The sequence below is a fragment of the Impatiens glandulifera genome, chromosome 1 (genome assembly GCF_907164915.1).
Source record: "Impatiens glandulifera chromosome 1, dImpGla2.1, whole genome shotgun sequence".
Taxonomy (NCBI): domain Eukaryota; kingdom Viridiplantae; phylum Streptophyta; class Magnoliopsida; order Ericales; family Balsaminaceae; genus Impatiens; species Impatiens glandulifera.
The window spans coordinates 46,736,045-46,800,829 of record NC_061862.1 but is presented as its reverse complement, the minus strand read 5'-3'; the positions used below and the strand labels follow the sequence as shown (position 1 = coordinate 46,800,829).

The 64,785-nt window shown below is 30.5% G+C and overlaps 3 protein-coding genes and 1 pseudogene across 3 annotated transcripts; 3 read left to right on the top strand and 1 right to left on the bottom strand.

Annotated features, from left to right (window-relative positions):
* The first annotated feature begins 13,331 nt into the window (after positions 1 to 13,331).
* On the top strand, positions 13,332 to 14,787 carry LOC124926831 (annotated as a pseudogene).
* A 14,499-nt stretch (positions 14,788 to 29,286) lies between these two features.
* LOC124921119 (CASP-like protein 2B1) lies at positions 29,287 to 31,378 on the top strand. Its single transcript, XM_047461734.1, has 4 exons — positions 29,287 to 29,421; positions 29,569 to 29,799; positions 29,882 to 30,014; positions 30,963 to 31,378. Exons 2-4 carry the CDS (start codon positions 29,582 to 29,584, stop codon positions 31,218 to 31,220), a joined length of 609 nt encoding a protein of 202 aa, XP_047317690.1. The 5' UTR covers positions 29,287 to 29,421; positions 29,569 to 29,581; the 3' UTR covers positions 31,221 to 31,378.
* A 7,575-nt stretch (positions 31,379 to 38,953) lies between these two features.
* On the top strand, positions 38,954 to 41,766 carry LOC124920646 (microtubule-associated protein 70-5). Its single transcript, XM_047461182.1, has 8 exons — positions 38,954 to 39,318; positions 39,414 to 39,499; positions 39,601 to 39,666; positions 39,785 to 40,432; positions 40,503 to 40,574; positions 40,639 to 41,052; positions 41,143 to 41,279; positions 41,437 to 41,766. The coding sequence occupies exons 1-8, from the start codon at positions 39,216 to 39,218 to the stop codon at positions 41,453 to 41,455; spliced, it is 1,545 nt and encodes a 514-aa protein (XP_047317138.1). The 5' UTR covers positions 38,954 to 39,215; the 3' UTR covers positions 41,456 to 41,766.
* Positions 41,767 to 45,984: 4,218 nt separating this feature from the next.
* Positions 45,985 to 47,495, bottom strand: LOC124921421 (predicted GPI-anchored protein 58). The gene is made up of 3 exons (XM_047462119.1): positions 47,342 to 47,495; positions 47,119 to 47,200; positions 45,985 to 47,014 (listed from the first exon to the last, which is right to left on the bottom strand). The coding sequence occupies exons 1-3, from the start codon at positions 47,354 to 47,356 to the stop codon at positions 46,278 to 46,280; spliced, it is 834 nt and encodes a 277-aa protein (XP_047318075.1). The 5' UTR covers positions 47,357 to 47,495; the 3' UTR covers positions 45,985 to 46,277.
* Positions 47,496 to 64,785: the final 17,290 nt, after the last annotated feature.

Here is a 64,785-nt window from a genome sequence, read left to right as displayed (position 1 = left end):
CGACCCAAATATCAATTTACTCTTACATATATATCCAAATTAACCACAACTCTTGACCCGGCAATCCGGACACTTTCAAAATTAAGCATCATTATATATATATATATATTAGTTAGTTAAAAATGTTCCGCATTCATCAAATTTGGTGTTTAATTGAAAATATAATGTGTTATTAGCCTAGTTGGTTAAAAATTTGTAATTGTTTTGTTAGTTTGCGAGTTCGAAACATACCTATATCATTTTTAATTTTATTTTTAACCGTTTTAAGTTTATGGGCGGGTCAACCCACAATCCGACCCAAATATCCATTTACTTTTACATATATATCCAAATTAACCAGAACTCTCAACCCGGCAATCCGGACACTTTAAAAATTAAGCATCATTATATATATATATATATATTAGTTAGTTAAAAATATCTCGCGTTTATCAAATTTGGTGTTTAATTTAAAATATAATTTTTATTAGCCTAGTTGGTTAAAGAGTTATAATTGTTTTGTTAGGTTTCAAGTTCAAAACATACCTATAGCATTTTTAATTTTATTTTTAACCGTTTTAAGTTTATTGGCGGGTCAACCCAGAATCCGATCAAAATATATCCATTTACTTTTATATATATATCCAAATTAACCACAACTCTTGACCCGACAATCAATACACTTTCAAAATGAAGCATCATTATATATATAGATTAGTTAGCTAAAAATGTCCCACATCTATCAAATTTGGTGTTGAATTTAAAATATAATGTGTTATTAGATTAGTTGGTTAAATAGTTGTACTTGTTTTGTTAGGTTGCGACTTCATAACATATCTATAGCATTTTTAATTTTATTTTTAACCGTTTTAAGTTTATGGGCGGGTCAACCCAGAATCCGACCCAAATATCCATTTACTCTTACATATATATCCAAATTAACCATAACTCTCGACCCAACAATCCGGACACTTTCAAAATTAAGCATCATTATATATATATATATATATATATATATATATATAGATTAGTTAGTTAAAAATGTCCCGCGTTCATCAAATTTGGTGTTGAATTTAAAATATAATTTGTTATAAGCTTAGTTGGTTAAAGAGTTGTACTTGTTTTGTTAGGTTGCGAGTTCGAAACATACCTATAGCATTTTTAATTTTATTTTTAACTGTTTTAAGTTTATGGGCGGGTCAACTCAAAATCCGACCCAAATATTCATTTACTCTTACATATACTAGCATTTATCCCGTGCATTTGCACGAGTAATAATATAAAAAAACATGAAAAAAATATTACGGTAAAAATGTAATAGCATTTTTAATTTTATTTTTAACCGTTATAAGTTTATGGGCGGGTCAAGCTACAATCCGACTCAAATATCCATTTACTCTCACATTGTAGAACGATCTCTAAAACAATTGATACAGTTTGATTTCTCAACTCATTTAGTTTCACATCTAAAGTCCACTTCTTCCCCATACTACGAGTGAAAAGAAAAATGTAAAGACTACCATTAAAGTAGCCAAAATAGTGAAATCTATAGCGCATAGTCAAAAGAGAATTATGACTGATTAAAAACTATTGATGAACTACCGCGTTCATCAAATTTGGTGTTAAATTTAAAATATAAAGTGTTATTAGCCTAGTTGGTTAAATGATTGTACTTGTTTTGTTAAGTTGCAAGTTCGAACCATACTTATAGCATTTTTAATTTTATTTTTAACCGTTTTATGTTTATGGGCGGGTCAACTCACAATCCGACCCAAGTATCCATTTACTCTCACATTTATATCCAAATTAACCACAACTCTCGACCTGGCAATCTGGACACTTTAAAAATTAAGCATCATTATATATATATATAGATATCCAAATTAACCACAACTTTCGACCCGGCAATCCGAATACTTTCAAAATTAAGTATCATTATATATATAGAGAGAGATTAGTTAGTTAAAAATGTCCCGAGTTCATCAAATATGGTGTTGAATTTAAAATATAATGTGATATTAGCCTAGTTGGTATTAGTTTGTGAGTTCGAAACATACCTATAGCATTTTTAATTCTATTTTTAACCGTTTTAAGTTTATGGGCGGGTCAACCTAGAATCTGACCAAAATATTCATTACTTTTACATATATATATCCAAATTAACCACAAATCTCGACCCGGCAATCCGGACACTTTCAAAATTAAGCATCATTATATATATATATATATATATATATATTTATATATATATATATATATATATATATATATATATATATATATATATTTAGATTTGTGTATGAATGTTGTTGTATATATTTTATCAATAATAAAATTTCGAAATTTTGATTTTTTAAATTTTTTTCGATAAAATTCACAAACAACATTATGCCCTTTTAATTAATAAGTTAAAACTATATCTTCAATATAAAAAATATTATTTATTATTTTGTGTTAAATATAAAAAGAAAAATTAATTTATTTTTAACTATTTTTTCTATATAAAAAATATTAGTTACTCGATCAAATATTATAGACAAATAATTAAAAATAATAATTTATTTTTATTTAAATATATAAATTAAGTTTTAAATATATATATATATATATATATATATATAGTATAATTTTAAAAAATGGATAATACAAATAGAATTATTGATATATATATATATATATATATATATATATATATATATATATATATATATATATATATATATATATATATATATATATGTATATATATATATAAATATTTATTAAAAATTTTATAGAAAAACACTTATTATGCTAATATAATTAAATTATTTTTTATTCTTAAAATTGATTAATTATTAAATTGTTAATGTTTTATTTATTAGGTAAAGATAAAGAATAAAAAGAAATAAAAAAATTATATAATTTTAAAAAATGGTATAAAATTATATATATATATATATATATATATATATATATATATATATATATATATATATATATATATATTAATATTCTATTAACGAACCCTTATTATTCTAACAAGTATTTAATATTATTCCCTATTAAATCAATTATAATGATTTTGATAATTTTTAATATTTTAATAAAAATATAATTATAATTTTAATTAAATCATTCATATAAAAAAAGTACTCAAATCTGGCTAAGTATTCTGTCTTAATTTATTATCACATTTTATTAGAGAAAAGTCTAGCAAAATCATTTTGTTTTATATATTGCATCATTAGGAGGATAAGGAACATTCCCTATAATGAATGTGTCATGTCCAATATAAATTGAAGAGCATATGATGAAAGTGACTAAATAGAGAATATATGATCTAATTTAATTATGGGTGGGTGATTATATATATGACCCGGTGAGGTTAGAATTCGGTCATATATATATATATATATATATATATATATATATATATATATATATATATATATATATATATATTATATATATATATATAATAAATATATTTATTATATATATAATAAATATATGTATTATATATATATAGTGGCTGACCCAAAAATGTTTTCTCGGGACCAAATACATAGTAATGTAACATTTTTTTAGCGATCAAATAAATGCATTTTCTAATTAAAATTTTACTTGTTAATTACATAAGAATACTAACAAACGCAATTACAAAATACTAATAAGCACAGTTACTAAATTATTCTTGTGCATGAGTCGGTACAAAAGAAGACAAATTTATTCTACGAGATTCCATTTGTTGAAAATTTTACAATATTGACTCATTTTCAATTGTTGAGAAAATATCTTTCTCAACATATAAAACTAAACTATCATTCATCCATTCATCTCCCATTCGATTACGCAAATCAGTCTTCATTGCAAAAAAACTCTTTCAACGGATGCAGTTGCAACTGGTAAAACTAAAGTCAACTCTATCAATCGATAAACCAATGGAAAGACTATATGTTTTTTCTGTTGTAACCAATTTATGAGCAAAAATTCCCAAGTCTTCAATTGAAGAAAATTGAGGATCATCCCGCAAATTAAATAAGTAAGCCCGAAGTTGTTGTTTCAAAAATAAATAATCACTGCTTGTGAAATCTTCGGAATAAAGTTTGGCAAAACGAATGAGTTTACGAATATCAAATTTGGAGAATGAATTTCTGGGATGAAGACATGATATGCAACCAAGTAATTCTGTATTAACTTCTGAAAAACGATTATTCATTTCTTGCATGATCAAGTCAACAACCAGCATTAAATAATAAATAATAACTATTAATAGATAATAAATAATAAATAATAACTATTAATAGATAAGAAATAATATTTATTATACCTGATAAAAGATTTCTACACAATAATGATGAAGATTAGTGATGAGTTCCCCTTTTCTTCTTCGCCTACCATTGCTATTAATTATCATATGCTTATTCATATCAAGTATTGAGATCAAGTGTAATTGACAAAAACTGTTAACTTGGTCCAAAATATCATGTCATCCATCCTCTCTAAATTTTTGTAATTGATTTTTCGAACTATATTTTGATCTCCTCTTTGTAGGCAAAGTGATAACTCACTTGTAATTCCCAATTAATTTTTCATCAAATGCAACACAAAAACAAATTCATAAAAAACTAACTATATAAAAAAATATGAAAATCTAATTTAATAGATTTCAGCGTTTTATGAGAATATAAAAAGAATAAAAGAATAAAAATAAAAAATAAAAATACAAAAACGTGATAAACATATATTATCAAGTGAATAGACACTCGAGATTACGATTATAGAATATTAATGCATATAAAAATAATATATCAAATTCTTTATTTAAATATCGAACAAAACCAATGTAACTATTTTAACTTATTTATTAATATTAATTTATATTTTTTTATAAAATTTTGAAATAGTTTAAAATTAAGAAATATAAAACACTATTATTATTTTAATTTTTATATTTTACTCTCATAAGTAATTTGTATTATTAATTATATTGAAATAAATAAAAAATAATGTATAATTATTATATAAATATAATTTTAAAATAAATAATATTATTATATGATTTACATTATTTTATATATAATTTTTTATACTTAATTTATATAAATAAATCTTATTTATATATTAATTAAAATTAATGTATTATTATAAATATTTGTATATTAGAAAATATTATTAGTATAAAATAAAATATTAATAATTATTATTTCAAAATATAATAAATAAATTAAAGATGAGGCTAGGGTTAGACCTCAAATATACATGGACTAAGAATTATGGATTAAGAATTACTTGTTAAATATATATATAAAAACAATATATATATATATATATATATATATATATATATATATATATATATATATATATATAAATCACGGGAGAGTATTTCTTAACGATAATCAAATTCATGACTTTAATTATTATTGGACATTGTTTTATGAGTTAAACAAGAGACACATGCATATATAATTATAAACTATAATAGTAAAAAATAAAAAAATAAATTGTGATTTTATTATTTTATATATCTATCATTTGGAACATAGATATGAAAAATAAGAATATATCAAGCTCATCTGTTCGGATTGCCGGATTGAAAATTGTGGTTAATTTTGATATATATGTGAGAATAAATGGATATTTGGATCGGATTGTGGGTTGATCCGCCTATAAATTTAAAATGGTTAAAAATAAAATTAAAAATGCTATAGGTATGTTTCGAACTTGCAACCTAACAAAAACAAGTACAACCCTTTAACCAACTAGGCTAATAAGACTTTATATTTTATGTTCAACACCAAATTTGATAAACGCGGAACGTTTTAACAATATAAGTTCAACTTTTTAACTAACTAATATATATATAATGATACTTAATTTTTAAAGTGTCTGAATTGCCGGGTCGAGAACTGTGGTTAATTTGGATATATATGTGAGAGTAAATTAAAAATGTTATCACACCGTAATTTTTTTTCTCGGTTTTTATATCATTACTTGTGCAAATGCACGAGCTACATGTTAGTTTGTTTTATGGGACAAATTTAGGTTAGGTCAAAGTTCACTTCAACCCACTCTCAAGAAAAACAAAACAAACCTATATTCATTAATTTGTTTTATCCATAAATTTTCATTTATTTTTTAAACACGTCACAAACTATTTATGAGCCCACCCAACTCTAATTTTTTAATCTTTACATAACTTTTAGTTTATCACTGATATATTTTTCTTTAATGCGAATGAAAGATGATTCTAATTCTCTTAGATTAAGGTTTTGTAAACTTTTTTCTTATTAAATTTTTAAAAATTAAAATTATTATTATGTCTTAATAATTTTTTCTGATAAATTAATTATGAAGATAATAATAATTGAAACATGCCCATTACCCAGACAAGTGAAATACTTTTTCTATTTTTCATATTTTTTTAGAACTACAAGTGAAATATTTGGTATCAAATTATATTTTTCTTCTTTTAATTTTAATTAGGAAACCAAGAAAATTTTGGTCTTATTTTGAACAACTTGTCGGCACTAGGTAAGAAGAAGAAACGGTCAAAGGAAAAGAACAAGGGGCCGGCCAAAGCTGATTTGGAGGTTAATACTCAAGTGTCATTCCACTTAAAATAAGTTAAAATAAAAGTATTGATTTTTCCTCAGGCTAATACAAAAAAATGTTTTTATACTATAGAGATATTTGTTACATCAGATTAATATATCATTATTATGGACATTTTATCGCAATTGTTTCAGTCCAGAATTGACCATGATATATGTTAATTATCCCATATTTGAATAAGTCAGACTTTGAACCCCAAATATATTTCAATATAATATATATTTTTAACATTTAAACTTATGAAAAATAATTAAATTAGGATGATATATATATGTGATCATTCTCATAAAAAAATGTCATCTTAAATATTTGTGTTACCATCGTACCACTAATGATAGTTTTATAAAAAATAATATAATAACTGCCACCTTAAATTTTGTTTGATATTTGGTTAATTAAAAACAAAAATTAAATATGAATGCAAAATATTATTTGAAAAATGAGTGGTTATTTAAAATAATTTGAATTAAATAATTTAAATATTTTATATTTAAACTTTATGAGATAATTTAATTAATGAATTAAGTGATTTAATTATCTATTAAATTATTTAAATTTTAAATTTCTCATATAATGTTTTAATCCAATAAATTAAGTAATTTAATAACTGAAATGATAATAATATAATAAAATAATTTTTTTTAATATAAAAATAACTTAAAAAATCGAAGATGAAATGAGCTATGTTGCTCAGAAACGAACAAACAAAATGATTTTTTTTATTATCAACTGGAATCCCATAAATAAGAAAATTGTTTTCTTCATGAATATGTTTTTATTTTGAAGATCTTATTTTGCTAAATTATTATTATTTTATAATCTACCATTTTGTCACGGACTGTAACTCGGTCATCGAATAACTCTTTGTTTCGTGCGGCACTATGCTAGATTGTCTCAATACTAGCTAGTCAGCCTCTTAAAAGATGCAAGAAGAAAAAACACTTTAAGAGAGAAAGAACTTGGAGAATATTAAGTTGTATTGCTTGTGTATTATAAGTGTGAAGTAGTGTGTGAGGTGTTTGGTTTATGGTCAAGGCTTGTTTATATACATGTGGATGGATGTTTCTAGATCCTCCTTATAATTTAGGATTTTCTAGAGAATTCTATATCTACCTAGACCTAGGAACTCCTAGAGAATTTTAGAGAGTTCTACTATCTACCTACTTTTAGGAATTCCTAGATAATTCTATCATCTTACCTACAATCATGAACTCTTAGAGAATTCATGAGAGTTTCACAAAAAGAAAAATTCTAGGATATATGCATGAAGGGCTTCATATATTTGGGTTTTGGTCACCCCATTGAATGGGTTGTGACATTCTCCCCACCTAAGTCGTGGCCGTCATCGGCTCGACCTTGGACTAATACTTTTTAATCTTATGTCTGGCGTGCCATGAGTGATCTTCCATTCCCCTACTATTCTCGGCATTGGGTATACTTATGACGGTCAACTACAACAGATATGAGACATTTCTCACACGTCTCTCGATTTTAAACGGTCCATCGTATTTGCACACAAGCCCCTTGAGCACAGATCGCAAAGACTTAAATTGTTGCGGGAGTAATTGGGAGTAATTTCCCAATTAATCGGTCCTCCTCCTTAAACTCGATTGAACGCCATTTCTTCATCTTTTTGGGGACTTTGTCCAAAGATGCCCGAGCAAAATCTGCTTTCTCTCCTAATGATTTGGCGAGAGTGAAGGCGAATTGACTCTGACCAACGTAACTTGTGGCCAAACTTTGTAGAGTTGGTGGTTATTTTGTGTCTTTGTCCTTGAGCCCTCGAAGGTCTACACACATTCTCTCTGGACTTCCTCGGGTACTTCTTATTTTCCCTTGGAATCGTCCCCATCATCCGTTATAGCAAAAATGACAAATGTCGCTTTACCACATTTGCGACCTCGTCTGAATCGCATTGCCGAGAACATGCCCATTCCCTTTTATTCTCTTCTTATTAGTATCACACTAGTTTTTCTATGATCCAAAATGATTAGTGAATCAGAATAAAGCATTATGCAAGCGCGTACCTGATCGAACCATCGTAGTCCCAACACTACATCATAGTCATCCATAGACTAACGTAACAAGAGTATTCCCTTCTAGTCTCCGATCTGCGTTTGCACTCCCTTAGCCTCCCCGTCCACCGGCTTGGCTACTGTATTGACGGACTTGATCGTCCTTCTCGTTGGCTTGAAACCACTCCTTCACGCATAGAGTTGTGAGTAAATCCAATATCGATTAGTCCTTTGATGCGCCTTCCCTCGATCAAGGCTTCCACGAACATCAAGCCCCTCTGTGTTCTCTTGATCGGCTCCGCAACACTAGCTTTCACAACATTGAGTAGTCTTAGAGATTCCACTCAAGTCCTTCCCTCTTTCTCGAAGGACTTAGTTCATTCAACTACTGTAACATTTCCCTCTTAAATGGGCACAAAAACTTTATGTAATTAGTAGCACCACAAATATGACAAACTCTTGGCTTACCCGATTCGTCAGCTTGCCTCCCTAAGTTGTTGTTTGAATGCCATTTTTGGGTGGGCGGTCTCCTCCACCTTTTTCCTCATCATCTCTTTTGAACTTCGGCCTGTCCACGGACACCTTAAGCTCGATCAGACTCTCTGCAACCACAATTGCCTCGAAGACGTTCTACACCTTGACCCTTTGCAACTCTAACTATGCCCAAGTTTTTAGGCCGTTAATAAACGCGAACAAAGCCTTTTGTTCCGTTAGACTAGATAACTCGAGCATTTGTTCTTGGAACTCCTTCACATACTCCTTGATGAACTTATCGTGTGCAAATTGACTTAATCTCTTCTTAGCCTCAAAATCGGCGTTCTCTAAGAAGAACTAACGCTTGAACTCGGTCTTAAAGTCTTCCCATGTTTCCATTCTCAACGTACCTCGTTCAATGTTTGCTTCACGCCTTCTCCACCACAATAACGTCATCTCTATCAGGAAGAAAGGGGCCATTTGCAATTTGGCGTGATCATCAAGTATGTTTGATGCCTGAAAGTACTGTTCCATGTTCCATAGGAAGTCCTCAACTTCCCTTGAATTCCTCGAGGCTTTGAATTGGTTTGGGAACTTCTATTCGATGAGGTTCCACACCTTAAAGTTCCCCTCTATTCCACCCAATCTGACCTTCCATCACATCGAGCCTCCCCATCATTTCCCTTTGGAGAGCGTCGATCATCGAATGGACTTCTCCTTGGATTGTCTCGAGCACTACATTCCGGATATCAACAACCTCACCTCAAACCGATCCAAGCACTTAGTCCTGAATGCTACGATTCGAATTGTTAATGATCGTCATGACCTCATTCTCCAACTTTTCACCAGCCTCATCTAACACCGCCACCCTATCGGCCACCACGCTCAACATCTCGAGAGCCTTCTCGTACTTGCACATGTCGGCACACCTCTCAATAGACTTACCCCTCTTAGACCCCTTGTCCTTCTACTGACCAATCGAAACCTTCATGACTTTGGATCCTGAATTCATCTCTTCTAGCACGATTTTCTCTTGAATGCGGAAGCACAAACGTGAATACGATACCACTTTTTCTCTAATACCACTTGTCATAGGCTGAAACTCAGTCACCAAATAACTCCTCGTCTTGTGCGGCACTAGGCTAGATTGTCTTAATACTATTTAGTCAGCCTCTTAAAAGATGCAAGATGAAGGAACACTTTGAGAAAGAAAGAGCTTGAAGAATATAAAATTGTATTGTTTGTGTATTACATGTGTGAGGTAGTGTGTGAGGTGTTTGGTTTATGGCCAAAACTTGTTTATATACAAGTGAATGGATCTTTCTAGATCCTCCTTATAACCTATGATTTTCTAAAGAATTCTATATATACCTAGACTTAGGAACTTCTAAAGAATTCTAAAAAGTTCTATCATTTTACTTACAATAAGGAACTCTTAGCCTAGCAAAATCTAAAACATTCTAGGATATATGCATGAAGGGCTTCACATCTTTGAGTTTTGATCACCTCCATTGGATGAGTCGTGACAATTCGAACTCTTGTTCAGTTTTCGGGCATTAGAGGGAGGGTAATTTATTTTTATTTTGAACAAAAGTAACTGCAAATTTATTTATTAATTTAATGTTAATTTTTAGTATGAACTATGAACTAATCTAAAAATTAGAGTGGATTGAACTTAAACTTAATATTATGAGGTATGATAGGGGCATTGAGATTATAACGAAAGTAAGATCACGAATTTGACGTGGCCTGTCCGACACGTGCATTAGAGAGAAATAAAAAAATTATAAATTCACTTCCCGCGCAAATCGTTTTCAAACCCAAAACCTTAAATTTATTCATTGCGTGAACTCAAAAACTACAATTTTTTTTTGTCGAAATAACATATTTTTCATCTATAGTTATACAAAAGACATTTTTTTGTATAGATAGAACAACTTTTTCAAGTTTCATGTTCAGAAATACAACAAAGACAACGTCACAGAAGATGAATCATTGAACAAATCGTCCGTTGAACTCGTAATGTACCGCTTTTTATTAATTATGTAGTTTGGTGGATAGATTACAATGTTATTGTTAAGACTTATACTTTGTTGTATTGTTTTGATACTCCTTAATTTTAGTCGTTTATTTCTAGCATTGTTTTGCTACTGATTAGTTATATTTCATATTACTAATATGAATGCGAAAGTTAATTGTCATATTTAGCATATTTCTCAAACTTTTTTTTCAGAATAACATGTTTAACGCTAATTATTACATACTATTGTACTTAAGCCAATTAAAAATGATAAAATATAAGTAATAATTAATTATCATCCCATTATATCAAATAATAAATAATTTCAGTTCTGAAGACCATATTCAGCGCTAAGCAGAGTCATGTTAAGCACTAATCTAAACAGAGACGGCCCCTTAACAATTAAGTAGCCCGAGGGACTTATGTCCTTAGTACCATTATATTGTAAATATATAATTATATAACTCCTTAATTTATTAATTGATCTAAACAGAGACGGGCCCTTAACAATTAAGTAGCCCGAGGGAATTATGTCCTTAGGGGGAATTTGAGGAAATGACCCTCCAGATGGGCCTAATTACGGATGGTGCGGTCTCATAATTTTAATAGCGCTGGTGACCCCTTTTTTTTCTGACGAAAATGTCCATATTGCGTCACGCATCCTCAGGTTGCGTGACGCAATTTTTTTTATTTTTCAAAAAATTTTAATTATGAAATATTTTGGACGAAAATGCCCCAATTGCGTCACGCAACCCCCATTGCGTTACGCAATCGCGTCACGCAACTCCAGTTGCGTCACGCAACCCCAGGTGCGTCACGCAACCGCGTCACGCAACCCCAAGTGCGTCACGCAACCGCGAGACGAAAAAAAAAATTGAAAAAAAAAACCGGTTGCGTCACGCAACTAGAGTTGCGTTACGCAAGGGTATAATTGTCATTAAAAAAAAGGGTCACCGACGCTATTAAAATTATGGGCCCGCACCATCCGTAATTAGGCCCATCTAGAGAGTCATTTCCTCAAATTCCCCGTCCTTAGTACCATTATATTGTAAATATATAATTATATAACTCCTTAATTTATTAATTTCTACCTAATAGTCCTGAGGCCACCATACTAATAAATATATTATATAATATATATTCTATTTAAATATTTAACCAATCTAACTAATATATATATATATTTATTAAATTTAAACAATCTAAATATAATGTTTTAATTCTTAAATAAATAAATAAATTCAACCATAATATATTTTATTGTATATTTATTCATAATTAAATTTATTAATTTCTAAATAAATAACCCACTTAATAATATAATTTATCACTACCGAATTAAAAACATCTAACTTATTCATTCCTAATTAAATTTAGTTACCTAACATTATATATAATTTATTCCGCTTATAACTAAAAAATAAGTCCCTAACAATAATAGTAACTTTAAAATTTTGAATTCTTTTCTCACTAATTATTAGGTCTCTATAATTTGTAATGCTCAAACGGAAGAACACATTATATCGGTTTAGATTGAATTTTATTCTTTTACCAGGTTTGTATAATTTCAATTCTACATGTTTATGATACCACAACCGTAACACTCAATAAAGAAATATATATGTAATGTCCTCACTAGATATAATCTAGAAACTAATAATATGTGAGGTCAAGGATATGATGGTATTTTTAATGGTTTGCAAGCTTTATTTCTTAAAGATTGTCCTTATGCGTGTTATGTGCATTGCTTTGCTCATCGACTACAACTATCATTAGTTGTCGCGACTGAAAAGGAGATCTCTATATGACTTTTCTTTTCGAATCTAACGACTATTATCAATATTATTACATCTTCTTCAAAATGAAATACCGAGTTACATTCAGCTCAAACTAATGAAATTGCTCATTCTATTGTTAATGGTGAACGTGAGATTGGACGAGGAGCTAATGTCATGTTTTCTTTCGTTGTGTTTAAATAATTCATATTTTTTAATAATTAATTTATTTTATTATATATATTAGTTTTTGTGAAAATATTTTTAGCTTGGGTAGACTTGAAATCCTGACTCCGCCCTTAGAGTTAAGTTCATAGCGTTGTTTTTATGTTAAAAAAACTTGTATTCTAAGTTCTAAAAGTTATGTTTAGCACTGAACAAAGTCATGTTAGCAAATTATTTTATCTGACTTTTAAGCGGGTTCATTTATTTGTTTATTCTTCAATTCTTTGAATTTCTTCATATTTGTGTGAGCAGATACAACTGGAACCAACTACATCACTAGTTTTGCTTGATAAGAATGTTTATAATCATGCTCCTTCAAAGTACACTTGAATTCACAAGCATCTAAAGTAATATTGAAGGAAGAAGACCGGCGGGTATTTACTGTCTCTTCTATGACTTCACATTCATAACGTGGTTTGCATTATCATATCACGGTTTATGGAGTTGATGCTTGTGTTAAATATAATAACTGTTGTATTCATTCACTTGCTGCATTGTTGAAAATTATGTTTAGAACTTGCTATTTTAAGTAAGACAAAACACCATATTGAGGCAAATAGTGAAACATCCTTTATACTCAAGTGGAAAATGGCAGGCTTTTTGGCGTGGTTATGTCACAGCACTACTCATTGTTATGCCTTATACTTCCATTCAATTTACTGTATTGCATAAACTGAAAACCTTCGCAACTGGTTCTTCTAATACTTGTAAGTTATTTTCACTTTTGAAGGAATTAGTATAGATGTGTATATGCAATTGTGCTCGTGTAATTTCCTAATATAACATTTTGTGATTGTTTTGAGGTATAGCGGATCATATCCACACTAGTCTATACATTTCTTTTATCAGTGGGGGCATTGGCCGGTTGTGCAGCTACTGTTGGGTCTTATCCATTTGACCTTATGCTGGATTGCACTTTGGAACTTATGACACATTTAAAATGTGGACTTTGGTAAGAAAAATAAAACAAGACATGTGAATTTCTGTATCTTATTTGTTGAAATGTATGAATGTTTAAGAGCATATGCAGCGCATGACCTGTGTCCGCATCGAACAGCGTGTAAAAAGGCCGGTTATTGTTAATTTTCTGCGTTGTGTGTAAAAGCAAAAAGAGGGCAGCGCCCTCTATGCCCCCTATTTTTTCTCATTTTAAGGGCTCCAAATAAAAATAGCATTTTAATAATTCAGAGAAAATGATGGAAACATTGCAGTGTTTTGCCCAAGTACAACATGTGTCCGCTTTTTTTTTTGGAGTGCGACTAATCCCCGCGGGTTAAGTACATAGCCCGCAAACATACTTAACCAATTAACCAGACGCGGAACTAGCGGCCTGACGGGTTCGAACCCAGGACCTCATGGAGGTCTGGGGGATATCCACCTCTTGTTGCCACTAGGCTAGAAGAGGGGATGTGTCCGCTTTTAGATGAGGTGGAAGAATGATTTGACAAAATAAATGGGCAGAGGTCTTGTGTGTTGGACATGCTCTAAAGCCTTTCTTATGTGCACATGCCTGGACTCGCGACAAGTCGTCGGGTGCACATGTAGCTAATGATTCCCTTTCAAGCTTATAGAGTTTTGTATGCGGGTTTGCATCTGGTACATGTGCTAAAGTTGTTTGTCATCCACTCGATGTGATCAAAAAGAGACTTGAGGTAGAATAAAGTTTATTTTTTTGTTTGTATGCAGGTCAGATGTTTGATAATATGAAATTGAATTTTGCAGATTAAAGGGCTGAAAAGAGATCCCATATATGGAGCTGGAATAGAGCCATGTGCTTACAAAATATGTATGATGTTATTTACAAAATCTCGTATAAAGAAGACTGGAAAGGTCTTTACAAGGGCATTTTTCCTTTCATTGTTAAGGCTGCCCCATCTACTGCAGTAACCTTTGTTGCTTTTGAATATATTTCTAATTGGTTGGAGTCTCTTTAGCCTTAGTTTTTTCTTCGGAATGACTAAATTCTTTTCCTCGTCAATTTAAAAGGGACATTTTTACAATTATTTGGGCATTGTTTATAGATTTTGTTTACATTTCCATAATTGTAACAAAGTTTAAAACCAAATGAGTACCCATTGAATACACATTTCTCTAATCTATATATATATAATGATGCTTAATTTTTAAAGTGTCCGGATTGCCGGGTCGAGAGCTGTGGTTAATTTGGATACTTGGGTCGGATTGTGGGTTTACCCGTTTTTAAATTTAAAACGGTTAAAAATAAAATTAAAAATGCTAGAGGTATGTTTCGAACTTGCAACCTAACAAAACAAGTACAACTCTTTAACCAACTAGACTACAAAGACTTTATATTTTAAATTCAACACCAAATTTGATAAACGCGGGACGTTTTAACATTAATATAAGTTCAACTTTTTAACTAATTAATCTATATATATAATTATGCTTAATTTTTAAAGTGTCCGGATTGCCGGGTCTAGAGTTGTGGTTAATTTGGATACTTGGGTCGGATTGTGGGTTTACCCGTTTTTAAATTTAAAACGGTTAAAAATAAAATTAAAAATGCTAGAGATATGTTTCGAACTTGCAACCTAACAAAACAAGTACAACTCTATAACCAACTAGGCTAAAAAGACTTTATATTTTAAATTCAACACCAAATTTGATAAACGCGGACGTTTTAACATTGATGCTTAATTTTTAAAGTGTCCGGATTGCCGGGTCGAGAACTGTGGTTAATTTGGATATTTTGGTCGGATTGTGGGTTTACCCGTTTTTAAATTTAAAACGGTTAAAAATAAAATTAAAAATGCTAGAGGTATGTTTCGAACTTGCAACCTAACAAAACAAGTACAACTCTTTAACCAACTAGGCGACAAAGACTTTATATTTTAAATTCAACACCAAATTTGATAAACGCGGGACGTTTTAACATTAATATAAGTTCAACTTTTTAACTAACTAATCTATATATATATATAATGTTGCTTAATTTTTAAAGTGTCCGGATTGCCGGGTCGAGAGCTGTGGTTAATTTGGATACTTGGGTCGGATTGTGGGTTTACCCGTTTTTAAATTTAAAACGGTTAAAAATAAAATTAAAAATGTTAGAGGTATGTTTCGAACTTGCAACCTAACAAAACAAGTACAACTTTTAACCAACTAGGCTACAAAGACTTTATATTTTAAACTCAACGCCAAATTTGATAAACGCGGGACGTTTTAACATTAATATAAGTTCAACTTTTTAACTAACTAATCTATATATATATAATGATGCTTAATTTTTAAAGTGTCCGGATTGCCGGGTCGAGAGCTGTGGTTAATTTGGATACTTGGGTCGGATTGTGGGTTTACCCGTTTTTAAATTTAAAACGGTTAAAAATAAAATTAAAAATGCTAGAAGTATGTTTCGAACTTGCAACCTAACAAAACAAGTACAACTCTTTAACCAACTAGGCTAGAAAGACTTTATATTTTAAATTCAACACCAAATTTGATAAACGCGGGACATTTTAACATTAATATAAGTTCAACTTTTTAACTAACTAATCTATATATATATAATGATGCTTAATTTTTAAAGTGTCCGGATTGCCGGGTCGAGAGTTGTGGTTAATTTGGATACTTTGGTCAGATTGTGGGTTTACCCGTTTTTAAATTTAAAACGGTTAAAAATAAAATTAAAAATGCTAGAAGTATGTTTCGAACTTGCAACCTAACAAAACAAGTACAACTCTTTAACCAACTAGGCTACAAAGACTTTATATTTTAAACTCAACACCAAATTTGATAAACGCGGGACGTTTTAACATTAATATAAGTTCAACTTTTTAACTAACTAATCTATATATATATAATGATGCTTAATTTTTAAAGTGTCCGGATTGCCGGGTCGAGAGTTGTGGTTAATTTGGATACTTGGGTCGGATTGTGGGTTTACCCGTTTTTAAATTTAAAACGGTTAAAAATAAAATTAAAAATGCTAGAGGTATGTTTCGAACTTGCAACCTAACAAAACAAGTACAACTCTATAACCAACTAGGCTACAAAGACTTTATATTTTAATTTCAACACCAAATTTGATAAACATGGGACGTTTTAACATTGATGCTTAATTTTTAAAGTGTCCGGATTGCCGGGTCGAGAGTTGTGGTTAATTTGGATACTTTGGTCGGATTGTGGGTTTACCCATTTTTAAATTTAAAACGGTTAAAAATAAAATTAAAAATGCTAGAGGTATGTTTCGAACTTGCAACCTAACAAAACAAGTACAACTTTTAACCAACTAGGCTACAAAGACTTTATATTTTAAACTCAACGCCAAATTTGATAAACGCGGGACGTTTTAACATTAATATAAGTTCAACTTTTTAACTAACTAATCTATATATATATATAATGATGCTTAATTTTTAAAGTGTCCGGATTGCCGGGTCGAGAGCTGTGGTTAATTTGGATACTTGGGTCGGATTGTGGGTTTACCCGTTTTTAAATTTAAAACGGTTAAAAATAAAATTAAAAATGCTAGAAGTATGTTTCGAACTTGCAACCTAACAAAACAAGTACAACTCTTTAACCAACTAGGCTAGAAAGACTTTATATTTTAAATTCAACACCAAATTTGATAAACGCGGGACGTTTTAACATTGATGCTTAATTTTTAAAGTGTCCGGATTGCCGGGTCGAGAGCTGTGGTTAATTTGGATACTTTGGTCGGATTGTGGGTTTACCCATTTTTAAATTTAAAACGGTTAAAAATAAAATTAAAAATGCTAGAGGTATGTTTCGAACTTGCAACGTAACAAAACAAGTACAACTTTTAACCAACTAGGCTACAAAGATTTTATATTTTAAATTCAACGCCAAATTTGATAAACGCAGGACGTTTTAACATTAATATAAGTTCAACTTTTTAACTAACTAATCTATATATATAATGATGCTTAATTTTTAAAGTGTCCGGATTGCCGGGTCGAGAGTTGTGGTTAATTTGGATACTTGGGTCGGATTGTGGGTTTACCCGTTTTTAAATTTAAAACGGTTAAAAATAAAATTAAAAATGCTAGAAGTATGTTTCGAACTTGCAACATAACAAAATAAGTACAACTCTTTAACCAACTAGGCTACAAAGACTTTATATTTTAAACTCAACACCAAATTTGATAAACGCGGGACGTTTTAACATTAATATAAGTTCAACTTTTTAACAAACTAATCTATATATATATAATGATGCTTAATTTTTAAAGTGTCCGGATTGCCGGGTCGAGAGCTGTGGTTAATTTGGATACTTGGGTCGGATTGTGGGTTTACCCGTTTTTAAATTTAAAACGGTTAAAAATAAAATTAAAAATGCTAGAGGTATGTTTCGAACTTGCAACCTAACAAAACAAGTACAACACTATAACCAACTAGGCTACAAAAACTTTATATTTTAAATTTAACACCAAATTTGATAAACGCGGGACGTTTTAACATTGATGCTTAATTTTTAAAGTGTCCGGATTGCCGGGTCGAGAGCTGTGGTTAATTTGGATACTTTGGTTGGATTGTGGGTTTACCCGTTTTTAAATTTAAAACGGTTAAAAATAAAATTAAAAATGCTAGAGGTATGTTTCGAACTTGCAACCTAACAAAACAAGTACAACTTTTAACCAACTAGACTACAAAGACTTTATATTTTAAACTCAACGCCAAATTTGATAAACGCGGGACGTTTTAACATTAATATAAGTTCAACTTTTTAACTAACTAATCTATATATATATAATGATGCTTAATTTTTAAAGTGTCCGGATTGCCGGGTCGAGAGCTGTGGTTAATTTGGATACTTGGGTCGGATTGTGGGTTTACCCGTTTTTAAATTTAAAACGGTTAAAAATAAAATTAAAAATGCTAGAAGTATGTTTCGAACTTGCAACCTAACAAAACAAGTACAACTCTTTAACCAACTAGGCTAGAAAGACTTTATATTTTAAATTCAACACCAAATTTGATAAACGCGGGACATTTTAACATTAATATAAGTTCAACTTTTTAACTAACTAATCTATATATATATAATGATGCTTAATTTTTAAAGTGTCCGGATTGCCGGGTCGAGAGTTGTGGTTAATTTGGATACTTTGGTCGGATTGTGGGTTTACCCGTTTTTAAATTTAAAACGGTTAAAAATAAAATTAAAAATGCTAGAAGTATGTTTCGAACTTGCAACCTAACAAAACAAGTACAACTCTTTAACCAACTAGGCTACAAAGACTTTATATTTTAAACTCAACACCAAATTTGATAAACGCGGGACGTTTTAACATTAATATAAGTTCAACTTTTTAACTAACTAATCTATATATATATAATGATGCTTAATTTTTAAAGTGTTCGGATTGCCGGGTCGAGAGCTGTGGTTAATTTGGATACTTGGGTCGGATTGTGGGTTTACCCGTTTTTAAATTTAAAACGGTTAAAAATAAAATTAAAAATGCTAGAGCTATGTTTCGAACTTGCAACCTAACAAAACAAGTACAACTCTATAACCAAATAGGCTACAAAGACTTTATATTTTAAATTCAACACCAAATTTGATAAACGCGGGACGTTTTAACATTGATGCTTAATTTTTAAAGTGTCCGGATTGCCGGGTCGAGAGCTGTGGTTAATTTGGATACTTTGGTCGGATTGTGGGTTTACCCATTTTTAAATTTAAAACGGTTAAAAATAAAATTAAAAATGCTAGAGGTATGTTTCGAACTTGCAACCTAACAAAACAAGTACAACTTTTAACCAACTAGGCTACAAAGATTTTATATTTTAAATTCAACGCCAAATTTGATAAACGCAGGACGTTTTAACATTAATATAAGTTCAACTTTTTAACTAACTAATCTATATATATAATGATGCTTAATTTTTAAAGTGTCCGGATTGCCGGGTCGAGAGCTGTGGTTAATTTGGATACTTGGGTCGGATTGTGGATTTACCCGTTTTTAAATTTAAAACGGATAAAAATAAAATTAAAAATGCTAGAGGTATGTTTCGAACTTGCAACCTAACAAAACAAGTACAACTCTTTAACCAACTAGACTATAAAGACTTTATATTTTAAATTCAACACCAAATTTGATAAACGCGGGACGTTATAACATTAATATAAGTTCAACTTTTTAACTAATTAATCTATATATATAATGATGCTTAATTTTTAAAGTGTCCGGATTGCCGGGTCGAGAGTTGTGGTTAATTTGGATACTTGGGTCGGATTGTAGGTTTACCCGTTTTTAAATTTAAAACGGTTAAAAATAAAATTAAAAATGCTAGAGGTATATTTCGAACTTGCAACCTAACAAAACAAGTACAACTCTTTAACCAACTAAGCTACAAAGACTTTATATTTTAAACTCAACACCAAATTTGATAAACGCGGGACGTTTTAACATTAATATAAGTTCAACTTTTTAACTAACTAATATATAATAATGTTGAGTAAATGGATACTTGGGTCGGATTATGTGTTGACCCACCCATAAATTTAAAACGGTTAAAAATAAAATTAAAAATGTTATCCGTAATTTTTTTCACTGTTTTTTATATTATTACTCGTGCAAATGCACGGGCTAAATGCTAGTAGTTTATTAAAACTATAGGTATGAAACTAAAAGGAAGGCATTTCGTCACAAAAGAGACAAAATAAACGAGGTAAAACTAAAAAAATGGGTTTTAGTTGCCCTATAGTTTTCGACAACAGAAGCAAAACAGTAAAAAATTAGAAATAACTTATCTTTTAAAATTTTGAACAAACGTGTTGGATGCAATTTTAGAAACGTTGTTATTTTTGTTATAAAAAAATAAGGTTTCAAATGACAAAAGACAAATAATATTGAAAGCTTACCATTTTCGAACCGCGATAAAGGCGACAACTAGGATTTTGTGGAAGAATAACAGACGAAAAGAACGACGATCTAGGGTTTCTCTACAAACTGAAGAAGATACGAAGAGAACGGCGGTGAACTAGAGTTTCTCTGAAAGCTGTAAAGATACGAAGAGAAGAATCGTTTCAAAAAATGGCTGAATAGGCAAAGAAGGGAAGAATACAAAGAGCCAACGAAAAAAAAGACAACAACGTAGCGTGACATATAGATTCGTGAATTTTCTTTCGTTAGAACTTCGTTGCCTTAATCATTTATCTAATATTATATATATTCCTAAAACTGAAATAAAAATACGGTCACATGAATTATATATATATATATATATATATATATATATATTATAATATAATATTTAAATAAATTGAGATCATTCAATTTTAAAACATAAAATTCATCTCATAGAATTTGTATCTATATTTTTAACTTAATTTTTGTTAGAGATGGTCAAATAATTAGTGAGAAAATCTCATTTACATATTTTTTTATTGTTGAAAATAATCCTCAAAAGTAGCGGTAAAACATGTGTACATTCATTTTTTTTCACCCCAATATTATAATTTACGTTTTTAATAAATTCGAGTTTATATAAATTTCTCAAATACATTCACACAGACTCATTGCACGGTTTATTTTAAAAGTAATTATTTTTTAGTACAATTTTTTTTAAAAATAATTAATTTTGGATTCTTAATAAATTAAGGTATAATTTGTCTAAGTTATAACAATTAGAGAGTTATTATACCTTGAATATTCAAAATTTTATTTAATTAATTACCTTTGATATTATAAAACTCAAAAATAAAAACAAAAATATATAATATATATATATATATATATATATTAACGTTTTTTTAAAGAATGTTTTAAAATGTATTCATTAATTATATTTATATAATTATGATATGTTTTGTTTTTAATTAATTAGTTTAGTTAAGATTAGTTGTTAAATTAAATTTTGTAAATTAATTAATTATTTTAAATTTAACTTAGTTAGTTAACATTTTATTCCATAATAGATGGAATAATTAGAATGGTTCTTTAGAAATAAGAATAATTAAAAATATTTTTTTTTATTAATTGTTTGTTTTAATTTCATTTTTAACCAACTTTTTTTTTGTAGGCTAAAGGGAAAAAGTGTAAATCTTCAAGGATTCATTCAAGATTCATATGTAAGATTCGAATCAGATTTGTGAATGAGGCTAAAATATTTAAATCAAAGGCAAGTCAACCTGAAGTCAAGCCAAAAAAATGATCCAATTAACGGATCCGACCGGTGACTCGATCTATGGACCGACCTATGCCCAAGATCCGACCCATTGAATCAAAGGGAAGGACCTAAAAGTCCCTTGAACATGAGCTTGAACTTGAGCAAGTAAAAAGGGATAAATGACTTGGTTATTTTAATTATAAAGCAATACCATGAGCCTTTCCCCATGACGTGGGGTAAATGGGTCTGGGACCCTAGGGTTTCCATGATTTTCTTATAAATACACCTCTTTAGCTCCTTCAATGAACACTTTTTTTTTTCAATTTTCAAGTGCTCCTAAGCTATCAGATTTTTCCTACTTAAAAAAAAACTTAAGCAAACATCACTCTTGTCAAGTTGGTCCGCTCTTCTTGATTCTTTATTTTCTTTAATTTTGTGATTTGTCTATTTCATTCATTATTCTTTGCATGATTTTATTTATAATTTTTGTTTGTTTTATTTTTTTAATTGTTCAACTTGTAACATAAATAAAAAAATATAAAAAACTCAATGTAATAAATACATTTTAACCTGAAATATTTTGAAAAGAAAAGCAAATCCTCCCAATTGGCCAATTGAATAACCAACCTAAAAGCTAACCCTAAAATAACAATCTGCTTTTGTATAATTTTATTTTAATTTTCTCAATATTAGATCTAGGTTTTTAATTTATGCATTTGTTTATATATATTACTTATAACATTACTAACAAAATATTTAAATTGGGATCATTGAATCACCAAAAATGTAGTTAGTTAGGATCTAGATCGAAACACTAGAAACAGCGGACTCTAATGCTGTTGCGACCACATTTTTTGCACCCAACCGAGGAATGAAGTTGTTGTTGCGACCGATGTTGTGACCACGTTTTCTACACCCGATCGAGAAATGAAGTTGTTGTTGAGACCGATGTTGCGACCACGTTTTCAACATCCAACCGAGCCGAGTTTGATATGTGACCAAAAGGCTGATTTTCGACCGGTACCTACGACCTTATTTTTTGTACATTATTTTTTATTTTATTTTTCTGCAATTTAGACTTAAGTTTATTTTTGTTGACACTTTTTTTTTCTTAGATAGGGTTGTGGCTTGTTTGATCCTAAGTTAAAAAATTAAAATCAAACCCTTAACTAAAATTGAAACTAAAGTTAAACTAGACTTAAGATTTTTTTTATGAATTCTTTTGAACTCTAAAATTCTTAGATAAAATGTTCGAACAAAATGAAAACCAGAAAAAAAAAAAAAGTTAAGTAGTGTTAAAATGATAAATTCTCAAGATTGTATACTAAACATGCATAAAATCAGTTATAAACATCTTATACATAATTAAATTGATAATTATATCGCAAATTGTTGAAAATGAAATCGATGAATTGTATCAATGAAGAAGAAGAAAATTATGTAAGACAAGTGATTAATGAATGAAAATAGGAACCATGCGGGTGAATTAACATGGGTCTCTAACTGTTTTTAAGAATTAGAAAAATAATAGTGAATAATATTAAAAAATAAAAAAGGTCATGTTAAACTCTTACACTAAAAAAAATATAATAATAATGAATAAAAAAGAAATTGGATCACCTTCCCTAAACGTAAATCAGTCCCTATGTATATCGTAGTAACCTTAAATTAAATTGATCACAAATATGTTACCTAGTCTTTTATGGGTTAGGTATTTATTCAATCACTTATCAATTGAGTATCCCAAATAAATTAATTTAACTCAATTTTTTTTATAGTCTTCATATGTTTTTACATTTTTCTTAAGTAAGTTTTTGATTCATTTTAACTTAAATAACTTTTTTATTTGTTTAATTTTATTTTTACTCGTTTATGATATTTTATCACATTTTTTATCCCTTTAATACATGTCGATCAGTTTAACACGTCTTTAACCTTACTCTCTTTTTTACATATTTAACAATTTAATAAGTTCACATTTGTTACTTGATTAACACATTATTTATAATAATAAAAATACAAATGATTAAAATATTAAAATAAAAGAAAAGTATAAAGTCATAATTTTATATTGTAATCATATATATTAGTATAAGTAAATTTATTTTATTTTTACAGTAAAACAAAAAATTAAGAATATTTTTAACAACAACAAAAAATAAAAATTTAAGAATTACCTTGAAAAAAAATACTTTGAAAAAAAATACTTTGAAAAAAATACCACTTTCTACATAATTGAAACACTAAATTTTATAATTACTAGACTCTAATTATTTTTATTTGTTATATTTTCTCAAATTTTATTTTGGTAATTCGAATTCAAATTCGAGCTCAAACAAACCCAAATTGAAATCAACATATTGAATAACTTAAATTGTTTGATAGAACGAAAGAAATAATTGAAAAAAAAAAAAACTATATTTTTTTGGTGTATAATTTTGATATAAAAAATAAAATTAACACACATAAAACTAGGAAATTATTTTAACAATATTTTGAAGGTTGCAAGACAATATATTTGTGTTGACCTAGTTGAAGCTTATTTAAAAGTGTAATCAAACATTTTAGAAAGTTAAAATCTTTGCTTTGAGAGCATCGCTTCCAGTCCCAGTTCGATATATGTTATGATTTTATGGGACCGAGTGTTATATAAACTCGTGTCATAACCCTATATTACCATGATGTAATTTATGTTCTGGTCTCCTCAATAATATTATATTTTCTAGTAGACATATTCAAGTTTTATCTTAATGAATCACGTTAAATATGTGTTCATTTTTTATTGTTTACATCGTCTCTCGTATTCTGTTATAATAAATTGGTATTAGAGCGATGTTAATTATATTGTTTGTTCTTCAATTGAGATGGCAATAGTAATAATTAAGATCGTCAAGTTCACAGGTAGAAACAACTTCAGTTTTTTTGGCAGATCAAAATGCGGGCTCTACTAAAATAATAGAACTTATGGAAGCCGCTGAAGTTATCAGCATGAGCGTAAATAACCAGTTAACTACCGATATGGTCATTCTAGAGGAGAATGCACATTCATCATCGATGTCTTAGAAAAAAAAGAAGGAGAAGGTCGTTGGGTTATGGTTAAAGTTGGAGAGACTCTACATGACCAAGTCGATCATCAACAAATTGCTTCTAAAGCAACGTCTATTCAAAATACGAATGCAGGAAGATACAATAAGTCTAGAAGACGTCAAACATGCTCTTGATTCGAGAGATTTACACTATAAGGCGGCTGGTACAATTCCAGACAGTTAAGCATCGATGTTGTTTACCAGTGAATGTAATAGGCAAGGGAAAGAGAAGAAGTACAAGTACAAGTCATCTACTTCAAAGGGTACTAAGCCGAATGATGTCTATAATTACTGTAAAGAGTTTTGTTCGTTTGAGTTTGATTAGTTCTGCAAGAATGTAAGAGAACTGATCAAACTTAGACGAACAAAACTTTTTACAGTAATTATAAGCATCATTTTCTTTTGAAATAGACAACTTGTTATACTTCTCTTTCCCTCGCATATTACCTCCGCTAGTAAACAACATTGAGGATTGACGGTCTATAATTGTATCAGTCGCCTTATGGCGTAGATCCTTCGAATCAAGGGTAGGCATGACATCTTCCATATTTATTATATCTTTCTGCATTCATACGTTGAACAAACGTTGCTTCATAAATAAATTGCTGGTGACTAACTTCGTCATGTAGAAGCTCTCCAACTTCAACCATTACAATGCAGCATTATCCTTCTCTAAGACCTCTATGATGGCATCATCGGTAAGATACAATATAATTGTTGAATGTGCATTCTCCTCAAGAATGGTCATTTCCACGGTTATTTTTGTTTATGTCGATACTTTAGTGGCCTCTATAAGTCATTGTTTCAGTAGTGCCCACATCTTGATATACCATAGACTAAAGTTGTTTCTCCCCGTGAACTTGTCGATCTTAATGCTTAGTGATGCCATCTCAATTGAAAAATCAAACAATTGAATTAACCTAAAACTTTGATACCAGTTTCTTAGAATAGTTTCTTAGAATGGAATGCGAGAGTTGGCATGAAAAATAAAGAAATAGGTGGATTTAATGTGTTCACTAAGATAAAAAACTTGATTACATTTACCAGAAAAGACACGAGTTTATATATATATATATATATATATATATATATATATATATATATATTAACTTTCTAAAGTGTTTGATTGTACCTTTAAATAAACTTCAACTATATCAACACCAATATCTTGTCTTTTGTGCCTCTAAAATATTGTCACAATATTTTTCTAATTATATTACCATAACAAAATATCATATATCTTTTTGTATTAATCTTATTTCCTTATATCACGATTATACAATAAAATATATATTTTCTTTTTATTTATTATTCTATTTATTTGAACCAAACCATTCAAGACAACTCAAGAAAAAAAAAATTGATTACTTGTTAAATTTTTATATATTCAAAATTTTTAAATTATAATATATTATCTTATTTTTTATTAGGTAAATGTGAATGTCTTGAATTCCAAAGAATAATCATTAGAATGAGTTATCGGAACCCAATTCAAGCGATTGATTCTTTGAATGAAGGCCCCTGCTTAGTCCATAAATAATTAATACCACAAAAGCTTATTTGACTCTATCTTTTATGTTGGTCAGCTTTATCAACTCATTGTATTTACTTTGTTTAGACAAAAATATATATATATATATATATATATATATATATAAATATAAATATGATCTTTTACTTACGTCTAAGTGAGTTAGTTATAAAAGTAAATACGTTTATGTAAGCAAAAATATATTTTAAAAAAGTTATAAGAGAGAGAAAAATATTTTCTCTTTCTTTCTAAATGAGGTAGGTACTATACGAAGGCACTGTATAAGGGTGTTTATATATCATTACTCTTAATATAAATTATCAATGAGCAAACAATACAGATATTTGAAATTTGTTTCTCATATATATAATATATATATATATAAGACTAGTTTTTTTTTGGTAATTTGAGTAACACAAGCCTAATATTAATCCAAAATGACTAAAAAAACTCTTTCTGGCTAAAAAAAACTTAAAGAAAACGTGTAAAACAAAATTTGAAGTAAAAAAAAGTTGAAAAATCAACCCGAAATTAACTAAAACTCAACTTTCTAAAAAAAAAAAAAACTTTGAACTCAAGTCAAACTACTCCATTTGAGTTTCTGATGAGCTGAGTTTTGAGTTGACTCATTGTTTACCCCACAGTTGAAACAAGGACCACATGCCTTCGTTTGAATTGACCTAGCTATAATTAAAATAATGAATCATGCATGATTTGATGAATTTGAATTTTTAGGTTAGGTACGGTATAAAACTAAAGATCGGTTTATGCCTTGAATATCACTACGACGGATCTATTTAGGGGTTTGGATGGGTTACCTCGAAAAAAAAATATTTAATTTTTTACTATAAAAATGTGACATTACTCATTAATTTCTAACATTAATTTCTAAAAAAAATCAATACAATTGACTTTTTGTTTATTTAATTATTAAAAAATTGTAAAACTTATTTCTATTAAATCGTTTTATTCAAAATTTTCTTTATATATATATATATATATATATATATATATATATATATATATATATATATATATATATATATATATATATATATATATATATATATATATATATATATAAATAATGATGCTTAATTTTTAAAGTGTCTGGATTGTCGGGTTGAGAGCTGTGGTTAATTTGGATACATATGTGAGAGTAAATTGATATTTGGGTCGGATTCTGGGTAGACCCGCACATAAACTTAAAACGGTTAAAAATAAAATTAAAAATTCTATAGGTATGTTTCGAACTCGCAACCTAAAAAAACAAGTACAACTCTCTAACCAACTAAACTAATAACACTTTATATTTTTTATTCAACACAAAATTTAATAAACGCGGGACGTTGTAACAATATATTTTTATCCGTGTGAATCGCACGAGGATCTTTCTAGTTTTTTTAAGTCTACTTTATTTATTTTTTTTAAATTCACCCAACTTCTTAATATTGGGTTCGTCCTTGAATATCATTATAGAATAATGGACTAGTTGGAATATATACCAACGAAGTTAGTAATTAATACTTTTTATTTAATGGTTACAAAATTAGTTTACTCTATGTTGATTAAAATTGTAATTATATATATATATATATAATATTTAAATAATAAATTATTCTATAGAACAAACTAGCATAAGAACCCAACCTTAATATTCATAAAGTTTTGAATGAAAATTAACCTTTAAAATAATAAGAAGAAGAACTATAAAAAAAAAATCAATGGAAAAAACAATTCTGATGACAAAGACACTTGCCTGAATTTATTCTCTTACTAGGTTTTTGATTAGCAATTAATTTTTCTAACAAATTTATTTAGTGTTTATATATATATATATATATATATATATATATATATATATATATATATATATATTATAGCAGGGACAAAAATTTATTTTGGGATGGATTACAGCCCACCACCTGACCATACATAGATATGTACATATATATTATATTAGTGTATTTGAATTAAGTTATTATATTGAGTTATAAATTTTCACTACAATAAAGAAAGTATAAAATTAAAAATTAAATTATAATAAAAAAACATATTAGTTAAATATATATTCATTAATCTATTTTAAAAAAATATGTTTATAAAAATGTAGTATGATTATAAAATGTCTGTATGGCGGCTTATGAATTGAATGTGACAGAAAAGAAATAGCATTAATTATGCAAGTCCTAAATGAACAAATTAAATGTATAAAGAGCTGAAACTAGTTTGAAATGGGTCCAACCAAAGAACAATACAACAACTCATTTCTAAATAAACGGATCCCCTTTTGTGAATATTTTTGACTAGTCACAATCCCTATAACAAATTAAATTTTTTCGATTTCGAGTTTTCAAATAATCTCAGACAAATCGAATCATTATTTACGTAACCCTCTCGTAGTCGTAAAATTACATTTATTAACTAAAATACTTTTTATTACTTTCTAAAAAATTTATTATAAGGAAAAGAAAGAAAAAAAGTTCTTCTTTGTGTAAGTGAAGTGGACCACTTGTCTCTGAGCCCACTTTGGCTGGTTCCGTGAACAGGGCGCTTCAGATCTTAAAATCAAAGAAAGAATTTACAGAGTTCTTGTAAATAAGCAAAAATGAAAAATATGGTAATCATTCCATCATCCTTTTGTTTAAGTTGGTGGAGTTTGGTAGTTGAAATGGAGTGTGGGGTTTCTTTCTTTTCCATTTCCCTCCTTTTATATCTCTGTTTTTCTCACTTTCTTCCCAACTTTGTTTTGTGTTTTGGGTTAAAGTAAGGGATTAAGGATGAGTAACATTGGAGCGGCGGGGGCGGGGGCGGCAGAAGATAATTCCGGCAAGTTTAAGGAAATTGATGGGAGGGTTAGGATAGCTGAGCTAGTTTTGAGATTTGGGATCTGTGCGACGGCCATTGTTGCATTTGTGCTTATAATGACCGATACCCAGGTCAGAGAGTTCTTTACAATTCAAAAGACAGCTAAGTTTTCAGACATGAAGTCTCTCATGTACGGTATTCTCCTCTGCAATTACATATCTCTGTTTTGTCTCTGTGTTTGTGATCGAATGAATTTGATGATGGAATTGCAGATTCTTAGTGGTTGCAAATGGGATTGTGGCAGCTTACTCATTTGTTCAAGGAGTTAGATGTATAGTGACTATGCTTAGAGGAAATATGCTTCTCAGCAAGCCCTTAGCCTGGGCTATTTTCTCATGTGATCAGGTTTTATTTCTTTCTTCTTTGTTGTTTATTTGAGTTTGGATTAGGTTTGTAAACTCACCATGGTTAGCCATAGCCATGGCCCATGTTCAGTTACAAGACAGCTTGAACTAAGATTCATTTTGCCCTGAATTTTCATGTTCAACACTCATTTAAAGCATCATATTGTTGGGTTGTTGTGCTAACCTACTTCAAGAATTAGTCGAGTTTCCCTACATGTTTATGGGTTATTTGAATAATCTTGTTATGATATGATACTTTAGTTGATGATTTAAATGATAAATAACTACGTATCAGAGATGAGATATATGATTTGGATTGAGGGTTTATAGGACATATTCAAACTCAATGAATATAGAGAACAAATTAAAATAACCAATAGTACTTTAGTCATTTAAAGAAAGAGTCTTAATTGTATTGTTAGTAGAAGAATTGGATGACGAGTTATTTGAGATTAATATGAAATAACCCAAAATGAACATGATCATATTCAAACTCAATTAATGATGAAGAAAATTTCAGTTAACCAAAAGTACCTTTTTAGTCATTTCAAAATAGGTTTAATTATATACCAAAAGAAGCTAAGTATTCGTCGTATTCACGATAATTATATCAATACAAACTTTAACGCTTACTACTTTACTCTATTCATCACATTCAACCTCAATGACCCACAACCAGACCTAATCCTTTGGCAGTTGCAATTCATTTAATGAAGGTTCAAATAAAGGCAATTGGCTAGCTGCTTCATTCATAAATTCAACACTTTTCACAGACAAGACACAATAGTATTTCATTTACAGTTGAGAGTACGATTCAAATCAGAAGTCTGTACAAAAACATGGGTAAATTAATTAATGCTGAATGTCTATAAGTCTTTGATGTGTAAATGAATGGAAGAACAAATCAATCTGCTGGATAAGAAAATGGGGTTTTCCTTATTTTGTGCAGGTCATAGCTTATTTAACAGTAGCAGCAGTTGCAGCTGCATTACAATCTTCGATTATTGGTCAATTTGGGGAACCAAAGTTACAATGGATGGAGTTATGTAGTTTGTATGGAAAGTTTTGTAAGCAAGCTGGTGAAGGGCTGGTTAGTGCAGTAATTGCTAGTCTTGGAATGGTGGCTATTTCTGGAATTTCTGCTTTCAGTCTCTTTCGATTGTACCATGGTAATAATGGATCATGGCTTCAATATCTAGCTTACTGAAACTATTACACCTAAGTTTTACTATATGCTAGGTTTGTAACCATTTCGCGATATGTTTGCTTATCTGCTATACTGTATTATTCAATATTGTCATATGGAATGAAAGTAAATAGGCAATTGTTATTATATATAAATGAGAACTTAGGCTTTGTTCATCATCTTCATAGTTATTTTCTTTTCTTATTTCTGTGTAATCAATCACCAATCAATATCAAGCAACAGTTTAAATCCATGCCAAATACAATAAACATATTCTAAGTAGTGGAGACTCATATCTCAGTAGTAGATCACAAGCACTCAAACCATTTACAAAAACAGACTGCAGAGATGTCTAGTGGTGTTTAAACTCATTAAGAAAGTTCATAATATTAATCAGAGATGGTGAAACCAGAGTACCCAAATTGATTTAGCAAGAGGTAGTGAGAATCTGAAGTGTTCACAAAAAGGAGTCTTTTCCCTTGACCCACGGCTCTCAGAAAGGGGGCAATGGAGAAGATTTGAAGTGAGAATCTCTTGTTTTATGCCTTCTTATAAGAAAAAGGAACAAAATTGGATCCATTTGAAGTGATGAAACAAAAAAAAATAATAATAATATCAATTTAATAAAAGAACTAATAAAATAAAATGTTTAAAAAGCAATGAAAAATTAATAAACATAAATACAATTAATTGTTGGAAGAACAATAAGATCATCACACAAATTTATAGATTTTTCGATCTAATATTTGATATCGTCGTTTCGAAAATCTTTAAGAAGAACAATAAGATCTTCACACGAATTCATAGGTCTTTCGGATTTAATTTACAGCATCGTCATTATAATAACATTGTGAATAATCTTTAATGATATATACTTTTGTTTTAAAATGTTCTTCGATTTCTTTTCAACCAGATACTTCACCAGATTTTAATCGAAACGTAAATTCATCCAGTAAGTCTCGCACTTTTAGCCGCCCAAAAAGTCATCGACGACTTAAAAGCATAAACAAAACTCTTATATAATAAATTATAGATAGGTGTACATATTTAATTCACCTGAGAGATGAAATACAAATACACATTAAGAAGACATATTATTTTATTGACAATATGTACAAATTAATTTATTGAAATCAAATTGCACATGAAAACTTTTGAAAATCCACTTAAATTGTAGAAAGTTAAAAAATCTCTATAGAAAGTTAAAAAATCTCTATTATGACATTTAATTTATTATTTAACAAACTAATATGATTGTTTAAATAAAATATGGTTCATATGATTAATATTCATACAGTTTGAAAGTAAATAAAATATTTCTAAGTAAGCCAGAATAAGTTAGCACAACCTTATCTCAATTTAATACGTAGTTAAGGACAATTTTAAATATATTTTAAATATTTTCGAATTGGCTCAAGAATGTACAAGACTGGTTTCTATTCATACAGTTTCTAAAAATAAAATTGATGGAAACTACAGATTTTTTAGAAAGTTATCACAATCTCAAAATCATGATTTGTATAGTGAAAATCAAACATTAGACTTTTTAGAAATTCTTAAAATTAAATGATTTTTGTTACCGAAATTTGCTAATAATCACCTCAAGAAATATAGAGACAAATGAACAACAAATTAACTATTAGTCATATGATCAAGCCTAGATTAAAATATATCATAAATACACCATATAGAACTTAATACAATTTTTTATTGAATGGAATTGAAGACATCGAAATTCATGACATCTTTAGTAGTACATATTTTATTTGTTCTTTTAAGCTCAGTAATTTTCAAACTGTTCTCGCCCTCCACCAAGATGCCCCAAGAGTCCTTGCCCCATTTCATCACCATAAGCTTCAGAAAATGGAGCTTGTACTCCTCCAAAGAACATAAATAGCGCCAACAACAACGATGTTGATACGAAGAGAGGTAAAAAGTATGACAGAACTCCGACTAAACGAGGAGCGACAAGCCCAAATGATGCGACAATCAACGAAAAAACCAGGGTTACAATAATTTGATGCTTGTGTTGAAGGAGCTTTTCTGGCAGGTCCATGATGATCACTCTTTGGTCTTAATTAGCAATCTATTCATTTTAACAAGGAATACCAATTATAATAAATACATCAAATTAGATTCTTTGTTTGACATTAATGAAAGTATATATTATAATATTGGTTTGTTGTAGATAGCAAGAGAGGACTTGTTTCCTAAACTATACCTTTCTTATAATGGTACTATATTTTGTGCTTTCCTTTCCCTTGCTCAGGAGGTAACCTCCCCATTTTATACATTTGTTTTAATAACCATTTGCTGTAAAAGAGAGAAAAACTATGAATGCATAAAGAAAACGAAGGTTTACCTTCTATGTAATATGTGTCGATCACTACTCATGATGCGTGCTAAAGTATAACGGTTTCAAGTAAAACAAAACAATCAACATAACTCAACGATTATAACAAACTTATCAAATAGAAAGACATGATAACTTGAATTATTATTATTAGATTTTTTTATAAGAATGATGCATTAACCACTCTTTTTTTGTGGGAGTAAGCATGAAAGCTTAAATTTTCAACCAAAAATGAAAAAAATGAAAAAAAGTAAAATGTATTATATAAGAATTCATAATATTTTGTTCTTATCAGATAGATACAAAACTATTTTTCAATTGGAACAAAACAATTTCAATTTTAATTTGGGTTGATTAAATAAATGTATAAAACCTTAATATGCTCCTATCATGTGATTCATCTATACTATTATAATGTTTTAAAATTGCCAATAATATTCCTAAAAGATGAATGGACAAAAATAGCATGTTTGTATCAATGAAAAATTCAAAGAATATTTTATTCTTACCAGATCGGTTTACATATTCTTCAAATTGAACAAATTGAATTTTATTTCAAATTGAGTGAATTGGAATAAATGTATAGCACCTCACAATACTCTTAGCATATGAACTAGTGACGATATTTTGCATAAGAGTTTGCGAACCTTGCAAGATGAGAAATTTATAAAATTGACGAAATTGTTAGGAGTGCGGAAAAAAGAGATGCACCAACTTTATAAAGTGTAAACTATGAAGAGAGAAAGAGTTTGGCCGGATCATGTTCTGAATACCTCTACAAAGAAAATTGAGTTCAAGTTATCCTCAATTCATTCAACTTGAAAATTTGACAGTATTATTTTTCATTTGATGTTTCATGCATATTGTTTTTCTTTTTATATTAACTGATGATAATTTTTAAATTAGTTCAAGTGGAAAAAATAGTTCTTAAAAGATCAAATGTCACTTAAAACGTTATAAGTTGAAATTGAGGTTATGTTTATAGGTAATATTAGTTTCTTACATTTAAAAAAATATTAATTTAGTGTAAACAACACTTGTATTGACTGTGAAGGAATGATCTTGTAAAGAAAATAATAATTATATAATTCTCCCCGATATTAAAATGAAACTAGGCAGGTAATTAATTTGATATTTGTTGAAAGAGTGATGTCGATTAAATTAGGGTTGGATAATGAATAAGCAAATGATAATTACAATTAGCATGTGTATTAAATTTGTAATAAATATATGTCTAAGCATTAAGCGTTTTTGTACCAAAGACAAACAAAATAAAAAGAACACTTACAAATTGATGAGTCATATTGTTGAAATAGTTTCATCAATTGCTGAATGCATATATCACTTTCGGTTGCAGTTGGGATACTTAGATTAAACATCATGGGACTGGTATATATCAATATCATTTTCTTAATAAATCATTAAAATAAAAACGTAATTCCATTGTGACTGCTATCTTGTTTTGTTATTGTTTTAAATTAAAACATGTAACATTACTTTGAGTTCTTAGGAATATTATCGTGAACTTTAGAGTGAGTGAATGGAAGGATATGATCGAAAATTTTGGATTGTTTATGATTCGAGAGGGTTGAGAGAAGTAAGAATAAAATGATGTTAAGAAAATATATATACATGAATACTTTGTGAACTTAATTTAGGATTCAATTATAAAGAGTTTATTAATGATAATGGATAGCAATTTTTTTTTTTGTCTTTGTTGGAGAGAGTTGGGATCCTCTGTTACGAAACTGTTCTTGTGCCCTCTCACGAGAATGGCTAAAAATGTAATTTATTTTTATTTTTTTAATCCTTAACTCTCCCTGAGAGGCACGTGGGGCTCGTAACAGAGGATCCAACTGTGTTTTGAGAACACGAGAACTCAATAAAGTTTTATCCCAACTGTGTTTTGAGAACATGAGAACTCAATAAGGTTTTATCCATTCTTTTTTCTTCTCCATGCCTCTCTTATTTTCTTTAAGTTATTTGTTTATCTTGTTTCTAGTTTCTAATTTGTACAATTGTACTTACACATTTTTAAAGCATCACTTCTTACTATTATAATTATTTGTTATTTTGAAAATAAATAGGGTTTTGTTTTTTTAGTTGATAACATAGTTGTGTTAATAAGAATGCTTGTAGTTGAAATATGGGCATAAAACATGAGTTTGGGCAAGTTTTGATAATAAATTATTCTATTAAAGTTTAAGGGACAAGAATGATTTTTAAGAGAATGGATTATATTATTACTTAAAACGGAAATGAAAGGCATAATTATGGGTGCGATTATATCTTCCTACATTTAAAAAATAATAAATAAAAAATTATGATTTTTCAGAAAAGAAGGTTGAAATGTGTATTTGGATTTAATGTATGGTCCCTCCATCATTGGAGAATGGATATACGAAATTCTTGCCTACCCCCTCCCTTATGTATATTTTTATACAATCTCTGCAATTTACTCTGTTTTTTTTTTTAACTTGAGTGACTATTTTTATAATAAATCACTGCTATGAGTTAACATAGTTAATCAATACTATAAGTTATGAGAAATACAATTAAAAGTTCAACAAAACGAACAACACATCAAAATCAAAATTTCAAGTTATTAGCACAAATATCGGTGTTGATCATATCCTTCTTATGGCTATGTTTTGTCTCAAGTTTGAATTCAGTATCTTTCACATTCTTTTCTGGTTTCTTCGGTCATAATTCTTAATTTTGTTTAGTTTTGTCATATTTTTATTTGGGTAACTACAGAGCTTCTTTAAGAACTCATTCTTTGTACTTTCTGATGCACATAGAACACCATCATCATCGTTCGAATACTCCTCCTTATCGTCATCTAACCTGTGACCATTTGGTCTCTTAAGTCGACTTTCTCTGCCGGACTACCTTGGTGGAGTCTCTCTCAACCCAATTTCTGATAGAGAAGAAACCATCTTTTCGGTTTCTAACAGCCTACCAATTTCTTAGATTTAGGCACCAAAATCAATATCTTAACAACCAGAGTTAACTTATTTTTTCCAAAATAAAACTACTCATATGATTCAAAGCATTCAAAACCTTTAATGTTCACAACCCCATATATACACCTTGAGGCAATGCAAAAACAATTAGAATCAACAAGAAAAATCTCTCTATTTGTGAGAGAATCTTACCAATATTGTTCAAACGAACTTTGATATTGTGATGACCAGCAAAAATCTAAATAATGTTATTACTTACAATAATATTATTTTCAAATAATCCCATAGAAACTCAAATAACAGGTCTAGCTATAGCTTTTATGTTTACTTATGCTTACTTTTTTATATGGAATTTAACAAAGTTTTTTATTTATTTTCTGTTTTAAAAACCTGCTTAATGGATAGGAGCCATTATAAATAACATAAAAAAATAAAAATAAGTGCTTAATGAATAATAGTCAGTCAGTTGCAATAATATATTATTGGGTATTATATATAATTTAATTGATTAATTAATACTACTAAATCCAAAACTACAATTAGATGTTACCTACTCAAACAACTTAGCGACAAAAAAAAGAAAACCAACTCCTTTTTTTTTCTTTGTAAAATAATTAATTCTTTCAATTAGCTAATCTTAGCTTCAAGCCACTATTAATTTGGCATCACTTTCAAGATATGCTAGCAGCTAGTTTCAAAATACAATTCACATTATTAACACATCTTAATCATTAACCACCACCCTCAAAGATAACCCTAAACCTGGCCTATTTAGGTTAAAATACCAAGAAAAAATATAATCCAATTATTGTAGCAAAGAAAGAAACTTGATAGAATCTCAAAGACTTAAATTATTCATTTTAAAATATTATCCAAAAACATATATAAGTGTGTTATTCCTCGATGATGTCGATCATTACTATATTGTGACACGTGCAAAAAGGAAAAAATTGTTCACATTAGAGTAAATTAAGATCGATATTATATATGGATCGAAAATAACATATACATCTTCCATAATGAAAAGAGGCATGTATAAATAATCTTTGATTTCTTTGAAATATTTGAACACTTTTTTGATGTATTTAGTTTCATATTATGTGTATTATGGCCTTTTATATGCCATCTTAATTGTAATTAGTTTGGTTCTATGTAACTTTCCATTAAAATGTAAAATTATATAAAAGAAAAAATGGGTTTTCAAAAACCCAAATATGAACAATGTTTAAGATTTGTTTGTTAAAGAATAATCATCATATTTCCTTATATATCTTATTCGTTCTTTCTAATTTATATACTTCAATATTGGTTATTAGTTAAATAAAGCAGTTCATATCAAATAAACAATCAAATTAACATGGCTTAAATTGGGTAATAAATAAATAAAAAGCATAAATTGAACATAAACAACAACCAATTGATAACTTCATTTTGTTCACAACCGTTTGTATCAGAATTTTTCCTTATGCAACAGAGAATTTTGAATGAGAAAATTCATCCTCCTAACTTTAACATGACTTTACCTCCAATTTTCTTTATATGTGAAATATTGAAAAGTACTAAGTAATGTTAGCTTAATTTGTTATGGACCTATGGTTCATAATTTATATAATTTTTTTAGAACGCTGGGTTCCGCTACTCCTATAGAGTGCGACTAATCTCCGCGGGTTAAGCACATAACCCGCAAACACATTTAACTATTTAACTAGACGCAGAACTTGTCGCCTCACAGACTCGAACCCAGAACCTAATGGAGGCCGGGAGATATCCACCTCTTGTTGTCGCTAGGCTAGAAGAGAGGATAATTTATATAACTTTAACTTATATGTTTTAAAAATATCAATATCTCATAATGATACAAACCACATTAACATTCCTAATCTCTCATGTGTTGAATAAAGTGTTCATGGTGGTGAGTTGTGACACCACTTAAAAATAAAAAAAATATCAAGAACACTCACTAACCCTACTTTAAGGGGGTTAATTAGTGGTTAAGCAATGACAATCCTTTGACTAATGCCAAAACTTATATCATGTTTATCAACATTTCATTACCACTCAAATAATTAGTCTTTTCTTAATGATGCATCACCCAAAAAAATTAATAATAAGTATTTAGGTTTATAAATTAACTTCAAACTTCTTCCCCAAGTTATAATTAGGGTTTTCAGCAATGACAAAATTTTGCACCTAACATCCATGATCCATCCACATTCAAAGACTATAGGGTATGTAAATATGTCATGTAATGTATGCTATCTTTTAATTAAATATTATATTATATATATATATATATATAATTCAATTTGTTTGATTTATTCAAAGAAAATAGATTAAATTTAGCCGTTTGACAATATTTCAGATAATTATGGAAACTATTTTAAATTTAATTTATAACAACGGTTACTAAGGAATAAGAGTCGGCCGGCCGGCCGGGGCAGAAGGCAGGGTTTGTTTTATACCCTTTAGCTGTAACTGTCGATTTTGCTTCAAAGAAGGAGAAGAAGTCCATATCCATCTCCCTCTCTTTGCGGTCAATTCCTTAGAAGTAACATTTGGCCTCCAAAATGCTGTTAAAAGCCATTCCAAACATCTTTCCTTGAACCTCATAAACCCTGTTTTAGACTTTTATCTGTTTTTCATTGCTTCAAACTTCAAAGGGTTACGATTGTTTACTTAAAAAAGAAATTTTAACAAATGGGTTTTGATCAGGAGATAGGCGGGGGAGCGGAAGAGATTCTTCTCAATCACCCAGACCCACTTGTCTTAGAACTCAATAGACTCCAGAACCAACTCAAAGGTCTGTTTTTTAATATCTTCCCTTTATGATCAAAACTTTTAGCTTCTTCTTCTTTTTCTTTTTTTCAATGAATGCATTGTTTCATGAAACTGCAGAGAAGGATAGAGAACTTGGAGCTTCTTTGAATGTAATCAAAGGACTAAAAGGGACTGAAGTCCTAAAGGACAAGGCCATTGAAGAGGTATGGAGAAAGGGAGGTTATGCTTATACTGATTTTTCCATCCATGGTCATAACTCATAACTCATAACTGATCAGTTGTTCTCTTCTATTTGTGTCATTAGCTCGCCAATGAATTCAAAAAGATGGATGATAAGCTGAGGATAACTGAAAATTTACTCGAACAGAAGGTAATGTAATCTCTGATAGTAAACTATATGGAAGAGGAATTGATAAATTTTGTGTTGGATAGAACAAATTACTGTCTGGCTCTGAAAATTATTAATACAGTTTTGGATTTGGATTTAGAATCTTGAAATAAAGAAACTGAAAGATGAGAAGAAAGAAGCATTGGCTGGACAATATGCTGCAGAAGCAACTCTGAGAAGGGTTCATACTAATAATCAAAGGGATGATGATCTTGTCCCCATTGAATCCATTCTTGCTCCTCTTGAGTCTGAGATTAGAATGTACAAAAACGAGATTACATCTCTTCAAGAAGATAAAAAGGCGTTGGAGAGACACACCAAGTCAAAGGAAGCAGCCTTGCTTGAAGCTGAAAAGATCTTGACAAGTGCCTTAGAAAGAGCTTTAATAGTGGAGGAGGTTCAAAACCGTAATTATGAGCTGAAAAGACAGATTGAAATATGCCAGGAGGAGAACAAGATCATGGAGAAGACCAACCGCCAAAAGGTTTTAGAGGTTGAAAAGCTAAGCCAAACCATTGAAGAACTCGAGGAAGCCATTCTTGCTGGTGGAATGGCTGCAAATGTTGCTCGTAATTTCAAGAGACAGATTTCTGAATTACAAGAGGAGAAGAGAACTCTCGAGAGGGAGCTGGCGAGAGTTAAAGTTTCAGCAAACCGAGTTGCGACAGTTGTGGCTAATGAATGGAAAGATGAAAATGACAAGGTTATGCCAGTCAAACAATGGTTGGAAGATAGGAAGCTTTTGCAGGTATCCCATTCATTCATGCATATTTCACTAATAGAAATAGTAGCAATAACAACCGTATTTTATATTATAGGCTGAAACACAACGGCTTAGAGATAAACTTGTGGTATCAGAAAGAACAGCAAAGGCAGAAGCTCAACTCAAGGTAATAATTAATATGAACAGACTTGAAAATCTGATCATTAATGATTTTATTTGTTTTTCAACAGGATAAACTCAAATTGAGGATCAAGACTTTGGAAGATGGTCTAAAGAATATGTCAGCATCTCAGAAGGCTGTAAAATCAGTTCCCCTGTTCGGATTCTTGTCTGGAAACAGTGGCACAAGAAAGAGATCAATATCGCAGCCAATATCTTCGATCATAAGCTCTCCGGCGATACAACTGAATGTGCAGGATGAGAATTTGCTTAGGAAGAGTTTGTGGACAACTAGGAATAAGGTTGCAGACTGCGGAGAAAAAGAAAACAAGGAAATAAATGAAAATGAGATGTCAGAAAATGGAGATGATGATGATATTGTTTCAGGGTTCTTATATGATAGGCTTCAAAAAGAGGTAATTGCTCTAAGGAAGCAGTTTGATATGAAAGTCAACAATTTGAATGAAAAAGATGAAGAAATCAAGGTGAATTTGTTTTCATTTTTTTTCCTCTTGAATCTCATATCATATCTTTATACTATTGTTTAACAATCTGGACTTGGTGATTTACAACAGATGCTTATGAAGAAAATCGATACACTAACAAAAATGAAGAAGGAATCTGTAACAAGCTGTGAAAAGGAAATGGCAATGTCCACCACCAAGATGGGAGATGGTGGAAAAAAGGATTGTAACTCTAAATCTGTCAAAAGGTTTAGAAATTTAGTAGTTTTCAAATAAATAAAATTTGTAATCTGTATCTCATTAATTTTAGTTTTCAAATGTTTTTAAAGTGTTTCCAATGGAGACCAATATGTTTATTAAATCCAGAAAAACAAATATCTGAAATTTATGTTTGTCATTTTTCAGGGCAACTAAAGCAGGTTGAAGATTAAAAGAAATGGGCGACACAGTGGTCTAGAAGCTTGATTCTGTGGTGGGCGGTGTTGATTGTTTTCTCAGGTGTAAATAAAAATACTTTCGGTATATAGAATAATTTTATTGAAAATAATAAAGAAGTAAAGGTTGAGTGATTTGAATAGAGAATGATGAGTATTGTGGTTAATTTCAAATAATAGGTTTCTCTAGTTGTGAATTGTAATAGTAGGTTCACTATATTCTTGTCTAGTTAAGATGAGATCTTTCTAATAATGTTACTATATTGCCTTTTTTAATGGTTGACATTTTATTTTTAATTGATTTGAATGCTATTTTGTTTGTTTTATTTTATCTAATAAGGTTTTAATTTAGATTATGTTATCAAATTATTTTTTTTATCAAACTATTATGATTTTAATCATTTGTTATTTTGTTCCAAATAGATGAGACATTGTTCTTCAATGAAAGAATATTTAAATTTTAAAAGTGAAATTGTTTAATCACTATGCAACTTTCACACGATTACAATCTCATTTAAGTTTTCGTACCAAAGATTTCATTTTTAACCCCGAACTATCGAATCATATTTCGTTCAACTTCTCGCGACTTCAAATAGATCTAATCGTTCAGATAGGTTGAACGAAATTTGGTTTGATTGTTTGGAGTTGAAGAATATGCAGTGACATATTTATACAGAAATTGTAGTAGGCTTAAGCCATCCCAAAAAAACAATTATTTAAAAAAGTTGAACAAAATGAGATTTATTTGTTTGGAGTTGAAAATAAAATCGTTGGTTGTGACCACCTACCGGGGTCAAAATCGTGGGCTTTAGCCCAACCCAAAATAAATGTATATTACTTGCCAAGTCTATATGTGTGCCAATTTAAAAATAATAATAATTTCAGATAGTTGTCCAAAGAAATTGCAAAATTAAAATGGGCATGTCAAATAATATGATTGACGCTTACATTTTTTTTTTTTAAATATATATAAATAATTAAAATTGTAAAAGTTAATATATATATATATATATATATATATATATATACTTGATTTGATACTAACTGTATTTATTCAAAGAGTTGTATTTTTATACATGCTCATCTTTTTTGTTTTAAATAAATACTAATAGTTGACCAAGTTCTAAACTAATGTTGGGCAACTGATAGGTAATAGGTCAAGTACTAACAAAACAAAAAATTGGCACCGCATGAAATAACACCAATTTTGGGATTAACACTATTGGGGCTTAGTTTTCACCTATTAACAGAACAACAATAGTCATAACATTTGTGCAATACATAATTATATTAGAATTAAAAAAAAAACTAAAATTTATATAGTAGCGGATAAACAAAATTAAGGTGGTAAGATTCAATATTTTTAATATTTATTATATTTAATAGGTTAGTATGGTAGATCGAGACAATAGTTAACACGAGATGTTTAGTCGGGTTATACTTATCTTAATATCAAACTATTATAAGTCACGACACGAGAATGACCTAAATCATAATCGACATATGATACTCAGGTCGGGCTGGCATATGCACATGTACACTCTGTTTATAGGTAAAGTTTATAACTTTCAATTAACGAGAAATGAATTTTATATTTTTTAACAATAATTGTTATAAATATTAAGTATTATAATTTATAAAGTGAACAGGCTATTAATGAAAAGCTAACCGAGAAAGTTGAAATGTATGATTTATTTAATAAACAAGTTTTATTGTATTTTTGATAACTTGATAATTTAGGAGTTCTTATAAGGGTTGCATCACCATGTGTTCAGATTAAAAAGATTCTGTTAGAAACGGAAATGACATGTAGGCTTTAGAGATTAGTGCTAGTTTAGTTAGTACAATTTTTCTTAATGTCCAACAAATTAGTAAGATAATCTAATATAATTTCAGTTTTATTATTATTATTATTTGTTTGTTTTCAAATTTTTTTTTTAATAATAGAAAGATTTAATTTTTTTAAAAATATACACCAATATGTTATCCACACATTAGTAAATTAGTGACATTTAGAATAAAGTATACCTCTAAATTTTAAATAATTAATATTTAGGTTAATTTAATAAAATCTAAATTTAATATTAAAAACTATTTAGAAATTAACTTATCATTTTAATAAAATAAAATTTGAATTATAGATAATTTTTTGTTTAAATATTTACCCAATACTAACATTAAAATAATAATTTATTTTTAAGGATAAAACAAGTAATAATAATATATTAAATTAAGAAACAGACTAACAACATTTATCGGGAGTTATGTTTGATGTATTAAGTCGATCATTTTCATTTGAGTATATATACAGTGAATAAATTATTATTTTTTAACTTTTAATTATTTTCACTAATTAATATTACTATTATAATTAGTTATAATTAAAATTAAATAATTATAACAACTATAATACTAATACTTATAATTAATATAAACATTAACTTTAAAAATAAAATAATAGTAAATTATTATAATATTATTAAATATATTATATCTAATTTTATTATTAATAAATTAATATTTATAATTAATAATATAAAAAAATAATATTAATACAAAATTTAGATATAATATATTTAATAATTTTATAATAATTTTTTTTCAATTAATTAACTATTATTTTATTTTTAAAGTTAATGTTTATATTAATTATAAGTATTAGTATTATAGTTGTTATAATTATTTAATTTTAAATTTTAAATTATAATATTAATATAACTTGTTGTTTCACAGTTAACATCATACTAATGAAAAAAAGATTATTCTTAAATTATTTAATAAATGTAAATAAAATAACACTTTTGTCAAAAAAAAAAATTATTATAATATTTTTAAATTTATAAAAAATTATGTCTCATTAAAATTAAAAACTAATATATTATGTTGATAATATTAATTATAAAAACTAATATATTATGTTAATAATATTAATTATTATTTATATAAGGTAAAATATTGAAAACTAAAACCAAAAATTGAAAAAACAAAACCTAAAATAATTTGAAATATTAATATAACATTATTATTTATTTACAAATATATTTATATAATAATTAAATCTTTTTTTGTTATTAATAATAATATTTAATAATAAAACAAAATAAAAATAAGATAAATATTAAGTTAATAATTTTAAAAAAATATAATAAACAAATATATATTAATATATATATATATATATATATTTATATTTAATACATTTGTATAACAATAACTAAAACACAAAATTAAAATGAATTTATAATTTTCTTATAACTTTAATAAATAAATAAATAAATAAGAAGTTTTTTGAATATTTTTTTATAAAATTAATTAATTTAAACATATAAACTAAAATGTTAGTCTCTTAAATTTTTTTATTAATAAAATTTTATGTTATTATTCTCTTTTTAAAATTTTATTATTAAAAAATCTTAATTTTTAATTAAAATATAAAATTGTGTTAAATATATATATTAATTATTATTTTTATTTTCTGAGGTTATTTTGATTTTATAATTTTAAATTATTTTAATTTTTATAATAACATTATATATATATATATATATTTAATTTTATGCCTATTAATTTTAAAGTTTTAATTTAACATTGAACAATTTTTTAATATTATTTATAAATAATAAGTAATTTACTATACATTTATATTTTATTTTTTTAGTTATATGATTTAAATTAGCAAAATATTTATATATTAAACTTATTATATTTAATTCATATTTTAAGAGTATTTCTGTTTACTTTGGATAATTTATTAAATAAAATTAATGTATTAACTTATATATAATTATACTTTATTAACATCTATAAATTTTATATAAGTTCTTAAATGTTTTAATATAAGTATAAGAATTTGGAAGATGTTTTTGTAAAAGTTAAATATAATAATGATTAATATATTTTAATATTATTTTATCTTATAAATTACTATTTTTTTTTTATTTTCATTATTTGACTCCATAAAGTAATTATGATATATAACCTTGTTAAAACAATTAATTAAAACAAATATTAATAAATTAACCTTTTATAATTAAAATATTTAGATAAATATTTTAACACTTCATATCTAAATTAGTTATACACTTTTAAAGTATACATTTAAATATATATTTTTTCTATAACTTAAACTACCAAATAACTTAATATCAATATTTTATCTAAGCAACCAAATATAACAATTAAATATTTTAAAAATGAGTTATCAATTCCCAAGAACAAACTCAAATTAAATATATATACCCTTTAGAACACCCCTTTACCACTAATACATGAATAGTTAACTCTAAAAAGGTAAAAGAAGAGAGTTAGGCCAACTTTTAATTTCATCAATAATAATAAGCTTAATTTAATTAGTTTTCAGTAGGTAAATATATTACCAAATTAAGTTTTAATTTAATAAATTAAACACAACTTTTATAATTTAATTTGAGTTAAACAAATAATAATTGTCAAACTAACTCCTTTTGGTTGAGGGATTGGTAAAAATAAAACTAAAGCATTCATAAACCAAAGACTTTGCTAAAAAAGTATAACATCTTATTATAATTGCTCATTGTGCTAAGAAAATCATGACCTCTTATATTATATTATAATATATATATGCATATGTATTAAGATATTCTCCCTAACCCTATGTGCTAAATAATTAAGCACAATTTAATTAAATTTGGGAGAATTCTTTTAATTTAAACTGTCCAATTTTTTTTTTTATTTAAGATGGGAATTTAGTAATAAAAATAAATAGTAATAAACAAACCCATCAAGGATTAAAGAGTTTGAACACTTTGAGAGAGAGTGAATGAGAGATCCCTTTCACATGATTGAACAGTCTGCCTTCTCTTCTTCGCTGTAATAGTAATCATGCCGGTTATTATTATTATTAGCAATGGCATATTGACCGGCGCCGGCGCCGCTATTTCCACCAGGATACCCAAAGTAACCATAATTATCATAAACCGGCACCGGCTTTGCATAATATCCCTGCTGGTTTCCACCATAATACCCACCATCGTTATAAGCCTGATAAAATGGGTACCCCATTGGCACCATCGGTCCCATCATCGCCGCCGGAGGACCTGGTATGGATTGCACAGGCATAGGTACTGCAGCCGGAGCTGCTGCTGCCGGAGCCGGAGCAGCTTTAGGCTTCTCAGCTTGAGGCTTATCGGCCGGTTTTGCATCTGCTTTAGGCTTGTCAGCTGGTTTGGCAGCATCCCCACCCTTGGGCTTGTCATCTGATTTTGGCTTATCTGCCGGTTTGGCATCTACCTTTGGTTTATCCGCCGCCGGCTTGGGCTGATCTTCTTTGGGCTTCGCCGCCGGTTTAGCATCTTTGGGTTTCTCCACCTCCTTGGGTTTTTCCGATGGCTTATCGGCGCCGGCGGCAGGGGCAGGGGCAGGTTTTGGTTTTTGGGGTTCTTTGATTTCAATGCTTTTGATAGTTTTCCCACCTCTGGAGTAAAGCTTATCACGAACTTTCTCAGGGCTACAGCAAACCACAGTGACTAACACTGTATTCGATTTCTCATCGAACATCTGATCTCTCACTTCTATAAAATCAAAACCAGAAACAACCCATGATCAATTTCATCTTCTTCCTTAACTAGAAACCAAAACTATATAAAATTTCAGGAAAAGTAACAGGTTTACTCACGAGGGGTTCTGCAGAGAACTTTCTTGACTTTCTTATAGCAGCAAGGACACTGAAGATCAACCTTCATCATCATGTGGGTAACCTAATTGATAATCACAGCAATGAATCCATAAACAAACAGAGAGAATTCCCTTAAAACAGAATGAAATGAAGAGCAGCAAGAATCAAACAATCAAACAATGCAGCATTTTGAAATTGAAAGATTGACTGATTGTTTTCGTACCTTCTCGGGCGCCATTGATGAGAGAGTTCAGATCTAAGAACTCTGTAAGGAATTGGATTATTGAGGAGAGAGAGAAAGAGAGAGAGAGATAGAGTGTTCTCTCTTTCTGCTTGTCCTAGTCCCATTAAAAGAGAATGGTTGCCGACTGGATTTTGCTTAGGAAGGTAGGAAAGTCTCATTTTTGCACACATCCAATGGAAACACGACACGTGTAAAGTTGAGCATTATAATTAACCCTTCTTTCTTCTTCTTCTTATTATTATTATTAGCTGGTGGCTAATTAACAAAGTCTGAATTATGTAGCCATCAACATGATTACCATAAATCTATCCAAAATTTTCTTCAAATGTTAAATCAATATATATCTTAAAAAAATTATTAATATAAGTATAATATATATGTATTCAATGAAAATATATTTTGATTAAAATGTTAATATTACATGATTTTAAGTTTTTTTTAATTAAAAAGATCAAATTGTGATAAGTGACACTAAATTATAATTTTTTTAACACTAATTGATATACACAGCAAAATTGAGTTAAACAACCAAATTAAAAAAATGGTATGACTATAGTAATTTAATTATATAGGACAAATAAATTGTTTTTTTTTCTCTCTCCATTATTGATTGCTAATACTATTATGGTGGCTACTTTGGAAGAGTTTGACAAAGAAAAATTGACACATTGGATTGCCCTTTTCTCAATATATTTAGGTTAAATTTACAAAGAACATTAATTTCTTTAAAAAAAAGGCATAAAACCTTTCAATAAGGACTACTTAACAAGATTGCATTCATTGTTGTCTTATAAATAATCAAATTTACTTTTAAGATGGGGTACCTTGAACAATAATGGTGACATCAAGATCATTTCATGCTGATCAGTCCATTCACTTTCCTCATAATTTTATATTTTTATCTTTATTACATTTCTTTCAATAATGTTTGCATAAAGTTTTCTTAACTTATAAATAAAGATATATATATTTTCTTAACCTATATATAGTTGTATTCGTTATCTTCTACTTCACAACTTGTGTATTCCACCTCATATATATGGATTGTAGTGACTTGAGGATAAGAAATTTTCTTTGAAAATCAACATTTATTATATTTGTGAAGAATTATAATGATTTAAATAATATATATAATTCAAATCAAACGAGCTTTATATTTATATATATATATTTTTCTTGTAATACTGGTCATAGTCATAGAGCTTTCAAGTTCGTTGGATGGTGAGAGATTAATAAAGAATTATGCATTCCATATGGGTAACCGTACACGTGTCCCAAGATTGAATTACAAATTGTATCCTTGCACTGAAATTCAGCTGATACATCACACATCGAGACCCATCTCTCTTTGTCACTATTTACATTTCTCATTTTCAAAGTTTTATGCATCCCAATAAAATTAATTAATAAATTAAAATCCCTTTAATTTTATTGATTATTTTAATTTTATGTATAAGAAAAAAAAAAAGAAGTAAATTGATGTGAATTTCAACATTTAAAAATAAAAAAATTTCTAATAAATTATAAAATAAATTTATAGAGCATGTGGTTGTTTCAAAAATAAGCAACCAACCACACACACGTCATGATCTTAATTTAAGAAGAAAGTGAGTGTGTATAATTATGATGAGAGCAATATATAAATATATATATTTATGTAAATATATATATAGTGTGGACATTATTTCTCATTCATTTTTATTTTATTCATTGAATTTCCTACAAAATACCAAAATTTCTCCAACCATCGAATAAATTAATAATAATATCAATTTGACGTCTTCCCTAACCACCATGCTCATTTGCTGTTATCCACTCTATATCAAAACTTTTTTTGTTTTGTTTCTCTAAACAGTTTATTACCTAAAAATGTCCATATTATCTATTAAACATATTATGTAATTATTTTGTATAATGATATTATAACTATTTTTATCCTCTCTCTTTTGATAATGTTTTCTCTCACACATCTTGAATATAATTAAAAACAATGAATGAAATGTATATAAGTTTTTTGTGTGGACCTTATTCATTTTAAAATAGTTAAAGGAAAATATAATAAAATATTATAGGAGAAGCTATTACGAGTGAGAAAATTTGACATATTTTAAAAAAAGTCTAATAATATGCGTTTTAGAGTTATAGATAATTGTTCGGTACTTCGGTTATGAACTTATGACTAGAGAATGACATAAATTATTTGGTTTATTTTTTTTTTGCGATTTATAATTTTGTGATCCTAAGTTATTGGTTTCTCCAACTAAGAATCTTAATGACAGATATGCTTTGCTTGGATTCAGGGCCGGTCCTAGGGTAAGCCCGGCAAGGCCCCGGCTAAAACAGCCCACTCCCTAGGGCAACCCATTAAATAAAATAAAGAAGAGATTTATAGTATTTTATAATCATAAAATGGTTTAACCTAGTGATTTAGGGTGAAAATTTAAGTTTATCCTATAGTCATAAATTTTAATCTCACTAAAAGTTAGTTTTTTATCCTTATATAAAATTACTTTGAGATTATTATTATTTTTTTTTTAGAAAGGATAGAACAATCTTTTGATCGGATATTAATTTGAATTTGCCTAGTTATTTACATGTTCCAATGTTCCGCCGTCCTATATTCTCGTATTTATAATTAGGCCCATTAGGAAATATTACTAGGAAATATTTTATGAATCTAATCCATATTTAATTTATAAAAATATATAATATAAAGTTTTATTAGTTTAGTTGGTTAAAATGTTGTACTTGTTTGTTGCAAATTCAAAACATACTTATAACATTTTTAATTTTATTTTTAACAGTTTGAAATTTGTGGACCGATCAACCCACAATCCGATCCAAATATTCATTTACTCTCACATATATATTTAAATTAAGCACAGTTCTCGACCCGACAATTCGGACATTTTTAAAAATTAAGCATCATTATATATATATATTTATATATATATATTTTTGCTAGTTATTTACATGTCTCGATCTCCGCCCTATGTTTTCGTATTTATAATTAGGCCTATTGGGAAATATTTTTGAAATTTAGTCCATATTTAATTTTGATTTATAAAAATATCTAATTAAATTATATTGGACAATATTCACTTATCTAAATAAAATAGGATAAGATTTTGAAAAGTAATTTTGTTTTTCGTTTAGATTTTAGACACAAATCCAACCCCATCAAATATTTGAAATAGGCCTAGATTATGAACAATTTTAGGCCCAAATCCATAGTCCACTACTCAAAGTTATACAGGCTTGAATACGAGAGTAATAGTAAGTATAAATTTTAACTATATATTAATTTATTAATTAAAAAATTGTTTACATTTTAAAAATAACATAGATTAGGTGGATATTAATGGTCATTAAGAATGAATGCATATTTTTCTAATAAACTTGTAGTGATCTGTCATATATGTACTACAAACAACAACTATTCAAACAAATTAAAGAGGAAATGGAGAAGACACATGAGAAAAGTGTACTGTTGTAAACTGGTGTGGATACTTAAATTAGAAATATGATAGCTGTCAAAAAATAAAGGGAAAAAATTTAAAGGTTACTTAAAAGAAAAAAAATAATATTTAGTTGGAAAGAATTAAATTATCTTAAAAAATTATTAAACTAGTCATTATTCACTTAAAATAACTATTATTTTGTTAAAGTTAGAATATATATAAATTTGATAATTAATAAATTATTTTTTGAACTGAGATTTAGCACAGTACTAACGTCTACATTCACATTCAGTTGCTTTTTATTCAGTTGTTTTTGAAGACTTGCAAGAATGGAAAAATAAGATTGAAAGTTAAAATATTCATGTTCCTATGTAGCATTTATTTTTTTAACTTTCAAAATGATATAAAGATGTATAAATAGATTAATAAAATTAACTTAGCTTAATTGATTTTTTATCCTCTAAGTAAAATTAGTATAGTGAGCATAAATTTAGTGTTCAAACATTGCAAAAATATATTTTAATTTTTGTTAGGACCATATAAAGTGGGAGCTTATATTTAAATGCATAAATTGAATTATCATTTGGTTAACCCGAGCTCTTATATAGTCTCGATAAAAAAAAATATTAATAAAGGAGATAATTTTTGAAGTCCTAAGAATAAAAGTTCTAATCTTTTAAAATACAAAATTAAATAATTTCTCAAGCAATTTTTTAAAAAGTGTTGGATCACAGTTTAATATTTTATAGGTAATGTTGTTAAGATTTTTAGTTATTTTCTTGTAAAACAGTTGACCTATTTAGTGTCGTGAGTTTCTTTATGATATAAATTGTGACATTTCTATAAAATAAATTTAGCATCCAACAACAACTAACAAAGTGAGTAATAAAATTGAAAGAGTTAGTTCAATATTATAGGTCTTATCTAAGATATTAATGTTGTTATATTCATTTTTTTTTTTACTAATAACACTAAATTAAAACGATATCATGATTCCACGTTACTTCAATTCAGATAAAAAAAAAGTAAAATTAATAAAAAAAATGTGACCACTAGTAGATTATACACATATCCCGCAAACACACTTAACCATTTAACCAGATGCAAAATTTGCCGCTTGACGGGCTCGAACCTAAGAGGCTGAAAATATTCGGTTCTTGTTGCCGCTAGGTTAGAAGAAGGGATAAATAAAATTAATAAAGTTGTATAATATGTGAAATTTGTGAATGATTTTAATTTCATGAATAAACAGGAATGTCATGGTTTTAATAATTAATTAGTTATACTGTGAGTTTGTTTGATATTTGATTTTTTTACCAAAATTTTTAAATTCTATAATTATTCAATTTATCATTTAAAATATTTTTTTGATAAAATTTAAATACAAATTATATTACAATAATTTAACTATAAAATAACAAATCCATGTAAAATAAATAAATAAATAAAATTGACAGGTTTGCATAGGTAAAATTTGCATGAATGATATTAATGACTTTAAAAAAACAGGATTTGGATGATTTTAAATAATTAATTAATCATATAGAACTGATTGACGTTGGAATTGTATTTCGTTTTAACTCTTTAATAAATTAATTTATCAATCATTTTTAAAATATAAATATATATATTTTAGTAATTCAATCAAATTTAAAATAAAAATATATTTTTTTCATTTAATAATATTTTCCAAAAAAACCCAATAGAACAGCCCAACAACTCAACATCAAACAAGGTCATAATGAATGAATAGAACAAAAACACAGGTTGTTTAGATGAAGACAAGATAAAATTGCATCAATCAATCGAATACTGACCCGGCTCCACTTGATGATTCAGGATCTATCTATTATATATGATTTCCCTTCCTTTAACCATCAACTAGCTATTTCATTTTGATATACTGCTATTAAATAATCATTCATACAACAATGTGTACGAGGATAAAATAATTAAGTTGTATGGTCATATATACAACTCATTTTGCTTAAATTATTGAGTGGAGGACCCCTAACTGGTGGTCTCCAAGTCAGAGGAGGAGGAGGAAGTAACGTATTTTGGAAGACCCTCCATTGGAACTGTAGTTCTGACTACCATCATGCTCATTTTGCTTATTAGGAAAGTTTCTAGGACCACTATTATGATCAAGAACTTTAGAACTATAATTCTAGTGTCTTCCTTTTAAAAGAACCATTTTAAATGTTTGGCCATTTGAAAGAGCAAGTATATTTCTAATGGTGGAAGGTTGTGTCCATAGTACTAGCCTCACCTATGTGATGTCCCTATTTAGGAGTGTGGCTCTTGCATGAGAAACTAATGCTTAATTTTTATGGGGTTCCATGAGTCTAACCACCTAGAATTGGAATATTGTCAATATGCATAAGGACTCGAAGGTTGGGCATTCACGATCGAACTATTCTCAGAAAAGCCCTTCTTATGAAATGCTGCTGCATATTTTCTCTAGAGCGCGACATCATGTGTGCTTCTCTAAATATATGTAAATATGGAACTAATGGGACGAGATGGTTCACTAAGCCATCTTTTCGACCAACTGGATGTAACCTATGGGAATGTATTGTTGTGCATTGGAAGGAGTTTTGAGATCACTATGTTTTTTTTAATGTTGGTGGAGGAACCACTCTTAGTTTTTGGAAAGATGTTTGGGATGATAAGGATGCTTCTATTAGTTTCGATGTTTGATGCGACAATATGAATGGGTTTTAACGTCCATATGTATTACGGACGGTAAAAATTGTGCAATTGCACTCAGAAAGTGTTCGGATAAAATACGGTTCTAACTTTCTCCAGTATTAGACTACATGTCTAACTTTCTCTTTCTATTAGACTGCACGTCTAACATTCTCTTTCTATTAGACTGCACGTCTAACTCCATGAGTTAGACTGCACGTCTAATTACGGTTCCACTTCAGACTAGTCTGAAGGAGTTAGACTACACGTCTAACTTTCACAATGCATTAGACTGCACGTCTAACTCCACGAGTTAGACTGCACGTCTAATTACGATTCCATTAGACTACACGTCTAACTCCACGAGTTAGACTGCACGTCTAATTCCACGAGTTAGACTGCACGTCTAATTACGATTCCATTAGACTACACGTCTAACTCCACGAGTTAGACTGCACGTCTAACTACGATTCCATTAGACTGCACGTCTAATTCCACGAGTTAGATTGCACGTATAATTACGAGTCCATTAGACTGCACGTCTAACTCCACGAGTTAGACTGCACGTCTAATTCCTCTAGTTAGACTGCACGTCTAACACCGCTTAGTTAGATTATACGTCTAATTTCGCTAGTTAGACTGCACGTCTAACACCATGCATCTAATACCAAATCAGTTTAATGAACCTCATTAGAACCAAGTCTTATGAAATCTGACTTCGATACACCTGCATCAAAGACAATTAGACGCATATAAAATCCATTCATCATTTCATCATCAAAATTCCAATAGTCAAACTATTTCAACAATTAGTCAAAATAATTTGACCCAACAATGTTGAACAACCGACTAACTTTCAAGATCACTCTTTGCCTAATCACGTTTTAAAACTTGATAAAATATTATATGGTCTTAAGCAAGCTCCTAGAGCTTGGTATGATACTTTAACTAAATTTCTGTTTTAACATGATTTTATCATTGGTACAATAGATAAAACATTGTTTAGATTTGTTAAAGACTTACATATATTGCTTGTCCAAATTTATGTTGATAATATCATATTTGGGTAAACTAATCCCAAACTATGTGAGAAATTTTCTAAGTTGATACATGACAAGTTTGAGATGATTATGATGGGAGAACTGACGTTCTTCCTTGGTCTTCAAGTTCGTCAACTTGAAGATGACATATTCATCACCCAAGCTAAATACACTAGGGAGGTGCTGAAGAAATTCGGCATGGAGAGATGCTCAGCTACTTCAACTCCAATGAACTCATCAATCAAGCTTGATAAGGATGAAGATGGCCAAAGTGTCGATATCACTGCCTATAGAGGAATCATCGGATCTCTGCTCTATCTAACTACCAGCCGACCAGATATCTTGTTTTCTATCAGCGTCTGCGAAAGATTTCAGGTTAACCCTAAACTACCTCATTATATTACTGTTAAGTGTATTTTGAAATATTTAAAGGGAACTCAAAATGTGGGACTGTGGTATCCGAAGGATTCCAGTTTTAATTTAATTAGCTATTCTGATGCAGATTTTGTAGGCTGCAAGATCGATCGGAAGAGCACCAATGAGGCTTGCTAGTTCCTTGGTGATCGTCTGATCTTTTGGTTCAGCAAGAAGAAGACATATGTCGCCATGTCTACAGCAGAGGATGAATACTTTGTTGTAGGCAGTTTCTGCTCTCAGCTTTTGTGGATTCAACAACAGCTGAGGGATTACAACATCCAGGCAGACGAGTTACCGATCTTCTACGTCAAACACTGATGCAATTTCCATAACGTATAACCCAGTGTTGCATTCCAAACCAAGCATATCGACATCCGACACTATTTCATCCGGGAGCATGTCAATCAAAAGCATATTCGGCTAAAATATGTTCCAACAGATCAATAAGTGGTAGATGTCTTCACGAAGCCACTCCCCGAGACTAAGTTTTCTTACTTTAGAAATGTTTTGGATCTATTAGACCTAAATTAATTTAATTAAGTATGCACAAATTGAGGGGGAAATTTGTTGTTAATTTGATTGGACAAACGTGTTATGACGGATGTCTCAAATCGGACTAATTAGATTAGTCGTCTAAAGAAACCATGTATCAGACAAGTTGTGCTTAAGCAGCTTGTATTTAAGCGTGGTCAGATATTTAAATGTGAAGCAAACGTCTGTTAATTTGACTGTTTCCATGAGCCAACATACTCCTTCTGAACAGACGTCCTACCAAGATTAAACGCTATGCGGGTAGCATAGACAAATGTCTGTCTACGTGCATTTTCAGACACTTCTTCAACAGACGAGTGGGACAGTTGTCGTATATGTTATGCTTTGTCCTTGTACTTTTTCCACTTAGACAATAAACACTCATATTTCGAAATATTTGGAGAGAAATATTTATGAGATAAGATAAAATCTTTTAAATATCTTTAAATATCAAATAACATGAAGACACATGTCTATCAATATTAAAAATATGACTAATATATCTGACGATTCATTACCTCACGTTTTTTAAATTAATGATAGTTTTGATGATAATTTAAATGACGTCGTTTAATGATGATGTTTTGGGAAACGATTTAATTTAAGTGACGTCACTTAATGATGGCGTCTGAGAAACGTTTTTAATTTAAGTGACGGTTTAATTTAATGATGTCTCTTGGGATACGTGGCTGTTCAAATCTATTTAAGGGTGATTTGCATGCCGAAAATATGTTTTATTCTCTTTGAGATTTTTCTAAAACCCTAAACCCTATTTTGCTTTGCCTTCTCTCTAGAAAACTATTCTCATTCTTCCTTGTTTTGTAAACCCTAAAGATGACTAAGAAGACTATTCCCTTTGCTCAAAACACCATGCAGGTAGATTTCGATTCTGTATATGAGCATGAATCGTCGGAGATTGTGGCTATGTTTAAATCTCTAGAGGCGTCTGGCCTCAGAAAGTTTCTTGGTAGTCCTTTCATCATCCACAACTCTGTGGTGCGCGAGTTCTTTGGCTCCAGAAAGATTGTTGGTGACTCTATTTCAACAACGGTGAAGGGTTCCATAATATCTATTTTTGAAGCTACCTTCGCTGAGTTCTTTGGGCTTCCGACGGAAGGCCACACGTTTGCTATTGAGATTCCAGCCAAGGATCTCACAAAGATACAAACCCTATGTTCAGACATCGATGGTTCGGTGAACATGTACGGGAAGAAGAAGTTCTTCAAGTATCCCTTCTGAATTCTAAGTGATATTGTTGCTAAATCGATTCAAGGGAAAGTAGAATCTTTCGATGCCTGCACCCAAGATCGATTCAAGATGATGATAACTATTACCAAAGGGATGGCTGTAAACTGGGCGTCTGTCCTCTTTTCTATTCTATACCAGATGGTTTCTCATGTTAGCAAGCAGAATGTGGACTTTTTAGTCCAAATTGTTTGGTTTCTAGAGCATCTGTAGGTGCCCTTGGGAAAAGGTGCACCCATTAATGAAAGTAGAATAATGACGAGTTCCGTTATTAAAAGCTATATGGTGCGAATGAAACTCGTCAAGGAATCTAAATTAGACTCTTCGGTTCAACAGACGAGTGGTCAGTCGACCACTCGGTCCAAGCATCCTGCGACCTCTAGTCGTAAAACCCATGTAAAGAGAACGAAGATGTCGGCCATGGAATCTGCTGTTAGTTCCTCTAGCCAGATACAGACACCCATTGGAGAAACTAGAGAAGTTGACTCCAAAAAGGGCGAGAATAGAGGAACCGCATGGTTCTATTATTCCTCTATTCTCTTCCCCGCAATATCCTTTAGCCAGTCCATTCAAGACACCAAATGAGGCATATACTCTTGCTTCTAGTCAGACGGCGTCTGATCTCGCTTCTGGTCAGACGACGCCTATTATTCCTGTTGATCAGACGGAGTCTGGGATTGTTGCTAGTTAGATAGAGGTGTCTCCTGTTGTTCAGACGACCTCCGAGGTAAATATTATTTCCAATCTGGCCATAGAGCCTATTTTTATTGAAGTTCCCATTGTGGAACATGCTGTTGAACCAATTGTTGAGATAGTTGGTCAATTTGTTGAGAATAATCATGGGAAGACAATCTTGTCTTCCTTGCCGAACCAATGGCTGCTGAAGCTACTAGTCAGGTCAATGTTATCCTACCTTCAACAGAGTAGGAGGAAGTACCTTCTTATGCTATTATTGAAGAAACAATTGGTCTGAATGTTGGGCAGACTAACGAATCAACACTCGTTCAGAAGGATGTTGGTTCCATTACAGAACCTCAAACAAATGTCTTTTCTAGGAACATGTCTCCATTCACTATGCTTAGAGCAGCTCGAGGGGCTCCAGGAATTTCTTTTAGAGAACCTATTCCCAGCCCCGAACCGGCCGAAGTCGTATGGAAGAGAAAATACATAGCTGATGAAACTCCCAAACTCTCGTCTGACGTCTCTCAAATACTCGATCTTATCACGGAGGACGTTGAGGCCAAAGTGTGTGTGAAAATCGAGTTGTTCAATAAGTGGCTGGACACCAGGCTTCACACTAAATTCAGCGATGTCAACCCAAGTTATAGTGTGACGAAAAGGTGGAAGGAGCTGTTGCAAATGGATAAGTCGGTCCCCTCTTGGGCCAAGACTCAAGACGCTAATGAAGCTCTAAAAAGAAGAGAGCTTATTGCAGCCAATACAAGAGAGCATGCGCTTTTTCCTATTATCTTCCAAAAGAAAGAAAATCTTAATCATTTAAACAGAACATCTCAAATTGATGCACAGGTCCTTCAAAGCCTTAATCTTCTCTTGGATTCATACTCTTCCATGGCGCTCCAATACATCCATGGAACTGAGTCATCTCATTCCGATGCTCTTCGGAGTAGGACGTCTCAAGAAGATCTGAACTGTTCAAACGATTTTGAACAAATGTCCTTTATTGAGGAATTGCTTTTCATTGAAGGTGAGTCGAACCCTATATCTACGGCTGAGCAGCTGCTCTCGGTGGTTGAAGAGAAGGTGACTCTACACATCATTGAGCAGCAAAAATCGTCCTTTGAAGAAGGACGGTTCTTGGCTCATGTATCGGCTATTAGATGCTCATCCCTTGTGAAGAGCATCAGATTTCTCCCCAAGTTGAGAAGGAAATCGCCCTATCGTCTGAGCAGCATCCTCCGTCTGCTCAGATTGTGCCATTTGAAGTTGCCCCTCCCACGTCCGAACAAGAGCAGACCCTGTCTACTTAGGGAAACCTTCCAAGCCGTCTGAACAGAGGCAGACCCCGTCTGTTGAAAGAGAACACATATGTTAGAAGAGAACGTATGAAGACGACGTTACTAAGTCCTCTTCTTCCTCATCTAAGCAGACTTCAGACCCAGTCTCCAAGAAGGCGTCTGAAGTAGAAACTGTTCAGATCTCCTCTCCTTCATCCAAGAAGGTATTTGAAGAAAGGTGTCCTTCTCCACAGAGGTCTCACTCTGATATATCTCTGCCAATTGAGGATATCTCCAACCTTATCAAGGATCTATTCGGTGAAATCCAAGGAGATGGAGGTGAATCCATGGCATTGATCAATGCACCTCAGGCATACTCTCCAAAAAATGAACCAGAGCAATCTATTCAACTAAGTCTTCATCTTGATCCCATTCGCTCTGTTCCAGCAGAATCCCATACCGTATCTTCTGCTCACTCTTCTTCTAAGGAGGCTTCTCCTAGATTTGTGGATCTTTGCAAGATAATCTTGGAAGCTCTTGTTCCGATGCAGCAGAGCATCCATTCCATTTCCAGCAGGCTGGAAAATCTTGGAAAGCAATCTGTGGCGAACTCCTCAGCAACTGCCAGCTTAGATTCGGCTCAAGGGAGTACTAATAAAGATCTGTTGAAGACTACTCATGACGTAACGATACTCCACACTCAGGCGAGAAGGATGCAAAATTTTCTGATCACACAAAGCAATGAGATTCATGACAAGACCAAGTCGTTCAGCCTTGAGCTTCACATTGAAACAAAGTCTATGATTGAATCCCTCACCCTCCAGATGATCGAAATCTCCAAATCCCTCAGAGCTTCTGAAACTGAGCGCATAGAAGATGCTGATGCAGTTGCTCGTCGCTTCTAGGATGAAGAAGACGCGTCCGCTAGGGATGACAATTTGAAACTGCCCCGTGAAAATCGAACCGAATTGCCCCGTTTGGGACGGTTTTCCCCCGAAACTGAACGGGGATGGGGCAGGGATGGTATTTGTGTCCCCCGCCCAGAACCCACCCCGATCTCACCCCGTTTCTGCCCCGAACACTATAAATATAATTAAATATATTAAATCACCATTATATTTATTTCTTAACTATATTTTATAAGAGTTTTAAGTTAATTTCTTTATAAAAATATAAACTTTCAACATATTTCAATATATACTATATTAAAAAAATCCGTTTATATAATTTTATTTTACATTTTTATTATTTTTTTGAAAAATATTTTATTAACGGTGCCCCGCGGGGATTCCCCGAAACCGAATAAAACCGAACGGGGCGGGGATGGTATTAAAAAAATCCCAGAAACAAAAATAGTACAGGGATGGTAAATGCATTCCCCACCCCGAACCGCCCTATTGCCATCCCTAGTGGCCGTTGAGGCTGCTAGAGCCAAAACCATAATTGTTTCTAACCCTAATTATGTTAAAAAGGGGAAGGTAGCAATAAAGGGGGAACAAGTGCTCGTGACACTCGTTCCAAAAGGAAGCCTGTCCAAGATGGCCGAGGTAGTTTCCAAGAAGATTGCGGTGGTTATCGAGGAGGTGGCCGTGGAGGTGGGAGCGGTGGTGGTCGAGGTCGTGGAGGTGGACTGCTAGATCGTGTACTCAGCGACAGAGATCCCCAACGCTGAATATTCAAGAACTAAAAGTGTTGGGTCAAATTATTTTGACTAAGTGTTGAAATAGTTTGACTATTGGAATTTTGATGATTAATGGATTATATATGCGTCTAACTGTTTTTGATGCAGGTGTATCGAAATCAGATTTTATAAGACTTGATTCTAATGAGGCTCATTAGACCGATTTGATATTAGATGTATGGTATTAGACGTGCAGTCTAATGGATCAGTAATTAGACGTGCATTCTAACTCGTGGAGTTAGACGTGCAGTCTAATGGATCCGTAATTAGACGTGCAGTCTAATGGATTCGAAATTAGACGTGTAGTGTAATGGATTCGTAATTATATGTGCAGTCTAACTCGTGGAGTTAGACGTGCAGTCTAATGGATCCGTAATTAGACGTGCAGTCTAACTCGTGGAGTTAGACGTGCAATCTAATGGATTCGTAATTAGACGTGCAGTCTAACTCGTGGAGTTAAACGTGCAGTCTAATGGATCCGTAATTAGACGTGCAGTCTAACTCGTGGAGTTAGACGTGTAGTCTAATAGATTCGTAATTAGACGTACAGTCTAACTCGTGGAGTTAGACGTACAGTCTAATGGACTCGAAATTAGATGTGCAGTCTAACTCGCTGAGTTAGACGTATAGTCTAATGGATTGTGAAAGTTAGACGTGCAATCTAACTCCTTCAGACTAGTCTGAAGTGGAACCGTAATTAGACGTGCAGTTTAATAAAAAGAGAAAGTTAGACGTGCATTCTAACTCCTTCAGATTAGTCTGAAGTGATTGTAATTAGATGTAAGTCTAATCCCATTAGACTAGGTGGTCTAATGGATTATGTTATTAGACGGGGACGTTTGATTTCATTAGATGAGGTCGTCTAATTGAAATACGTCTAATGCCTTGCTTAAGCAGTTTCTTGAAGCTAGCACCCGCCTACCCACGTGCTATAGGTGTACGCTATTCCTGCTCCACTTTCTAGTGAAGATCAGTATGACAGCCCGATGCAACCAATCAACCAATGACACGTAAGAGAATATCCTTCCCACTACTTGTTTTGCATGTAAATCTCTGAAGAATATTCGACGCACTACCTGTTGTGTACGGTCACGATCCTTGTATTCAGAGTCTGCTGTGTACTATGGAGGCGTTCCAATGGAAGAGTGTCACGTATTATTATGAAGATTCGACCGTTGGTACCTGTTTATATTTAAAGATTCTTAAGGACAACGGAAGAACAACAACAGCTATAACTTAGAGTGAAGAAGTCTGAATCAAGAGAGGGAAATTAATATTTTAAACTTTGAAATCGTTAGCTGCTTTCCCGAGTATACTGTGTGTTGATCAAGAAAGAGTTAGAAGCAAAAGCATCCTTTAGCTGAGTGATATTCTTCATCTTGTAAGTTGAACAGAGTGTGTTCTGTTCAACAGTGAGCTAAGTGTGTGCAAACTGTTTTTGATTCAAATCATATCATAGTGAATCCTTCTGGTGGTTGGAAGAAGGGGTGACGTAGGAGAGTTACTCCGAACATCCATAAACAAACTGCTGTGTCTTTTCATTTATGTCACCCTCTCATTCTTCATCTTAAGCTTCAAACCTAAGTAAACATTTCCGTACTTGATTCTGTTTCAAGTGTTTACAAGGGTTTCCGTAGAATAGAAAGTGAATTAAATCCCTAACAAGATTTCTTTCAAACAGTTTTTCATAAGCCTTCATCAATCGCCAGACCCCCGTCTCTATCGATAAAGCCGATCCTATCAATTGGTATCAGAGCCAGGTTTTTATTCTCAAGCTTTTTCCTGAAAAATGTCGACCATAACCAAAGATGCTAGTGCTACAGCCATTCCAACATTCTCTCGAGAAAACTACATTGTATGGAAGAAAATAGTTCGTGCTCATATTTCTTCTCTTCATGATGACATGTGGAGTGTTGTGACAGAAGGTCCCATCAAGATTGATAAGGAAAAAGATGATTGGACCACTGATGAAGAGAGGCAGAACAACCTCAACAACATGGCTCTCGATGTTCTGTACAGATCTCTTGATGATAGCATGTTCAACTACATCATCGAATGCGATACTGCCAAAGAGGTCTAGGACAGACTCACCCAACTGTGTGAGGGCAACGAGCAAACCAAGGAAAACAAGATCATGGTTGATACTCAGTAGTTTGATAACTTCAAGATGCGTCCTGGTGAAACAATGAACGATTTCGACACCAGATTCAGCAAGATTGTCTCCTCCCTATCCATCCTAGGCAAGACCTATAGAAACCGGGAGCTTGCTATCAAGGTCATGCGTGCTCTTCCAAGGGAATGGGACATAAAAACAATGGTGATGAGAGAATCCAAAAATCTTAACAAGATCTCTCTCTTTGATCTCTTTGCTGATCTCAAGGCCTATGAGTTCGAGCTGAACTATAGGATGGAAGAAGATCAACCCATTCAAGAGAATCCTCATAAAGATGATGAAGAAGTGATTGTTCAAGACCCTGAAAAAGCTCTTATAACGAATGAAAAAGAAGTGGTTGAAGAAGATGTGGTTGAGGAGTCTGTTCAAGCTCCTAATGATGAAAATGTCGTGATATCCCCTGTCGTGAGAACATAGGAATCCCAATAGAAAGTGGCTGAGGTAACTCAGCCAGAGATTATCAGATCTGAGGGGAAACCCTCCAAAGACAAGGATGTTGTAGAAGAGAGTTCCTCATCTGAGGAGGAACATGACTAATATGCAAGCTATGCTAGGCCCCTTCCATTCCCCAAGATCATTGCAGGAAGTGTTCATGAAAATGTCAACAATCCTCTTCACTACTCTGGTGATCTGAATGAAAGATTTTAGAGAGCTGAAAGGGAAATATTAGAAGACGAGCAGAATGAAGCTGCTAAGGTGTCTGAGAAGGATCAACCGAAGCAATCCATGCAAATTCATACCCATTTTGAACTCATTCAGAGTATGGCAGCAGAGTCTCAAGAAAATTCATCCAACGAAGAATCCTCTGCTGACGGTATTAAGCTTCTAAAGTCCATGACTTATGTGCTCTCATCTCTTCAGAAGAACGTGGTCTCTATGGGATCAAACATGATAAAAACTTTGAACACCCAGAAAGAAGAAAGAAATGATTTTACTGAAGTCATCAAAGTTCTTACTGAATTGGACAATACCCTAAAGAAGAACACGTATGAGACTCACGTCTCAAACTTAAACTTCTCCAATTTTGAAAAGAAGCTCTACAGTTGTCAATCTAAAATGATAGACCTTGAAAGGCACATCAATGATGATTGTCATAGGGAGACTTTGGATGAACTCAGCTTGATGAAGAACCAGATGGTGGAAATCCAAGGATGTTTAAGAAGAAATGATGATGAACGACTGGAATTTGCTAACTCTATTGCAAGAAAGTTTCAAGCAAAAGAGAACGCGAAAACAAATGCTGAAAAAGATCAACCCCGTATCACCCAAGGCGAGTCAAGCAGAAGAAGTGACAGTGTGTCAACCGACACTAGATCTAGATGAGCGCCGAGCAACGATGAAAATCCTAGGCCAACTAAGAGAGGCGGAGGTCGAAGCGGTGGTGATCGTGGAGGCCGAAGCAGTGATGGTGGTCGTGGTAGGTAATCTGGCTTTGATCAAAGAGGTTGTGCCAGTGGCTGTGATCGTGGTGGTAGATCAAGTAGAAGTGGTCATGGTGGTCGCAGTCTTCCTCCTTTTCTCAATATGTTAACCGGCCAAGACATGAGCCCAATTGATCATCGAGTAAAAATGGAAGAACAATAACTCCTTTTCTCCTACTCTATTTAAGTCTTTCAAACAATGTTTCTTTGATAATGTTCTGAATATTGGTTTTAGGGAGTTTGATGTAAGTGAACAGGGGTTTGTTTATTTATGTGATGAATGCGTATTTTGGTATATATATGCAGATTTTCAATTTCTTCATCAAAAAGGGGGAAATTGTTGGGTCAAATTATTTTGACTAAGTGTTGAAATAATTTAACTATTGGAATTTTGATGATGAAATGATTTATGAATTTTTATGCAGGTGTATCGAAATCATATTTCATGAGACTTGACTAATGAGGCTCATTAGACCGATTTTGGCATTAGATGCACATAATTAGACGTGCAGTCTAATGGATTGTGAAAGTTAGACGTAAGTCTAAATCCTTCAGACAAGTCCGAGGTTGAACCGGAATTAGACGTGCAGTCTAATAGATCTCAGAATTAGACGTGCAGTCTAACTCAGTGGAGTTAGACGTGCAGTCTAATGTATACGGAATTAGACGTGTAGTCTAACTCAGTGGAGTTAGACGTGCAGTCTAATGTATACAGAATTAGACGTGCAGTCTAACTCAGTGGAGTTAGACGTGCAGTCTAATGTATACGGAATTAGACGTACAGTCTAACTCAGTGGAGTTAGACGTGCAT

Bases quoted from the DNA above. Each gene is read 5' to 3' on its own strand.
- LOC124921119 (XM_047461734.1), top strand. From the start codon at position 29,582: ATGAGTAACATTGGAGCGGCGGGGGCGGGGGCGGCAGAAGATAATTCC. The intron at 29,800-29,881 runs GTACGGTATTCT...ATGGAATTGCAG, and splicing joins TCAGACATGAAGTCTCTCAT to ATTCTTAGTGGTTGCAAATG. The intron at 30,015-30,962 runs GTTTTATTTCTT...TATTTTGTGCAG, and splicing joins CTATTTTCTCATGTGATCAG to GTCATAGCTTATTTAACAGT.
- LOC124920646 (XM_047461182.1), top strand. From the start codon at position 39,216: ATGGGTTTTGATCAGGAGATAGGCGGGGGAGCGGAAGAGATTCTTCTC. The intron at 39,667-39,784 runs GTAATGTAATCT...ATTTGGATTTAG, and splicing joins AAAATTTACTCGAACAGAAG to AATCTTGAAATAAAGAAACT. The intron at 40,433-40,502 runs GTATCCCATTCA...TTTATATTATAG, and splicing joins AAGATAGGAAGCTTTTGCAG to GCTGAAACACAACGGCTTAG.
- LOC124921421 (XM_047462119.1), bottom strand. The intron at 47,015-47,118 runs GTGAGTAAACCT...TTGATTTTATAG, and splicing joins AGTTCTCTGCAGAACCCCTC to AAGTGAGAGATCAGATGTTC.